Genomic DNA, 72,089 nt, shown 5'->3' on the forward strand with positions numbered 1-72,089 from the left:
CGGCAGGTCCAAAAACCTATGGGTATAAGCTATCGGGTGGAAAGGCCTGTATGAAAGTCAAAGGTATTACCCTAAACGTAGCAAACTGCGAAAAAATTAACTTCGACAGTTTGAAAGACCTAGTCTTGGACTATTGCACGGGTCTGCAAGAAAACACCTCAAAAAAGATAGAGGTGCAGCAGCCTTCTATCGTAAGAAACAAAAAACAGTGGCAAATAGAAACAAAAACCCTTAAAAAGACACAAAAAGTGGTTTACAACAAAAGGGTCCTAGGAGAAGATTTTAAAACCCTGCCGTACGGCTTTTGAAAAAATGGATACGAGGTGGAAACACCCCTTTTCTGCAATTCTCGCGGGGCCTAGCAACTGCGGGAAAAGTTACTTTATAAAAAACGTGTTGGATAATGCCAAACACACACTCTCTGTTATGCCTGAGAATATCGTGTGGTGTTACAGTTGTTGGCAACCTCTGTATAAAGAACTGCTTTGTAAATATCCCTTTATTAATTTTGTGGAGGGCCTGCCTGAGGCTTTTGACGATGACAGTTTGTTTCCTACTAATAAAGTAAATATGATTATCATAGACGATTTGATGAACTCGGCTTGTGAAAGTGATGAAATCGAGAAAGCTTTTACCAAGTACGTGCATCACAGAAACCTGAGCATTATGTATATAGTTCAAAACTTATTTTGTCAGGGAAAAAAAAGTCGCACAATTAACCTAAACACAAAGTACATGGTTCTGTTCAAAAACCCAAGGGATAAATTACAAATCGCTACGCTCGCTCGGCAAATGTACCCCGGCAAAGCTCAATTCTTTCTAGAAGCTTTTGAGGATGCTACCAAAAAACCTTACGGCTACCTGGTGGTGGATTTAAATGCTTCCACACCAGAAGCTTATAGACTAAGAACTGGTCTTTTTCCTCCAGACTGGCCGGCGGTTTATACTTTGAAAAGAACAGCCGGGTATAAAAAGGGATAACTTATTAGTAGGCCCCTTTTTAACAGCCGGGGCTGCTACCGAAAACATGTCTAGCTGCTTAAAAAGAAACCTGGGCCTTTTAAAATTACTTAGCAAATCGTCCCCACAGCAAAGGAGGGCTATACTGTGTTCAGCCTCTGACGATCTAGTAGCGGCCATCTTAGAAATAGCGCTCAATACCTTAAAAGGAAACGTTCCTTTAACACAGAATCAAGTGCGTGTACTGAAAAAGAAATGCACGCTTATAAAAACTTTGTGTAATAAAAGGGTTTCACTTAAAAGAAAAAAGCATCTGGTAAAGCAGTCTGGGGGGTTTATCGGACCTCTGTTAAGTTTTGCTATCCCTCTGATAACGGGGCTTTTAACTAATCGATAATGGAGTATGCAGAAAAAATGTTCCTGGTGCCCAGCCACCAGTTGGAGCAATTAAGGGCTCCCCCTCCGGCAGAGGAAAATATCAGAACAACCGCCACTCGCTTACTGGATGCTGAAATGAAGTCTGTTCTTCAAAGAACTGACTTGGCTGAATATGAAAAGGCTAAACTTTACAGCGCCGTGCTTCAAAGGTACCTAATGTACGTGAAACAGAGCGAAGCGGATAAAGGGAAAATAAGTCTGTTTCTACCGGAACAGGAACAAAGTGTGACTGCCAAACCCCCAGAAACACCAAAGAACTCAGACTTTGTTGCTCAGGAGGTGTTGGATAACATCAATAAGCGTTATAAGAAAAATGCAATAGTATTGCTAAATAAGCTGGGCCAGGATAAAAATCTCTCTTCGTGGAACGATAAAGGGGCTTTTGTGTACAAAGGCTCTGTGGTTAATGGTTCTAACATGCTCGACTTAGTCAGGGCCGTCACCCAGACTCGCTCTGTTCCTAGCAGGCATGTACCTAAAGGATGGGATGTGTTTATGAACGCCATGGCGGAACTGAACGTGCCATCTTCCGTCATGGGCAATGCGGCCAACAGAAATCTTTTGGAACGCCTCAAGGCCTCGACTGCTGACACCGGGGTGGATCGAGAAACCGTGACCCCTTTTTTGCCATCTAAAAAACGAAAATTGGCTAAAAGAGCCGAATGGCTTAGTGTGTAACATTTTAATTTAAAAACTGGTAATGTTTTGCTTTAAATAAAACATTTCTATAATTTAAAAAAAAATCTGTGTACATTTTTCCTCAATTGGTTTTCAAAAAAAACCCCCCCCAAAAAAACACCAAACATTATTTGTCTTTAAACCCCTCACCTGGGGTGCTTTATTGGGTAACATGGCTATGAAAATCATTGCAAGATACACATGTCTGGGCTTGTTGAAACATGTTTTGAGCAAGGCTAGGCATGCCCAAGAATTTAAATTTACTTTTTACAAAATTCATCACCATCCGGTCGTTTTGCACTAAGTCGTTAGAATACAAATTTAAAATCCGATCAAAAGATAAACCCTTGCTACGTTGATGTAAGAAAAACACGCAGTGATAGCCGCAGGCGACGGAGCGGGGGTCTTGTAATTGTCTATTGTGAAACACGATGTCTGTGGCATTTTTGTTTAAAAATTTCATAATGCTTTTAGGAAACAACACACTGTTCGGGGAGTGCCCATATGAGTCAAAAAACTCTCCACGGTTACGCTCCGCCAGATACAAGGCAAGCCAGTGTTCACCCGGTTGGTTGTGTGGATGCGTGTTCACCACCAAGCCTAGGGGTCTCTGAAACAGCTTGCGTTCTGGGAGCCAATCGCAAGGGAACACATCTAAGAAATTCTTTTTCGTGTAAGGGTCCGTTGATAAGACACGTGAGAGCTGCACGGTGTCCATGTTCACATATAGTCAAACAGAACGTTTCTCCTCTGATTTATTTCTATGACATTGTCAAAAACCCCATACACAATCATATTAACGGTAACCGTTAACGCCCTCCCAAAACGTATTTCTGCTCTCAGGTTCCCGGTTTTAATCAGGGAATAGTGATCAGCGCATTCCTGGTCGGGAGACAGGTCAAAGGCAAACAAGGTGTAACCCTGTGCAAACTCCTCACGGTCAATTAACAGAGAACGATCTTTCATGTGTTTACCAGCTGTCTGTACCAAATTCATGTATTCTCTCACGCAGCGTCCTGCCTCGAAGTCTGGTTGCAGAGGCTTGGTCGGTATCTGTTCCCCATCCACATACAAGGCCACAAAATTAATATCGTAATGTTTAAAATGAAAGGGATTTTTAGTGTAACTTCCGCTAAAGGCATCGTTATCCACAAACCCTAGGACAAGCATTTTGGGTAACTGTCCCAAGAACAGGTTCTCCTGGTTACTGACCCTGCTGCCCGCGGGAATGCTAAACACTTTCATTCCCACGCGGTCCACAGGGTATTTAGCATTAGCGGTAAGCAGGGCCTCCGCGTGCCCCAGACGAACTCCCGGGGCCACCCGTACTTTCTTCACAAAAAGGGACGCTGATACAATGCACAGTTTAAAGCCTTCAGACGCACTGCCCATTAAACAGAAAGCGTCTTTACTGCGCGTCAGTTTAATTTTCACATCCACTCCGTTTAACAAAAGTTTTTCTTGAAAAAACAGGTCGCTATGTAAATGGCCCAGCAGCTCTACCGTTCTGCTCCTGGCCGTCAGCTTTGCACGCCTCACAAACCCTAGATTCCCTCCATCCAACTCTGTTTCTTCATGTTGTCCAGCAGTGTCTTTGTAAAACAGGCCGGCGGAAAATTGCGTGGCGAGAGTGTCGTCGCTGTAATTGAGCACCGATTCTATAAAGGCCCTGTAAGGGTAGCAGTTGTTGCTTTGGCTTATGAGGCGGTCTCCCAGCGTAACATCCAACTGACTAAAAATAGAGGCCACGGGGTAATTCACCAAACCCACTTCTGCGTCCGCGGCGAGTTCAGCTCCGTCTCCTTTTACAATCTTGCAACACAGGTACAGCAGCGTATTGTTTAAATCCATATAATCTATGCCATTCCCTGCTATAAAAAAGTCAATGGGGGCAGACTCTGTAATGGCCGATAAAGGCGGAACCTCGATGTAGATGCTTTTCTCGATGCTGGTCTGCGTAGGGGCTATTTGAAACAGGTCTAGTTCGGATTTGGTGCACTCTTCAGACCCGCAGTGAACAAAAGCCATGTTGATTAAAATATATCTCTTTTACCAGGCAAAGCGTGTCTCCTCTTTCGCCCAGGCTTCCTCTTGGACTTTCGCTTATGGCCGGCCCTGCGTGTCAAAGCTCTTCTTTTAAAGGGTTTCGGGGGACCTGTGCGTCGCGGGTATGACGTATTTCTCTTTCTCTTCCTCCTTTTAATGTACATTAGCCCCGATCCTTCCTGTGAAGCTGTATTCCCCACCTTCTCCAGAACAGCACGGGAGACATGCCCTACCACATCTTTAGCTATGTTTTGAGCGGCGGTTTTTACGTGGGGTTTAATAATCTCTAGCCCCCTCCTCAAAAGCGGTACGGCTTTTCGAAAGAGGCTACGAAATATTCCACCCACACCCGCCCCGTACATCACGGGGGCTCCATGATATCCAGGAAGGGCGTATCCAGCCTGGGCTTTGTAATAGTTTCTGTAGATGGTGGGGTCGCCATAATTTTTTGGGATCGCCATAATAGGGTTTTTTTTTTTTTTTTAAGAAACCTCGCTCTCTCCGCGGCCGCAGATGCAGCTTGAAGATCACCTTGCCGAAGCGAAATGAGACATCTCTGTTCTGGTCTGTCTTTATTTCAATGGTAATGGTGTCGATGTGGTGTTTACTGACAGGGACGTAATGAGGTTTGTCGTAGGTGATGGTAACAAACTCATTGTTCCTTCCTTGGACAGGAACGCAGCGTAACAGGGGAACAGAAAAGTCCCCCACAAATTGGTGTTCTACGATATCCGTGTATACATACAAGGAGTTAAAACCGCCTGTAATGTCTGCCGAAAAGGGAAATTTTTGAACGTTGCGTTTGTGGCCCAAACCCAGAATGTTAGCTCCCCGCCAGTAGAAAACACGTACATAAAATCGGAAGATTTAAGTCTCACTTTTCTACTCACAGGGTCGTAGTTCATGACCACCTCAGGCGGTCCGGAATGCCGAGCCATGTTGCTGTTCATATGCTCCAGTAATTCGGGTATGGTCGAGTAATAACCTCGTCGTAGGATAAAATTCCACGTTGTAGCTCCAAAGGTGATTTCGAAAGGGGTGTCTTCGTTGATAGTATTCCAGCTGTGCGGGTATTGTATTTCCACTAACCCCACCTCCCAGGCACCCAGGAGATCCAAGGGCTTAATTAGCCGTATTGTAAAGTTTGAAATGGTGTTTTGGGGAAAAACTGCAGAGCTGGCATTGCTGGGCAAAGTAATGTAAAACCCGCCGTCACTCATTTCTCTCTCTGTCCTTGCAGAAGGAATCGTTTGTTTGTTTGTTCGTGTCTAGATGTCACAGAGTTGAGAAGCTTCCACCCAGCTGTTAAACTTATCAGGCCACCCCAACCATTTCACCAGTAGCTGCTTTTTTCTCCCTTTTCCTTTTTCTGCTAAAACTTTTTCAATCCTGTAAATCCTGTCTCGTTTGGGGTTTACTTTTTGTAATTCTTCAGGGTAAAAAGTTCCAGTAACTGCCTCACCCTCGTAATCTTTTAAGCGGTATACAGGTCTCTGGCCCCGGGTTAAGGCTTTATCCACAATGAATATCTCATCGGTAAACGTCTGTTCATAACCTTTTTCAAAAGCTCCTTTGGTTTTAGATAGTCTCACGTGGTCACCTTTTCTAAAAGGGGCAACACCCGTTTTTTTTTTTTAAATTATCTCCGTAAACCGTTTTCCATACCTTCAAAGAATTTGAAGGGTTAACATCAATGGGTCTGGTACGTATAGTTCTGTGAACGCTTTGGTTGTAACTCTTTATAAAGTCAGGTAAGACGTCAATGTAGCGAAAGGTGTTATGGGCTGTAAAATATCTCCACATCCTAGTTTTTAAAGTTCTGTTAAATCGCTCCACAACCCCTGCTTTGACTTCATTATTGGTAACAAAATGGTAAACTCCATGCCGCTTTAACAATCCACTTAAAGGTTTGTTTAAAAATTCTTTCCCCCGATCGGTTTGTAATTTTTGAGGCACGCGACCTTCACTGAAAATAGCTTTAAAGGCCTTGAATACCTCACCACTCGTCTTGTCTTTTAGGCCTAAGGCCCATGCATATTTGGATAAAATGTCTATCACTGTTAAGATGTACTTAAAACCGCTGTTGTGTTTGGAGAACCGGTGCATATCCACCAAATCTGCCTGCCACTGCGCATCCACCTCTGAAACAATGGTCTTGTTTCTTTTAAAACGTATTCGAGCCGGTTTGTGTAAAGTGTAAGCATCCTGGTCTGAAAGCCATGCTGTTACCTGTCTTCTGTTTAAAGTTTTACTATGCTTTCTGGCCGCTTGAAAAAGAGGGTTAACCCCGCCAAAGCTCCCAACTTCCCCGGGGGCGTAATATATTTTCTTTAACAGTGCCGTCTGTGTAGACATGACTGTTACTGGTACCGTCTTTTACTACCACAAGTATAAAAGGGGACACATTCATATTAACACATTTAAATAAGTTTTATTAATCGCCTGATTTAACACAACCTTTTACAGCCACCTGTAAAATGGATGCCATGACCCCCTACCATAAGGGCGTCTCAGATGTTTCATTCTTCCATTTTGTCCTTTTCGGCTTGAGATCTGTGTCTCAGACATGAGCAAAGGCAGCTAACGCACGATATGTTTACTCCCACAGGGCTTCCAATGTGTAAGTTCTTAAAGGCCTCTAAAAAGGCATCGTCGACCTGTTGAAAAATTTTCAGAAAAAAACCATGTAAGCGCCCCTCACTGCTTGTTTTTTAATTTATGCAACCCAGGCTCCTAACCCTCCTCAACCACCGCTTCTTAAGCATTCATTTACCTGAGCGCCGTCTTTTCCGTTCGCGTTGTCCGTCGGTTCCTCCCCCGAGCCGCAATCGCCTTCCACCTCTAAGGGGTTGGACAAAGAGAGGCCGTCACGTTCATCGGGCTCTCTCACGAGGGTTTCGGGGTCGGGTTCCGCCGTATCCATCAACGGCTGCATCAAAGGGTCCTCCTCAGAACTGTCGCTGATGTAGCGCTTTCTCCGCGGACGGTCAAAGACCGGGGCTAAAACAAAGTCCGAAGTTCTCACGGGAGTGGTAAAGGAGGCCATGTTTCCTCTCCGCAGCCTTTCCGCGCTTTCGAAAGCAGGTGTCCTTGGTAAGAGATGGCCGCCTCCTCTGTCTGGCGCTGGGACTTATGGGGTAATGGTGCTGCACTCTGATTGGCGGAGGGCCTTGGGGCGTTCTTAGCGGGGTCACACAACTCCCTTTCGGAGGGGTCACCCCAACCCAAAAGTCTCCCTAATTGGTCAAAATCTCCTCTCGGGCGGTCCTTTTGGCACAAAACCCCTCCTAGTTGGTAGAGGGTAGTGGGAGGAGTTCTTAGAGGGGTCACACGACCCACTTCCGGACGGGTCACCCCGCCCCAGAAGTCCCCCTGATTGGTCAAAATCTCCTCTCGGGGCGGTCCTATCGGGACAAAACCCCTCCTGATTGGTAGAGGTTGGTGGGAGGAGTTCTTAGAGGGGTCACACGACCCGCTTCCGGACGGGTCACCCCGCCCCGGAAGTCACCCTAATTGGTCAAAATCTCCTCTCGGGGCGGTCCTATCGGGACAAAACCCCTCCTGATTGGTAGAGGGTGGTGGGAGGAGTTCTTAGAGGGGTCACATGACACACCTAGCTTCCGGCCAAGTGGCACCTTGACCCCGGAAGTAATACCCCTTGGGGTGGGACTTCCGGTGACAGATGGGAGGGGCCAAGGGGGTCAAGGGGCGGGGTTAGGGTTTGATTGATGGTAGGGCCCTTATACTACTCGCGTCTGCCAGAAGCATCCAGTAGACATACGGTGACAGTGAAAAAAGGCGAGAAATGATTTTTTCCCCTTTGCTTTCATGGGGGGGTGGGGGGGGAAGGGGTAACGACATATACCGTGAACCACCCGCAACAATGTTTTTGACCCTTCAGGCATTGGGAGCTCAACCCAAAAATTCAAATGGTTTTCGCAGAGTGCGGGAACTGTGGAATAGCTACAGTCGTCAGTCGCCCCTCCCTCCGTGAGCATCCATTTGATTCTTTGGCTTTCTGGTACACTTGTCTCAGTTCCCTAAGTTTCACGCAGCATTGTGTTGAGTCCTTGTTGTGGCCTCCGTCCATCATGGCCTTGGAGATTTTTCCAAATGTTTTGGCATTTCATCTTTTAGAACGGAGTTCTGATAGAACAGATTCATCTCCCCATACAGAATCAGATTCAGTATTTCCTGTTCGGTCCATGCTGGAGCTCTTTTTTGATTCCGTGACTGCATGGTCACCTGTGCTGATCAGCGCTCCACGCTGGGCAAACAGGAAATGAAATTCAAAAGTTCGCGGGGCTTTTCCTGTCTACCTGGCCAGTGCATCCGAGTTCAGATTGCTGTCCAGAGCGGGCACAATGGTGCACTGTGGGATAGCTCCCGGAGGCCAATATTGTCGAATTGCGGCCACATTAACCTTAATTCGAAATGGCAATGTTGATTTTGACACTACTCCCCTCGTCGGGGAGGAGTACAAAAATCAATTTTAAGAGCCTTTTATGTCGAAGTAAATGGCTTCGTTGTGTGGATGGGTACAGGGTTAATTACATTTAATGCTGCTAAATTCGAACTGAACTTGTAGTGTAGACCAGGCCTTAGAAGTGTAACTGTTAATGGTTAAGGATTGATTCATTCAAACCTGGGGACAGAACTTGGAGGAATTCAGTGTTGCAAAGATTTTCTGTATCTAGTCTTCAACTTCTATTGGGATCAATGGCCCAACTTCTTTCTTTCTTTCTTTCTTTCTTTCTTTCTTAGCAATTCCATTTTTTTTTCTAACCTCAGACAACTGCTCATCAAGCAGCAGGTGCAATGATGCATGACATTTTAAAAAAATTTAATTCACATGGGTTGTAGGTATGTCAGAGAGACTGAAAAGATATGAAGGCCCAGACCCTCAGCTGGTATATATCGGCCGTAATTTTATTGAAGTCAATGGCACCTGATCCCTGGTTTGTGTAAATTGGCATAGTGCTAAGGAGCTCTGCTGTTTTGCCTCAGTTGAGATTTTGAAGAACTTGCAAAAGAAACAAAAATTAACAGCAAAAAAAAAAAATCATAACAGAAGCAGGAAGCCTGTCAAACAGTCTGTGGGCCAACTGGACGATTGAGGTACTAAAGGAGCATGCAAGGAAGACAAGGCCATTGCAGAGAATCTAAATGAATTCTTTCCATCAGTCTTCATTTCAGAGAATGTGAAGGAGATCCCCACACCTGAATCATTCTTTTTAGGTGACAAATCTGAGGAACTGTCCCAGATTGATATGTCAATAGAGGAGGTTTTAGAACAAATTGATAAATTAAACAGTAATAAGTCACCAGCACCAGATGGTATTCACCCAAGAGTTCTGAAGGAACTCAAATATGAAATTGCAGAATTACTAACTGAGGTATGTAACCTATCGCTTAAATCAGCCTCTGGATCAGATGACTAGAGGATAGTTAATGTAACACTGATTTTTTAAAATAAGGTTCCAGAGGCAATCCTGGCAATTACAGGCCGGTAAGCATAACTTCAATACCAGGAAAATTGGTTGAAATTAAAGTAAAGAATAGAATTATCAGGCACATAGATGAACATAATATGTTGGAGGAAGAGTCAACATGGCTTTTGTAAAGAGAAATCATGCCTCACCAATCTATTATAATTCTTTGAGGGGGTCAACAAACATGGGGACAAGGGTGATACACTCGACACAGTGTACTTGGACTTTCAGAAAGCCTTCACAAGGTCCCTCACCAAAGGATGTTAAGCAAAGAAAGCTGTCATGGGATAAGAGGGAAGGTCCTATCATGGATCAGTAACTGGTTAAAAGATAGTAAACAAAGAGTAGGAATAAATGATGAGTTTTCCTATTCGAAAGTGATAAATAGCGGGGTCCCCCAAGGATCTGTGCTGGGACCAGTGCTGTTCAACATATTCATAAATGACTTGGAAAAAGAGGTAAACACTGGCATGGCAAAGTTTGTAGATGATACAAATTTACTCAAGATAGTTAAGTCCAAAGCTGACGGTGAGGAGTTACAAAGAGATCTCACAAAATTGGGTGACTGGGCAACAAAACAGCAGATGAAATTTAGTGTTTGATAAATGCAAAGTAATGCACTCTGGAAAACATAATCCCAACTATACATACAAAATCATGGGATCTAAATTAGCTGTTACCACTCAAGAAAGAGATCTTGGAGTCATTGTAGATATTTTTCTGAAAACATCTGCTCAACGTTCAGTGGAAGTCAAAAAAGCTATCAGAATGTTAGGAACTATTAGAAAAGGGATAGATAATAAGATAGAAAATATCATAATGCTTCTATATAAATCCATGGTATGCCTACACCTTGAATACTGCATGCAGTTCTGGTCACCCCATCTCAAAAAAAGATATAGTAGAATTAGAAAAAGTACAGAGAAAGGCAACAAAAATGATTAGGGGTATGGAAAAGCTTCCATATGCGGAGAGATTTAAAAGATTATTTTAAAGGGCTTTTTCAACTTAGAAAAGAGACGACAAAGGGAGGATATGATAGAGGTCTATAAAATCATGTATGGTATGGAGAAAGTGAGTAAGGAAGTGTTATTTACTCTTTCACATAACAGAAGGACCAGGGGGGTCACCCAATGAAATTAATAGGCAGCAGGTTTAAGTCAAACAAAAGAAAGTACTTCACACAACGCACAGTCTACCTGTGGAACTTGTTGCAAGGGGATGTTGTGAAGGCCAAAACTATAATGGGGTTCAAAAAAGAATTAGATAAGTTCATGGAGGATAGGTCTATCAATAGCTATTAGCCAAGATTGTAAGGGATGCAACCCCATGCTCTGGGTTTCCATAAACCTCTGACTGCCAAAAGCTGGGACTGGACGTCAGGGGATGGATCACTCAATGATTGCTTGTTCTGTTCATTCCCTCTGAAGCATCTGGCATTGGCCCCTGGGAGAGACAGGATACTGGGCTAGATGGACCATTGATCTGACCCAGTATGACCGTTCTTGTGAACTGTACACAGATCCCCAATCCAGTACATATAGCTTAGATGCTTGTGCCAACATTGCCACTGATGGCCTAGAGGGGTGAATGGTCCCTGTGCAGGCAGAGATGAATGCAAGGCCAGGCGTTGAACACTCCAAAGCTCAGGCCTGGTTCTTTCTGTTGTTTTTGCTTGGCCAATGATGAAAGATAGGCCAACCGTAAAATTTGAGGCTGGGTAAATTTCCACTTCCCAAAGCCTTCAGCTGGCATTTTCAAAAGGGCTCAGCTACCATGGACTGTCAGATAACCAGCGAATGGAATAACCTTTAACTGATACCCAGCTAGGAGCAAATTGATCTGCGTTAGCTAGAGGTGAGAAGGTCCTTGTCTCAGCTGAGATGGGAGCAGCCCTACACTTTCAAACCCCCAAACTCCTGCTTTTGAAATCCCACCAGGCACCTACATACCTTTAAAAATCTGGCCCTTCGGTGTTCTAAAATCACTGACATTGACAAAGCCTGAGTTAGCAGCCCAGACTCCCTATTCAATGAATGGCGAGAAAGAAGTGCTAGCATGCTGGGTAGGGAGGTGCCTAAGCCAAGCAATGGGAGATGCTGACCAGAATCATAGAATAGCAGGGTTGGAAGGAACCTCAGGAGGTCATCCCCCTATTCTTCTCCTATTCATCCAACCCCCTATTCAAAGCAGGACCAATCACCAATTTTTGCCCCAGATCCCTATAAATGGCCCCCTCAAGGATTGAACCCTAGGTTTAGCAGGCCAATGCTCAAACCACTGAGCTATCCCTCCCCTTAGGGTTTGTGCTAAGCCATAGCCCTGTTGCAGTGTTACGTGCGTCTGTCCAGGCCAGCAGGAGGCATCCATCTTGGCTGGTGAGCCACAGTTGGGAACCTTGTCCTATGGTCAGGCACACATGGTATTTTTTTGCAATGTGGAGGAGCCTCTAGCTCATAACTGTCAGACCAGTGATTAGGATACTCACTTGGGACGTGGGAGAGCCCTGGTTCAAATCCCTTCTCTACCTGATGAGGAAAAGGAACTTGAAGAGGGATCTGGATCTCTCAGGTGAGTCCTCTAACCCCTGGGCTGTAGGATGTTCTGATATGGGTGCCCTCAATTTGACCTGTTCTATTTTGGATAAAGACATCATTGGGACAGAGAGAAAGCAGGCACCAGAGTGACTCTCTAGCCTGGTGGTTAGAGTGCTCCCCTGGGAGGTAGCAGACCCAGGGTCCAGTCCCCTGCTCCAATGCCTCTGTAGTTATTTATTGACAGGGAGCCCCTCCTGATAATACCCCATAGCACTGATGATGTGGACAGTGGCACTACATCCTTTCTCAGAGCAAACTCTTGCCTGTGTTTTTCACTCTCTGCTCATCCACACCTTTGCCCTGTTATTCAATCCCAGGGGACAGGTTTGAGTTTGGAGCTGTGGGTGAGTCAGGTGACCAGGAATCACAGGAGGGAACCTGATCCATCAGAGCAAGGGGGACCAGTGGGTAGGACAGACCCAGCGGAGGTCTCTCTGGAGAAGCCCAGAGTCTGGAATGGGCCTGAGGAGCAGAGAGAGCTGGACCTGATGCTCTGATCCAAGGGTAAAGACTAGAAGAATTTCAGGTCACAGGGAGTCTCCTGAAGGGGATCCAGAGGGGACCCAGGGTCAGAGAGGACTTGGGAAGAAGCTCTCCATAGCAACCAGAAGGGAGGACTGGCTGGAGTAACCTGTACTGCAGGGCAGGAACAGAACCCACAGAGGGAATTAGGAATCTAGGAGGAGTTTAATCGCCTAGTGAGCCTGGAGAAGACAGCCTTGAGAGACTGGCTTTGCGATAAACTTTTATTTTATGACACCAGAAGCAGAGATAAATTTAAATGCACCAATTGTAGCAGTTTGTTTAATTGGGAAAGGGGAGAAACTGAGGCAGTGGCAAGTCTGACACCAGTTGGCCCTATCCCTAATCCAACAAAACACTTAAGCATGAGATTAACTTCCAGTTTTCAATGGGACAACACATGTATTTAAAGTTAAGCATGTCCTGAAGTGGTTTGCTGAATCAGGGCCTTAGTGCAGAATATTCAATGGAGGGGAGTTTCGAATTTGCAGCCATGAGTGTTTGGAACAGATCCTCAGGTTGTGTAAATTCTCAGAGCTCTGTTGTCTTCAATGGAGATATAACAATTTACACCAGCTGAGGATTGGTCCCTTCCTTTTTAAGGAACCTGAGTGTGATGGTTAATGTCAGGATGGCCAAGTGGTCTAAGGCGCCAGACTCTGTCTTTCCCCCAATTGGGTGTTTTGGTCTCTCTATGGAGACATGGATTCAAATCCCACTCCTGACACATCCTTTCGTATAAGTAGGAGCATTGCCAGCAGATCGAGGGATGTCATCATTCCCCTCTATTCAGCATTGGTGAGGCCTCATCTGGAGTACTGTGCCCAGTTTTGGGCCCCACACTACAAGAAGGCTGTGGAAAAATTGGAAAGAGTCCAGCAGAGAGTAACAAAAATGATTAGTTTCAGAGTAGCAGCTGTGTTAGTCTGTATCTGCAAAAAGAACAGGAGTACTTGCGGCAATTTAGAGCTTAACAAATTTATTTGAGCATAACCTTTCGTGGGCTACAGTCCACTTCATCAGATGCATAGAATGGAATATATAGTGAGGAGATATACATACAGAGAACATGAAAAGGTGGGAGTTGCCCTACCCACTCTAAGAGTCTAATTAATTAAGATGAGCTATTATCATCTGGAGAAAAAAAAAGTTTGTAGTGATAATCAAGATAGCCCATTTGAGACAGTTTGACAAGAAGGTGTGAGGATACTTAACATAGGGAAATAGATTCAATGTGTGTAATGGCTCAGCCATTCCCAGTCTCTATTTAAACCTAAGTTGATCGTATCTAGTTTGAATATTAATTCAAGTTCAGCAGTTTCTCATTGGAGTCTGTTTTTGAAGCTTTTCTGTTGCAAAATTGCCACCTTTAAGTCTGTTACTGAGTCACCAGAAAGGATGAAGTATTCTCCTACTGGTTTTTGAATGTTATGATTCCTGATATCAGATTTGTGTCCATTTATTCTTTTGCATAGAGACTGTCCTGTTTGGCCAATGTACATGGCAGAGGAGCATTGCTGGCACATGATGGCATATATCACATTGGTAGATGGCTGGAGCATATGACTTATGAGGAGAGTCTGAGGGAACTGGGATTATTTAGTCTGCAGAAGAGAAGAATGAGGGGAGATTTGATAGCTGCTTTCAACTACCTGAAAGAGGGTTCCATAGAGAATGGATCTAGCCTGTTCTCAGTGGTACCAGATGACAGAACAAGGAGTAATGATCTCAAGTTGCAGTGGGAGAGGTTTAGGTTGGATAATAGGAAAAACTTTTTCACTAGGAGGGTGGTGAAGCACTGGAATGGGTTACCTAGGGAGGTGGTGGAATCTCCTTCCTTAGAGGTTTTTAAGATCAGGCTTGAGAAAGCCCTGACTGGGACGATTCAGTTGGGGATTGGTCCTGCTTTGAGCAGGGGGTTGGACTAGATGACCTCCTGAGGTCACTTCCAACCCTGATATTCTATGATTCTATGAACTGATCCACTCAGGGAAGGGAAACAGAGCATGTTAAAAATGTATCCATTTGAAACAGCTTAAAGTTCAAACACCAAGTAGATTAGCTGTGGAGTAAGATATTATCAGATAAATTATTTGGTAAATAATGTTTAATAATTAATGTTTATAAGAAAATCATGATCTGGGCATAGTCTTGAATAGGAAATGAGTGTCAATAATTTGCATAAACTATTCATTATCTATCTATCTATCTATCTATCTATCTATCTATCTATCTAACAATTCACAATCAAATAGAAATCTATCATGACACAATTAGGTCATGTGTTAGGACAAAGAATGGTCCTCTCTCTCTGTCTATCTAATTTCAGACTCTGCATTTGTCTACTTTGCTCAGCTGTGGTTTAGCTGAGATGGGAATCTCACCCTTACATCTCTGTTGCATTCACTTTCTCCAAGCTGCCTTGAGCCACACTTGGATCCTTGTGTGTATTGGCCACTGACCTAATCATGATTCCTTTAAAGTGAGTGGCTACATTCCAGTTATTTCATTGGGATCAAAATTTGGCCTCATTATCCAGAGTCTGATTGTCTTTAGGAAACATGCAAAACCTTCCTTTTAAATAAGCCTTTCAACAACATCAAGATTAACACAACACTGATTTATGCAGTGATGTTGTAGCCATGCTGGTCCCAGGATATTAGAGAGACAAGGTGAATGAGGTAAGATCTTTTATTCCTCAACTTCTGTTGGTGAGAAACACAAGCGTTAAAGCTTACACAGAATTCTTCTTCAGGTCTAGGAAATGTACTCAGAGTGTTGCAGTTAAATACAAATTGGAACAAATTGTTTAGTGTAAATAGTTAACACATATTTCAAGGGATCATTCAAGGTGAATTGGCCTGTTGACGACACAGGGTATCATCAAACAATTACAATCCATACTCAATGGGGACCACATCCTGAAAGAAATCTTTCCAGAACTCCCTCTTCTGGCCTTCAGACAACCTTCCAATGTCTCCAAGCTCATCCTCTGAAGCAAGCTCCGCACAGAACAGGACACACCAACGCAAAGCAACACCAAACCCTGCCAGAACAACAGATATAAAACCTGCAGACCTATCTCCACTGCTATGATGATCAGCACCCCCCACAAAACACCTGTCACGATCCATGGGTCCTACACATGCCTATCACAACATGTGGTGTGCCTCATCCAATGCACTAAATGCCCCAATAACAATTATGTGGGTGAAACCAGACAATCACTACGCTCTTGAATGAACTCACACAGGAAAATGATGAAAGACAAAAACACCCTATCGCCTGTGGGTGAACACTTTTCATAAAGTGATCATTCTATATCTGCCAAAAAATTCTATATCTGATCTCTCAGTCCTTCTCCCAAAGGAACCCTGCACAACACCTTCAAGGAATGAGCCTGGGAGCTTAAATTCATAACTTTGCTAGATGCCAAAAATCATGGACTGAATAGAGACACTGCATTTATGGCTTATTACAACAATCCATAATCCAATAACCACCCACCTCCCGCCTCCTTCCCTATGACTGGAGACGTGTTAATGGACATCTTACTTACATTGGTATAAACCTAGAATAACTCCATTGACTAAGTGGAGCGAGTCTGGATTTACCACTGTAAATACAGCATTTTGCATAAAATAATCACACAGCATATTCTTATGAGGACAATAACAAAGTATCATCAATTGATTGTGTTTGAAACACAGATAAAACCATGTTCATAAGAGAAATATAGACATTTTATTCTTGCTGAATAATCTCCACCCAGTGAGTTTCCTCAGGGAAGCTTTGATTTCCTTGTTCCTCATGCTGTAGATGATTGGATTCACCACTGGCGGCAGCACAGAATAAAGAACAGCCACCATGAGATCCAGGCCTGATGGAGAGCTGGAGGTGGGTTTCAGGTATGCAAAGATGCCAGTGGAAACAAACAAGGAGACCACAATGAGGTGAGGGAGGCAGGTGGATAGGGCTTTATGCCGACCCTGCTCAGTGGGAATTCTCAGCACTGTCTGGAAGATCTGAGTGTATGACACAATTATAAAAACAAAACAGCTTAAGCCTAAGCATGCACCCAAGATGAGTACCTCAACTTCACCAAGGTATGTGTCAGAGCAGGCGAGCTTGAGTAGCTGGGGAATTTCACAGAAGAACTGATCCACCTTGTTGCCGCCACAGAAGGAGATTGCAAATGTGTTCCCGGTGTGCAATGAAGAATAGACCATTACACTGATCCAGGCACTGGCTGCCATTTGGACACAAGCTCTCCTGTTCATTATAGTCTCATAGTGCAGGGGTTTGCAGATGGCAACATATCGATCATAGGCCATGACGGTGAGTAAGGCGAAGTCACATACAGCAAAGAAGACAAGGAAAAAGACTTGGGCGACACATCCAGAATAGGAAATGGACCTGGTGTTCATGAGGGAATTTGCCATGGATTTGGGTACGGTAACTGAGATGGTACCGAGGTCTAGGATAGACAAATTCATCAGGAAAAAATACATGGGGCTGTGAAGGTGATGGTCTAGGGCTACAACCATGATGATGAGAAGATTCCCCATCAGGGCTGCTAGGTAAATCACTAGAAACACTACAAAGTGCAAAATCTGTAGCTCCCGAATGTCAGAGAATCCCAGGAGAAGGAAGTCAGTTATGTTGGTTTGGTTGGACATTTTCTTTCTTAGTTCATCGTGTCCTGCCTGTGGAAGGAAAGACAAGGACAATAGTCAGGATTATAGTGAGAGAAGGCGTGACCCTGATTCCCTCTCCATAATATCTCATGATGTGAATGTCAAATGTGCACAGCATTCATCACTTCTATTGACTGGAGTAGTGAGTGTTTCTCACCGCTCACAAACAGAGCACTACTTTGGTGTGTTATCACAGGAGTGTAAATTGGCATCGCCCCCTTAAAGTCAATGTAGCTCAGTCAGTTTACACCATCTGAGGATCTGGCCCAATATGTGGTTTGGTCAAATGCAGTATGGAGGATGGAACAAAGTACAACCCAAATCCAACAAAGTTAGCCAACATTTTGCCCCATTGTTACAGACACCAGGCTCACAACTAGGCCATGAAACTAAAATGCCCACACAGCCTGATTCCCACTTTCCTGGGAAATGCAGCGTAGACTTATTCGGTATCCCACATGGCAGCTCATCTGTGATGATTCCACCCCAACACCAGACAGACGGCCTGCTGCCTGTTTACACATAGATTTATGGCACCAAATCGTAGCTGCATTCCCATCTCTGGGCAATGATGGGCTACTAGCATTGTTCAGTTACTGCTAGGTTGTATTGTTTCCCTCTGTGACTTTATGTCTGAGCTGTGCAGGTCAGTGGCAGTCAGGAGACTTGGGTTCTACTCTTGGCTCTGCCACTGACCTTCACTGTGACCTTGGGACAGTCACTTCTGCCTCTCTTTCCCCTCCCTCCATTTGTCTGTCTTGTCTACTTTGAATTTAAACTTTTTTGAGGATGGACTGTTTCTTCCTATGTGTATGTTCTGTGCATGTGTGGACAGTATTTTTGTTTATCAGACAGCAGTGTGGGACAGAGGCTATGATGGTAGAAGAGGAGAGCTGGGTTATAGTTCCATCGACCTCCTGAATGTCCCTGGCTAGGATCAAGATAGACAGGCTTTGTCTGGGGGCTTCAACTCTCTGGGCTTCAGTTTAGAGAGGTTAGTATGTTTAAAACATATTCTGTGGGCTACCAACTTCGCTACTTACTTAGTTTTACCATCCTGCAGCTACCCCTTTGAAAGACATAAACACGGTTGCAATAGAGGGAATGGGTTGGAAATTGTGGTGTCATTGGACAATATTCATGTTCCCCACCCTGGCTTAAAGCTAAGTTTCCAGTTAGGAGTACTTAGACAATTTCTGCTTTATTTCAAAGGAAAATTGAGTTTTCAGTTGAATAAATTTTCATGGAAAGTGTCTGCTAGCCATAAAAATGAAAACATATTTTTATTATGACTAACATTTTTCAGTTTCCAAAAGTTTAAGGATGAAATTGTTTGGTTCTCACAACCTCAATGAAAAGTCAATTTTTTCTGATGAAATTATTTTTTAAAAATCTCATCATCTCTAGATGTCTGCATAATTTGATAGTTAAAGTCTTAAAGAGTTCCAATGGCAATTCATATTTCTCATATTAAATTTTCCCTGTACATTAATACTCTAACATATTTAATTGAAATAGAAAACTTACTTTCATAGACTCATAGAATCATAGAACTGGAAGGGACATCGGGAGGTCATCTAGTCCAGTCCCCTGCACTTCTGGCAGGACTAAGTATTATCTAGACCATCCCCGACAGGTGTTTGTCTAACCTGCTCTTAAAAATCTCCAATGAAGGAGATTCCACAACCTCCCTAGGCAATTTATTCCAGTGCTTAACCAGTCTGACAGTTAGGAAGTTTTTCCTAATGTCCAACCTAAACCTTCCTTGTTGCAATTTAAACTCATTGCTTCTTATCCTATCCTCAGAGGTTAAGAACAGTTTTTCTCCCTCCTTCTTGTAACAATCTTTTATGTACTTGAAAACTGTTATCATGTCCCCTCTCAGTCTTCTCTTCTCCAGACTAAACAAACCCAATTTTTTCAATCTTCCGTCATAGGTCATGTTTTCTAGACCTTTAATCATTTTTGTTGCTTTTCTCTGGACTTCCTCCAATTTCTCCACAGCTTTCCTGAAATGTGGGGCCCAGAACTGGACACAACACTCCAGTTGAGGCCTAATCAGTGCGGAGTAGAGCGGAAGAATTACTTCTCGTTTCTTGCTTACAACACTCCTGCTAATACATCCCAGAATGAGGTTTGCTTTTTTTGAAACAGTGCACTGTTGACTAATATTTAGCTTGTGATCACTATGACCCCCAGATCCCTTTCCGCAGTAAACTTTCCTAGGCTGTCATTTCCCATTTTATATGTGTGCAACTGATTGTTCCTTCCTAAGTGGAGTACTTTGCATTTGTCCTCATTGAATTTCATTCTATTTACATCTGACCATTTCTCCAGTTTGTCCAGATCATTTTGAATTATAATCCTATCCTCCAAAGCACTTGCAACCCCTCCCATCTTGGTATCATCTGCAAACTTGATAAGTGTACTCTCTATGCTAAATTATTGATGAAGATATTGAACAGAACCAGACCCAGAACAGATCCCCGTGGGACCCCACTCGTTACGCCCCTCCAGCATGACTGTGAACCACTGATAACTACTCTCTGGGAACAGTTTTCCAACTAGTTATGCACGCACCTTATAGTAGCTCCATCTAGGTTGTATTTCCCTAGTTTGTTTATGAGAAGGTCAAGCCAGACAGTATTAAAAGCCTTACTAAAGTCAAGATATACCATATCTATTGCTTCTTTCCTATTCACAAGGCGTTTTACCCTGTCAAAAAAGCAATCAGGTTGGTTTGACATGATTTGTTCTTGACAAATCCATGCTGACGGTTACTTATCACCTCATTATCTTCTAGATGTTTGCTAATTGATTGCTTAATTATTTGCTCCATTATCTTTCTGGGTACAGAAGTTAAACTGACTGTGTGTAATTCCCTGGGTTGACCTTATTTTCCTTTTTATAGATTGACACTATATTTGCTCTTTTCCAGTCTTCTGTAATCTCTCCCATCTTCCATGACTTTTCAAAGATAATTGCTAATGGCTTAGATATCTCCTCAGTCAACTCCTTGAGTATTCTAGGATGCATTTCATCAGGCTCTGGTCACTTGAAGACATCTAACATGTTTAAGTAATTTTTAACTTGTTCTTTCCCTATCTTAGCCTCTGATCCTACCTCATTTTCACTGGCATTCACTGTGTTAGACGTTCAATCGCCACCTACCTTCTTGGTGAAAACCGAAACAAAGAAGTCATTAAGCACCTCTTCCATTTCTACATTTTCTGTTATTGTTTTTCCCCCCTCATTGAGTAATAGGCCTACCCTGTCCTTAGTCTTCCTCTTGCTTCTAATGTATTTGTAGAATGTTTTCTTGTTACCCTTTATGTCCCCAGCTAGTATGATCTCATTTTGTACCTTGACCTTTCTAATTTTGTCCCTACACACTTGTGATATTTGTTCATATTCATCCTTTGTAATTTGATCTAGTTTCCACTTTTTGTAGGACTCTTTTTTGAGTTTTAGATCATTGAAGATCTCCTGGTTAAGCCAAGGTGGTCTCTTGCCATACTTCCTATCTTTCTTAGGCAGTGGGATAGTTTGCTTTTGTGCCCTTAGTAATGTCTCTTTGAAAAACTGCCAACTGTCTTCAATTGTTTTTCCCCTTAGACTTGCTTCCCATGGGATTTTGCCTACCAACTCCCTGAGTTTGCTAAAAAGTCTGCCTTACTGAAATCCATTGTCTTTATTGTGCTGTTTTCCCTCCTACCGTTGCTTAGAATCATGAACTCTATCATTTTGTGATCACTTTCACCCAAGCCACCTTCCACTTTCAAATTCTCAACCAGTTCCTCCCCATTTGTCAAAATCAAATCTAGAACAGTCTCTCCCCAGTAGCTTTCTCCACCTTCTGAAATGAAAAATTGTCTCCAATGTATTCCAAGGACTTGTTGGATAATCTGTGCTCTGCTGTGTTATTTTTCCCAACAGATGTCTGGGTAGTTGAAGTCCCCCATCACCACCAAGTCCTGTGCTTTGGATGATTTTGTTAGTTGTTTAAAAAAAACTCATCCACCTCTTCTTCTTCATGGTTAGGTGGTCTGTAGTAGACTCCTACCATGAAATCACTCTTGTATTTTGCACCTTTTATCCTTATCCAGAGACTTTCAACATGTCTGTCTCCTATTTCCATCTCAACCTCAGTCCAAGTGTATACATTTTTAATATATAAGGCAACACCTCCTCCATTTTCTCCCTGCCTGTCCTTCCTGACTAAACTGTACCCTTCTATACCAATATTCCAGTCATGCATATTATCCCACCAAGTCTCCATGATGCCAACTATGTCATAGTTATGTTTATTTACTAGTATTTCGAGTTCTTCCTGCTTATTCCCCATACTTCTCACATTGGTATACAGACATCTAAGATACTGATTTGATTCCCCTCCTGCCCCCGCAGTTCTGTCTTGTCTGTCCCTTATTTCTGCTATAGCAGCCCATGCTCCCCCCAGATTCCGACACTTCTCTCGGGTCTCCATGTTTTTGACTTACCTGTGGGCTTTGATCACCTGGCCCTGTTGAACCTAGTTTAAAGCCCTCCTCACTAGGTTAGCCAGTCTGTATCCAAATATGCTCTTGCCCTTCTTCTTTATCCCAGTTTGCAGTGCATTTGATCTTGCAGTGTTAGGAATCATTGGTCATCTATCTATCTATCTATCTATCTATGCATCTGCTGCCGATTGTTTGGTTCTCTCTTTCTCCCGTGCCCCCATCACTGTATTATCCAGCAGCTGTTGTCACGTCCCTTCACTGGATGTTCTGAGTTGCAGCGTCTCTCTGCAGTTCCTAGCACAGACGGGTGCTCCCTGCTTCCCTCCTAGGGCAGGCTTGGGTGAGAGGCGATGGACTAATTGGCATCAGGGACTGAAAGCCCCTACCAGCTCTAGAGTTGATGCCGGCTTGTGTATACTTCAGACACAGTCACAGCCCAGGATGTTCATGTTCTGGGGCTAAATAGCTGAATCCAGTCTCCAGGGATGTGAGCCCAGCTCTGATCTCACCTCTGGAGCAAACCACCCTGACAACCTGCACTAGCTGATCCTAACCCCCCAGAGGGGGAACAGCACCTGCCCTGGATCTCACACAATGGCAGCATCCCTGGAAGGGCCCTTGGCTAAAAACAAGGCAGGGCTGAGTCACCAAGGGGGTCCCCACAGGATGGCAAAATAAAATATAAATTTGTAGCACAGACATGTGACCTACAATAGCTAAGAGCCTAATGGCACCAGAGCCTCAGTTGGCCTGGAATAGCCTGTTCCTTCATTAACTCTACATAATTACCTCTGAGTGAGCAGAGATGTTTTTCTCCTGCATTGCACCAGCAGCTCTTGAGATGCAGCCACCAGAGGGACCAGCAGCTCAGGCTGCCCTGGCTGCTTGAAGTTGGTCACAAAGAGATACCTAGAGGCAAACACTAAAAGCTAAGGACCAGGTCCTGAGCTGGTGTAAATTGATGGTGTAAAATTCCATTGACTTCAGAGTAGCGAGGGCTGTTTACACCAGTGAGAATCTGGCTCATTGACTTCCATGTAGCTACATCCATTTACACCATCTGGGGATCTGGCCCATGACACAGTTTCCAATCCATGTTGTTTGCCTGTGAAACTGAACCAAAGAAGAGTCAAAAGTTTGTAAGCAGTTGCTCTTTCCTAGCACTTTGTCCATTGGGATTAGTTACATGTGTAACTTGTAAAGGTGACAGAGTGATTCATTCCCACTGGGGACAGAACTTCGGAGGAGTTCCGTGTTGTGGAGATTTTCTACATCTGATCTTCAACTTCTACTGGGATGAATGGCCCAGCTTTTCTTTCTTTCTTTCTTTCTTTCTTTCTTTCTTTCTTTCTTTCTTTCTTTCTTTCTTTCTTTCTCAGTAGTTACATTTTTTCCTTTCTGCAGACAACACTAAAATAAATGGCTCCTTTTGCTACAGATGCACTGTTTAAAAATGTGAAATTTACACTAGACATTCATGTCAGAGAATGAAAGATGAAGGGCCAGATCCCCAGCAGGTATAAATCAGCCCTAGATCTACTGGAATCAATGGTTCAGATCCTCAGCAAGTTCAAATCAGGGTAGTGCCACTGAAGTGAATGGGTCAGAGCCCCAGTTTTTGTAAATCACCTCTAGCTGCCTTGGAGTCAAAGGGTCCAGATCCCCAAACAGCTGTTGTGTAAATCAGTCACAGCCCCACTGAAGTCAATTAGACCAGTTCCTCAGTGGATGTAAATTGGCATAGTGCTATGGAACTAGGCCAGGTGACATGAGCTGAATATCTGTGCCGTGATGTCTAGCTTTTTGTTTATTCCTGTATCTGAGATTCTCATTGCTGGACATCACAATCCCATCTCAATTCTCATTGAATATTCCAATAACATGGTTAATAGAAATCTGCAAGATGGGTACCCTACCAGTAAATGAACTGATGAATATTATAACTACACAGGAACACCCTGATAGTGAAGTTTGCGCCATGACTTCTGTTTAAATTTCCACCTTCTTTAAAAAAATGACATGCTTAGTCAAATTTCTTTGACATTTAATGGGCCTTAGGAGGGTGCAGAGTAGAGTTCGTGACCTAAATTTGGGGTTATTTGAGCTAAGGGGTGTGTAGATATAAGCCCAATTAAAAGTTTTTAGGTTTGTTTATTTTGCTCAGAGCTAGAGATCAAACTATTGATGTGATGCGGGTCAAAATGGTCTCAAGCTGTAGAGTTTTACCCAGTGTAGTGCACGGCCTCAATAAATCTTTGGGGGACTCAAATTGACAATGAAATTGAAGAAAATGTGTGCATTTTACTGTGTGCTTGTGCCAATACAGAAGAAGGGGCTAGAGGGTTTCCTTTCCTGCCATTTTGTAGCTCATTAAAGCTCATTTTTGTAAGTGCACTAAAAGCTGAATGGTTACTCGGATTGCTTTGAATTTTCGTGTACCCCATGCCCACATGAGGCGTCATTAGAGTTCCAAATTTGTTGTCATTTGACTAAGGATTTCCAGAGTTATAAGCACCTCCATAACTCCCATTTTCCTTCTGCTGCCTTGGACTGTTAAACTGTGAGGTACTAATGACTGGATCAATCACAGACCTCATTGTGATTGATGGCTGTAAACTCACCCTTCAATTAGCATAACTAACAATGAGTTAACCAAAAGCCCTCACCTAAGACAATAGAAGTTTTGGGCTGAATGGCAGGAAGTTTTATAGTTTGAGTCCTGGGTGGCATTTTTTGTTTGCGGGGGAGAATATAATCAAAGCTTTTGGGTGACAAATTAGACATGTGAATGCTTCCTGAGAGGGGAGGGGTAGTTCGGGGGCAGAGGAGTTGGGGGAACAGGGGAAGAGGGGTTTGGGACTGCAGCAAGGGGAGGGTGTTATTGGTAGGGGGATAAATGGGAAAGGTTGGTAGCTGGGGGAAGGTGGGGGCTCAAATGAGGGAGGCACAGCACCCCTTTGCTCTGGCAGTGCACCCCAACCCCTGCACCTCCAACTCAGTCAGTGTACCCAACCCCTGCACCCCCAGCTCTGCCAATACACTGCCAACTCCCTGCACCCTACAGCTCTACCAATGTACCCCAGTCCCTTGCACCCCCCAGATCTGCCAGTGCCACCCAACCCTGCTACACCCCAGCATTGTCAGTGCACCCCATCCCCTTCCCATGCTACCAGCTCTGAGAATGCACCCCAACCTATGCACAACCCTTGCACACATCCACCAGTTCTCTTAAGCCAGGTCTACACTACAGACCTATATTGGTATAAGTACATCACTCAGGAGTGTGAAAAATCCACACTCCTGAGCGATGTAGTTATACCGACCTAACCCCCCGTGTAGACAGCACTAGGTTGGCGGGAGAGCTTCTCTTGTCTTCAAAGCTACTGCCTCTCACATAGGAGCATCTTCACTTAAGTGCTACAGCATCGCAGCTGTGCCGATGCAGCATTTTAAGTGTAGACCTGTCCTTTGACTGTGAGATCCCTGGGGCAGGGACTGTCTCTGTTATTATAGTGGTGCAGCCGCACTGTTACGGTTATAGTTCAGGTTAGAATCATAGAATATTAGGGTTGGAAGAGACCGCAGGAGGACATCTAGTCCATCCTCCTGCTCAAAGCAAGACCAACACCAACTAAATCATCCCAGCCAGGGCTTTGTCAAGCCAGGCCTTAAAAACCTCTAAGGATGGAGATCCCACCAAATCCCTAGGGAACCCGTTCCAGTGCTTCACCACCCTCCTAGTTAAATAGTGTTTCCTAATATCCTAACCTAGATCTCCCTCACTGCAACTTGAGACCATTGCTTCTTGTTCTGTCATCTGCCACCACTGAGAACAGCCATGCTCCACTCTCTTTGGGATCCTCCTTCAGGTAGTTGAAGTCTGCTATAAAATCCCCTCTCACTCTTCTCTTCTGCAGACTAAATAACCTCAGTTCCCTCAGCCTCTCCTCATAAGTCATGGGCCCCAACCCCCTAATCATTTTTGTTGCCCTCCGCTGGACTCTCTCCAATTTGTTCACATCCCTTCTGTAATGGGGGGACCAAAACTGGATGAAATAATCCAGATGTGGCCTCAACAGTGCCGAACGGAGGGGAATAATCACTTCCCTTGATCTGCTGGCAATGCTCCTACTAATACTGTGCAATATGCCTTTGGCCTTCTTGGCAACAAGGGCACACTACTGACTCATATCCAGCTTCTTGTCCACTGTAATCCCCAGGTCCTTTCCTGCAGAACTGCTGCTTAGTTAGTTGATCCCCAGCCTGTAGCAGTACATGGGATTCTTCCTTCCTAAGTGCAGAACTCTGTACTTTTCCTTGTTGAACCTCATCAGATTTCTTTTGGCCCTATCCTCCTTTTGTTGACAAAACTATGTAGTGTAGACAAGGCCAGAGTGTCACAGCTAGATATGAGGTAGATCAGATAGTTTACCATAACATAACAAACTTGCACAGATACAGACAGACATCATCTTCCTCTCCAAATGCAAACAGATGGACATCATACCAAAAGGACTGAAGGTAAAAAATCCATTGCAATCGACATACTACACTGACTATGGTGAGAGACTGTGCCACACACTCTCAAAGAAACTGATCAGCATCCTGTACATCCTGTACAGCGGACAGGAGAAGATCAAGAATGAGCTCTCAGAACTGGAGACCCTCATACTATACAATGACAGACTGGACCTCTACATAGAGTGTTTCCGCAGACGTGCACAGGCTGAAATAGTGGACAAACAACATCACTTGTCCCATAACCTCAGCCGTACAAAACGCAATGCCATCCACAGCCTCAGAAACAACTCTGACATTATCATCAAAGGGGCTGACAAAGGAGGTGCTGTAGTCATAATGAACAGGTCAGATTGTGAACAGGAGGCTGCCAGGCAACTCTCCAACACCACAGAGGCCACTATCCTCTGATCCCATTGAGGAATACCAAAAGAAACTACACCATCTGCTCAAGAAATTCCCAGCTACAGTACGGGAACAAATCTACATGGACACACCCCCAGAACCCCAACCAGGGGTATTCTATCTGCTACCCAAGATCCATAAACCCGGAAACGCTGGACGCCCCATCATCTCAGGCATTGGCACTCTGACAGCAGGATTATCTGGCTATTTGGACTCTCTCCTCAGACCCTACGCTACCAGCACTCCCAGCTATCTTCGAGACACCATCGACTTCCTGAGGAAACCACAATACATTGATGTTCTTCCTGAAAACACCATCCTGGTCACCATGGATGTAGAAGCACTTTATACCAATATTCCACATGAGGATGGACTACAAGCTGTCAGGAACAGTATCCCTGATGAGGCCACAGCAAGCCTGGTGGCTGAGCTTTGTGACTTTGTCCTCACCCACAACCACTTCAGATTTGGGGACAACTTATACCTTCAAGTCAGTGGCACTGCTATGGGTACCCGCATGGCCCCACAGTATGCCAACATTTTTATGGCTGACTTAGAACAACACTTCCTCGGCTCTCGTCCTCTAGTGCCCCTCCTCTACTTGCGCTACATTGATGACATCTTCATCATATGGACGCACGGAAAGGAGGCCCTTGAAGAATTCCACCTGGACTTCAACAATTTCCACCCCACCATCAACCTCAGCCTGGACCAGTCCACACAAGAGATCCACTTCCTGGACACTACAGTACAAATAAGTGATGGTCACATAAACACCACCCTATATCGGAAACCTACTGACCACTATACGTACCTACATGCCTCCAGCTTCCATCCAAGACACATCACACGATCCATTGTCTACAGCCAAGCCCTAAGATACAACCGAATTTGCTCCAACCCCTCAGACAGAGACAAACACCTACAAGATCTTTATCAAGCATTCGTAAAACTACAATACCCACCTGGGGAAGTGAGGAAACAGATTGACAGAGCAAGATGGGTACCCAGAAATCACCTACTACAGGACAGGCCCAACAAGGACAATAACTGAACACCACTGGCCATCACATACAGCCCCCAGCTAAAACCTCTCCAGCGCATTATCCTCGATCTACAACCTATCCTGGAAAATGATCCTTCACTCTCACAGAGCTTGGGAGGCAGGCCAGTCCTCGCTTACAGACAACCCCCCAACCTGAAGCAAATACTCACCAGCAACGACACACCACACCACAGAAACACCAGCCCAGGAACCTATCCCTGTAGCAAACCTTGTTGCCTACTCTGTCCCCATATCTACTTTGGCAACAGCATCAGAGGACCCAACCACATCAGCCACACCATCAAGGGCTCATTCACCTGAACATCCACTAATGTCATATATGCCATCATGTGCCAGCAATGCCCCTCTGCCATGTACATTGGCCAAACCGGACAGTCCCTCCGCAAAAGAATAAATGGACACAAATCGGACATCAGGAATGGTAACATACATAAGCCAGTAAGTGAACACTTCAATCTCCCTGGTCATTCTATTACAGATTTAAAAGTCACTATCATTGAACAAAAGAACTTCAGAAACAGACTTCAAAGAGAAACAGCAGAACTAAAATTCATTTGCAAATTCAACACCATTAATCTGGGCTTGAATAGGGACTGGGAGTGGCTGGCTCATTACAGAAGCAGCTTTTCCTCTCCTGGAATTGACACCTCCTCATCTATTATTGGGAGTGGACTACATCCACCCTGATTGAATTGACCCTGTCAGCACTGGTTCTCCACTTGTCAAGTAACTCCCTGCTCTCCATGTGTCAGTATATAATGCCTACATCTGTAACTTTCACTCTATGCATCCGAAGAAGTGAGGTTTTTACTCACGAAAGCTTATGCCCAAATAAATCTGTTAGTCTATAAGGTGCCACCAGACTCCTTGTTGTTTTTGTAGACTAACACGACTACCCCCTGATACTTTTTACCATAACTAGTTAGCGCATATTCCAAGGGACCATTCAACATGAAGGGCATGGCTACACTAGCAGATGTAGAGCACTGTGAGTTAAACCCGCCTTCGGAGAGTGCAGTAGGGAAAGCGCTGCAGTCTGTCCACACTGACAGTTGCAAGCGCACTGGCATGGGCACATTTGTAGCACTTGCAGTGGCATTGGGAGTGGTGCATTATGGGCAGCTATCCCACAGAGCACCTCTTCCCATTCTGGTGCTGTGGCTTGTGGGAAGGGTGTGCTGGGTGCGGGGCATTCTGGGTCCTGTCCCAATGCCCCGTGATGCATCATTTCGCATCCCAGCATTCCCTGTGCTTCTGTCGACATTTGGTGCCATCTTTCAACATTTTTTGTACTGCACACTCTGTCTTCCCTTTCGGTCTGCGGGAATGGAGCCCGAACTGCTGAGGAATATGCTGACGCGCCTCGCCAGGACATCACGTTTGGCGGTCAAGTTATTCCTTAGGATCCAAAGTGATAGTGAGGGCTCCTACGATGATATCGACTCGAGTAACGCATATGACACAAGTTTGCTTGTGGCATTCATGGACATGCTCACCACTGTGGAATGCCGCTTTTGGGCTTGGGAAACAAGCACTGAGTAGTGGGATCACATCGTCCTGCAAGTCTGGGATGACGAGCAGTGGCTGCAGAACTTTGGATGAGAAAAGTTACTTTCATGGGACTTTGTGAGGACCTTGCCCCCACCCTGTGGCGCAAGGACATGAGATTGAGAGCTGCCCTGATGGTGGAGAAGCATGTGGCTATTGCAATCTGGAAGCTGGCAACTTCAGAGAGCTACCGATTGGTCGCTAACCAGTTTGGAGTGGGAAAGTCGACCGTTGGAATTTTGTTGATGCAAGTTTACAGGGCCATTAATTGCATGCTGCTCAGAAGAAATGTGACTCTGGGTAACGTGCAGGACATTGTGGATGGTTTTGCACAAATGGGGTTCCCTAACTGCTGAGGGGCAATAGATGGCATACATATTCCAATTCTGGCACCAGCCCACCTAGCCTCCAAGTAGGTTAATCGGAAGTGGTATCTCTCTATGGTTCTTCAGGTGCTTGTGCATCAACATGGGCATTTCACAGATATTAACGCAGGCTGGCCCGGAAAGGTGCATGACGCACACATCTTTCAGAACACTGGCCTGTTCAGGAAGCTGCAAGCTGGGACTTTTTTCCCAGACCAGAAGATCACCATAGGGGAAGTCGAAATGCCCATTGTGATCCTTGGAGACCCTGCTTACCCTTTAATGCCATGGCTCATGAAACCCTATACAGGGAGCCTTGACAGCAGCAAGGAGTGGTTCAACAACAAGCTGAACCAGTGCAGAATGACTGTGGAGTGTGCATTAGGCTGTTTAAAAGACTGCTGGTGCTCTCTGTATGGGAAGCTGGACCTGGCCAATGACAACATCCCCGCAGTTATATCCGCGTGCTGTACCCTACATAACATTTGTGAAGGGAAGGGTGAACGATTCATTCAGGCATGGAACTCGGAGGTTCAACACCTGGAGGCTGAATTTGAACAGCCAGAGAGCAGGGCTATTAGAGGGGCACAGAGTGGGGCTGCAAGGATTAGGGATGCCTTGAGGGAGCAATTTGAGGCTGAAACCCACCGGTAATGTCTGCTGCCCTGCATGGGAGTGAAGTGCAGTGGTTCCAATGTTAGTAGAAATTTGTGTTTGCTATGCTGATTTGCACTGCCTGTTTCTTTCCTGGGCTAAGGTATCTTTTACATTATGCAATAATAAAGAATGTTTTCAAAGCCAAAACATCCATGTATTGAAAAGAAAATTCATTTATTGAAAAGAAACACAACTGCTTGGGAAACAGAAATGGCAAGGGGGTGGGGTGGGGAACGGTACAATCACAGATTTCCATATGCCCTGTCTGGAGTGCTGTGTAATGAGTGCTGCACTTCAGGATGGCTATACTGCATGGTGATGGGGGTTGAGTGCAGAGGGCAAGGATTGTAGTTTTCAGGGCTGGGTGGTGAAGCTACTGGTGTTGGAGGCAGCTGGGGTGGCAGTAAGAACCCGGATGTTGGGGAAAGTGGGTTGGTGGAGGTGACATGGGGGCACAAGGGAAAGAGTTTTGGGACAAGGGCTGTGGGGGGGGGGGCGCAGTAGTGCTCCTCCCTCATGGCTATGAACGTCTGGATAGAGTCCGCTTGGTGCTTCATTATGCTTATCAGCTGATCCGTGCTTTGCTGCTGGAGCGCCATGGTTTTGTGCTGGCGCTTCTCGTTCTGCTGGCAGATCTTCCTTTCACTCTCCCGCCACTCCTGCACTTTTTGATTTTCATTACTTGAATGCTGCATTACTTCATGCAACATGCTTTCCTTGCTTTCTGATTCTTTGGAGTCTTTTGGCCGGTGATAACAGGAACGGATGAGATCTCAAGGTTGCATCTGTAAAGGCAAAATGCAAAACTTAACAGAGACAGCATTGTTCACACCAGACTGAGCAATGATTCCCCCATACTTAAGGGCAAGCACAGTCTACACAATAGCATAATTTGCCCATCCTAAAGCGAGTGCACATAACCCACGGGAGCCCCAAAATGGTGAGTAAGCACAGGGTCAAGTGTTACTGATTGTTTCACGGTTGTACTGTCCTCTGGGTTTCTATGCCTTGGGGAGAGCCAATAGCAGCAGAGGGCCCCTATACTGATCACTGTGCCCACATTTTCCACGGGAGTTCATCTTGGAAGATATCTCGCTGCTGAGGGTGACCTGGAAAGCAAGGGAGGGTCTTCTACTGCAATGCAGCTTCTGCCCCGGCCCATATGCAGCTTGTCTGTGTGCAGCAATGGTCCCCCCGCCCCACACGGCACAGTGGGCGGACAAGTTTAATAGAACCATAGATTATTAGGGTTGGAAGGGACCTCAGGAGATCATCTAGTCCAACCCCCTGCTCAAAGCAGGACCAATCCCCAACTAAATCCGCAAATGGCCCCCTCAAGGATTGAGCTCACAACCCTGGGTTTAGCAGGCCAATGCTCAAACAACCGAGCTATCCCAGTGTATCCTTACTGAGACAAGGACCACAGTGACTCTCCCGAGAAACCTGTGCCAGCGCATTGCCCAAGTTCTGGATGAGACCTTTAAAGAGGTTACTGAGGCTGATTACCGTGATGTGAGAGAGCACATCAATGCCCTATTCTGCATCTAGGCATGCATGCAGCCCTAACCCTCCTCGCCCCAAGACCCCATACCGAATAACTTCCTTCCCCCCCAAAAAAGCCGCTTAACGGGAACCTCTTCTGGTGTTTGTCCTTTCCCAAGCACAGGCTGCTGTGACTGGCTACCTTCCTCCTGGCTTGAGAACAGCTCCTCGCTGCATGCATCTAGGGATTCTGGGGTGTCTTCCTCTGCCTCAGCACCTTGCTCCCACTTTGCTTCTCCCCCCTCCTCCTGCCTTGTTGCACTAGGCTCAGAAGTGTCCATGCTGGTCCTCAGAGTGAAGGTGAGGTCTCCCCCAAGTATCGTGTCCAGCTCTTTGTAGAAAGGGCAGGTCGCGGGGGCAGCACTGGGGCAGTTGTTTGCCTCACAGGCTTTGCGGTAGGCATTCTCCAGTTCCTTCACTTTAATCCTGCACTGCAGTGCATCCCGGTCATGGCCCCTTTCCATCATGTCCCTTGATATCTGCCAGAAGGTACCATAATTCCTATGGTTGGAGCGCAGCTGGGACTGGACAGCTTCCTCCCCCGCAAACACTGATGAGGTCCAGCACCTTGCCATTGCTCCATACTGGGGATTGCCTGGCATGTGGAGGCATGGTCACCTGGAAAGATTCGCTGAGAGCACTCCATGCCCAGCTGAGCAAACAGGAAGGTGATTTTCAAAATTCCCAGAGAATTTAAAGGGCGGGTCTGACAGTTGGTCACCTGAGAGCAGGGCAGTAAAGTTCAAAGTGATGACCAGAGTGGCTAGAACAGGCATTGTGGGTCACTTCTGGAGGCCGATCAGAGCGCATTAACAGGCCAGGTCATCCACACTGGTGCCGCGGCGCTTCAGCGGGGGCACAGCAAACATTATTCCACTCGCCGAGGTGGAGTACCAGGAGTGCTCCAGCCACGGAGTCAGAGCGCTCTACGTGCCTTGCCAATGTGGACGGGTAGTGAGTTAGTGTGCACGGGGCTCCTTTATTGCGCACTAACTCGCAAGTGTAGCCAAGGCCAAAGTGTTCCGTTAGCACTCCTCCAGTTATAGAACAAAACAGAGCACACAGAAGCCCAAATGGCAGCTGTGCAATCTTCCCCCACTCAACAGTCTCTGGAAATATGCCTCTACTCTGCCCTGGAAGGACCCTTTCTGTACATGAAAGGAGATTCCCTTCTCCATATCCCTGCATGCTTCCATATAAATGGACCACAAGGGTGTAAATTATTACCAGTAATGTTGATATTAGTGTGATAGGGAGATGTCCTGTGGGAACTGGACAAAGATCCCCAGTGCATTTTGTACAGGCCACCATAAAGAAATTGGGAAGAACTAACAATTATTTATCCAGAGTGGAACAGCTTCAAATGGAGTGATTGTGGGAGCCTCACATCAGAATACCCCTAACACTGACAACATGGACCCACTAACATAGCTAGCGGGGTGCAGGGGAAGCAGCCGCTTCCCCCGCCTTTCCAAAAGCAGCTAGAGGAGCGAGGGGGGGGCGCAGGCTGGTGGCCCAGCAGCTGCGGCCGGGCTGGAGAGGAGGGAGGGGGGCCCCAGGCTGACGGCCTGCAGCGCAGCCCTGCAGCCGTGGCCAGGCCGGAGGAGCGAGGGGGGACACAGGCTGGCGGCCTGGCAGCCGCGGCGGGCCGGAGGAGCAAGGCAGGGCCCAGGCTTGTGGACCGGCAGCCGTGGCTGGGCCGGAGGAGCGAGGGGGGGACCATGGGGGTGGCATGGCAGGGCCGGAGGAGCCATGGAAAGGGAAGGTCGGTGTGGCCGGAGGAGGAGCCAAGGGGGCGTGGCCAGGAGGAGCCAAGGGGGGGCGCCTTTTTTATCTTTGCTCCCTGTCCTCTTAAAAGCTGGCTATGCCACTGCATGGACCGGGGCACTGGATCCTTTCTCTATGCAAGTCCTTGTCAATGATGATCTCTCTCTCTCCTCCATTCATCAGTGTGGTGTCTAAAGTCACTGACAGCCCAGGTCCCAGAATCCTGATTATTGAAAGAATCCAACAAGAGTGGCAGAATAACTCCCACCCTCTATTGAAATGGGGTACTACCAGTGCTGTAACACTCAATGAGCCAAATCTAGGCCTGGTGTCTGAGGGCACAACCTTAATGTAAAGTATCAGAGGGTAGCCGTGTTAGTCTGAATCTGTAAAAAGCAACAGAGGGTCCTGTGGCACCTTTAAGACTAACAGAAGTATTGGGAGCATAAGCTTTCGTGGGTAAGAACCTCACTTCTTCAGATGCAAGTAATGGAAATCTCCAGAGGCAGGTATAAATCAGTGTGGAGATAACGAGGTTAGTTCAATCAGGGAAGGTGAAGTGCTCTGCTAGCAGTTGAGGTGTGAACACCAAGGGAGGAGAAACTGCTTCTGTAGTTGGATAGCCATTCACAGTCTTTGCTTAATCCTGATCTGATGGTGTCAAATTTGCAAATGAACTGGAGCTCAGCAGTTTCTCTTTGGAGTCTGGTCCTGAAATTTTTTTGCTGTAAGATGGCTACCTTTACATCTGCTATTGTGTGGCCAGGGAGGTTGAAGTGTTCTCCTACAGGTTTTTGTATATTGCCATTCCTGATATCTGATGTCACCTTGCTATGGTCACCTAGGCCAGGGGCTAGGGTATCCCCACTCCGGGGTACTCTCTCTGCACTGGACACTTCCCTGACCCACTGATTATTTCATACCATTTAAAGCAGATACAATTTATTTAACCAGCAATTAGTTTAAAAAGAAACAAGGAAAAATGAGAAAGGCTAAAGGAAAACACATCACCCTGCTCTGTGGCAGGGAACATCACAAACAGTGTCTCTGGAACATCAGGGCAGTTCACAGTCTGTTCCTTGTAGGTTCCAGGCTCCTTCTCAGGCCCTGGCTGTGCTGCAGGGATGCTGCGGGTTGGACACTTGCTCTGGCGGTGGCCACACGCTCTCAGGCTGTAGATGGCAGGACCCTTCTTCAGGATTACGATCCCCCTCCAAGTCTGGCTTGCAAAGGCTCTTGGCTGAGGCGCCTCCCTGTGCTGGGCCCACTGCCCAGGGTCCCCCTCGCTCTCCCTAGGTGCTCACCACACCTGGCTCCGGACTGCTCCAGCCCAAGCTCCACCTCCACTCTGTCTCAGCTCCAGCTCCACTCTGCCTCAGCACTGCTGCTGCTCTGCCTCCAGCCCCTGGGCTGCTTCTCTGGCCCCTCTGGCTCTGGCTGCTGCAGCTCTCCTCCCAGGGCAGGTCTGCTCTCTCTGGGCTGCTTTTCTGGCCCCTCTGGATCTGGCCCAGCTCTGCTCCCCAGCTCCGCTTGGGCCCCTGCTCTCTCCTTAGCTCGGCCCCACTCTGTCTGACCCTGGCAATTCCAGCTCACACGGAGGATTGGACCCACACTGGTCTCCTGACTCCTTGATTAGCCTGCCCGCCCTGTCAATCAGGCTGACCTGGTCTCAGGGTCCTGATTTCTCATTGACCCTTCCCCTTTCTTTTAGTGCTGGGAGCTAGCCAACCAAAACACCCCCACTGAATGTTAGTAAGGGGACAACAGTCCCCTTACACATATCCCTAACCCATATCGAACAGGGACTTAAGCATGAGTTTACCTTTAAACCTTCAATGGGGCCACTCATACGATAAAAGTTAAGACTGTGCTGAAGTGGCTGTGGAATCAGGGCCTTTGTACAGAACATTCCAAGGGTGTGAGTTTTAATTTCATCATCATGAGTGTTTGGAGCAGATCCTCAGCTGGTGAAAATTCTCAGAGATCTATTGACCTCAATGGAGCTATGACAATTTAAACCAGCTGAGGATTGCCTCCTTGATTTTTAAGGATCCCGAGTGTGATACTTCCATTTGTTCAGAGAAGCAAACGAGAGCATTTTAAAAATGTATCCTGTCAAAACAGCTCAAAGTTCAAATACCAGTATTTTAGGATGAACTGTTTGTAAATAACAGATAGAGTAAGATATAGCCATATAATAATGTTTAATAAGGAGTATTTATAAGAAAATCATGATCTGGACATAGACAATCATTAACAGGAAAAGAAGCACAATAAATTGCACAATAATTTCCATAGATTATTCATCATCAAGCTAGGTAACATAATTCACAATCAAATAGAAATCTATCATTATGACTAAATGAGGTTGTGTGTTAGGACAAGGAATGGTCCTGTCTGTCTGTCTCTCTATCTAATCACATACTCAGCTTTTGTCTGTCATATATGTAGTGTACACAACCATGCACAAAGATGATATTCTAATACTAATAACAGGCCGACTTCTGAGATCCTTTCTCATTTTGGATGTGAGTAGATCTACACGGGATGGCGTATGGAACATCAGATCAGTGCAAGTGATGGCATTTTTCTGCTTACACCAGGAGTAGAACAAAATGACCCCAGACAAGAAACTTACACCAGTGTTCATGTCACTACTGAGTGCTGCCCAGTGACTTTGGGCCAGAACCTCATCAGTAGTAAACTTGTGATGTCATTGAGTCTACTCTGCATTGGTGCTGGTCTAGCTGAGTTGGGAAATCTGACCCGTACCTCTCTGTCATACTCACTTTCTCCAGGGTGCTGTCAGTCAAATCTGAATCCTTGTGTATATATACTATTGGCCAAATCCTGATCTCCTTGAAGTGATGGGCTAAACCCTAATGGTTTCCATGGAATACAAATTTGACCTCATTATCCTGAGAGAGGTTTTCTTTAGGAAACTCTGGAAAAAGTTTCTCTTCAAAACACCCTTTCTATCATAGCAAGAATGACACAGTTTTTACATATTCATTTAGGTAAAAATAACAGAAAAGATGCCTACCTGAGATTGTTATTTCTCTAACATATCATTAATAATACAATAATACCCCAACAGTATACACATAATCATTTCAGCAGGAACTCAGCCATGCAGAAACTTCCTTTGCACCCTTTTATCATTGTTGGAAGCAAACCTTCAGCGCCCCCATCAAAGAGATGACATATTGGCATTACCAAGAGAGAACAGACATTCAAAATCCTGTCTAACCAAACACTCACCATCTCCCAAGGCTTTCCCACCTCTACAATCTCCAGGAACAAAGAAACAGACTAACCAGTTAAGAAAAAAAAAAGTAAAAATCTGACAAACAAACAAACAAAAAGCACAAAGAACAAATGCATTGATACCTCAATCAGAGATTTTATCCCCCAAAATAAGAAGAGCCAGAGATCTCACTACGGACTTTGCTATGGCCACTGATTTATGGGCAAGGTGCTCAGATAGTATGGTGATGGGTAGCAGTATATGATAGACACATTCTTATTTACATTGGTGTAAACCTAAAGTAACTCCTTTTTTCTTGAGTCATGTTTGTCTGGAGTTTTCCTAGTGTAAAAAACCAATTCTGCATAAAAAGATTGAACAGTATTTTCTCATGCAGGCAATAATGTCATGAGCTGATTATACTCATAAAGAAACACAGAATGAAATTGTTACTGAAGGAGAAATATGGACATTTTATTCTTAGAGAATAACCTCCAACCTATCAGTTTACTCAGTGCATCTTTGAGCTCCTTGTTTCTCATGCTGTAGATGATCGGATTCATCATTGGTGGCAACACAGAATAGAGAACAGTCACCAGGAGATTCAGAACTGATGGAGAGATGGAGGTGGGTTTCAAGTAGGCAAAGATCCCAGTGCAAATAAACAAGGAGACCACAATGAGGTGAGGGAGGCAGGTGGAGAAGGCTTTATGGCGTCCCTGCTCAGAGGGGATTCTCAGCACTGTGGTGAAGATCTGAACATATGACACAGTTATGAAAATAAAGCAGCTTGAGACTAAGCACACACTAAAGATGAGAAACCCGACTTCACTGAGGTCTGAGTCAGAGCAGGCGAGCTTGAGTAGCTCAGGGACTTCACAGAAGAACTGATCCACCACATTGCCTCCACAGAAGGATATTGCAAATGTGTTTCCAGTGTGTACTGCAGAGTAGAGAATAACACTGATCCAGGCACTGGCTGCCATTTGGACACAAGCTCTTCTGTTCATCACTCTCTCATAGTGCAGTGGTTGGCAGATGGCAACATATCGATCATACGCCATGACGGTCAATATGGCAAAATCTGCTGAAGCGAAGAAGACGAGGAGAAAGACTTGGGCAACACATCCAGAATAAGAAATTGATCTGGTGTTCATGAGGGAATTGGCCATGGATTTGGGGATGGTCACAGAGATGGCGCCGAGGTCTAGGATGGATAGATTCATCAGGAAGAAGTACATGGGGGTGTGAAGGTGGTGGTCAAGGGCTATGGCTGTGATAATGAGAAGGTTTCCCAGCAGGGATATCAGGTAAAGCACTAGAAACACCACAAAGTGTAAAATCTGCAGTTCCGCAACATCAGAGAATCCCAGGAGAAGGAATTCAGTCACCATGGTTCGGTTGGACATTTTCTTCCTCAGCACACGGTGTGCTGGCTGTAGGGGGAATGAAAAGGACAATGGTCAGGATTAGAGCAACAGAGGGAATGGCCCTGATTCCCCTTTCCCTAATATCTCATTATATGAATGTCAAAGGTGCGCAGAACTCATCACTTACAATGACTGGGTGTTGTTAGTGCTCCTCGCCTCTGACAATCATTCAGTCAGGTTATCACACTAGTATAAATTGTGTCAGCTCCTTTTAAGTCAATGCAGTTTTGTTACTTTACCCCCTTCTGAGGATTTGGCCCAAGGTGTGGCTTGTTAAAATGCAGTGTGAAGGATGGAACAAAGTACAAGCCAAACCCAAAAATTCTTCCAAAGGACGTTCCTCTGTTGCGACCATCAGCAAACTCACAGCTTGCCCATGAAATGGATAGACTAAAATGCCAGCACAGCCTGATTCCCACGTAGACTCACCCAGTATTGAAAGTAGCAGCTCATCTGTGATTTTTCTACCCCAAGCTCTGTGCCTAGATGGCCGGCTGCCTGCTTTCAAATTGATTTATGGAAACAAGTCCCAGCTGCACTTTGGCCTGCATGTAACAATGGACTAGCAGCATCCCTCCATCACCACTATGTTGTACGGTTTACTCTGCGCTGTTCGGAGTAGGGGTTGCCAGGACACTTGGGATATACTCTTGTCTCTGCCAGTGACCTTCTATGTGATCTTAGGCCAATCATTTCCCCTCTTTCTGCCTCTGTTTCCCCCCCTTCCTTTCTCTGACATGTCTACTAGGACTGTAAGGGCTTTCGGAGAGGGGCTGTGGGGCAGATTTGTAAAGGTATTGATGCACCCATTGGGATTCTCAAAAGCATCAGGGCCCTCAACACCCCTTGAAAACAACAAGTTGTAAGCTCCTAGGTACTTCTGAAAATCCCACTAGGCACTGAAATACCTTTGGAAACATGGCCCCATGTCTTGTTATGTGTACGTTCTGCACACCCATGTATACTCAGCCGGCAGCAGTGTGGAGCTAGGACAGGAGCTCTCAGTTCTTCTCCCAGTGAGCTCCCGTATGTCCTTGAATGATGTCAGGATAGACAGGGTTTGGCTGCTTGGTTCAACTCTAACCGAGGTTTTAAAGTGGCTAGTCTATATAAAATATAATCTGTGTGCTGCCAACTTAACCGGTTATTCAGTTGTTATCTTCTTACAACTATCCCTTTGGAAGAGAAATCACACAGATGCAATAGAATAAATGGTTTGAAATTAAGGTCCTATCAGGCAATATTAAAGTTCTCCAATTTATTTGAAGTTTAAGGCTGGTTGGAAATTTTCAGCTGTGTTCTTTTAAACGGAGATTGGTTTTTCAGCTAAACAACAATAAAGCTCAGAATCTGTCTGCTTTTCTCCAAACATTTTGGGTTATTTTTTAAAGAAACTGAAAACTGAAAACCCAAACATTTTTGGTTTTGTGAGAAAAAAATCCACTTTTCAGCAGAAAGTTTTCATTTGTCCAAAATTGGAATAAAAAATGAGTTTTCCTTAAGGATGGAAAAATTCCAATCAGCAGTAGGTATCCGATTAAATTGAGAGTAAAAGTCTTAACAATTCATATTTATCATCTTAATTTTCCCCTGTATGTTGATCCCCAAACATATGTAATTGAAATAGAAACTTACTGTACTGATCTTTGTGGATTTTTTTTCTCAACGTATGATCCATTCAGTCATCCAGCACCAGGATTCTTTTGTCAATATCTATCTATGTACCAGAATCTAGAAGCTAAAGGCACATGCATCTGAGAATTCTTTCCCCCTTCATTTTGATACCGCACGGACAGAACTAGAGTCAAACCTGTTGCTCTCTGCAGATGAGCTGTGTGTAGCTGGCGTTGAGCATCACTGGCATTAAAGGACTGATACTGCAGAAAAGTGATTTATTCATCTCTATTTCCTGAGGGCTTGCAGGGCTCACTCCCTGGAGCCCTGAACAGCTCAGCAGCAGAGGCCCAGAGGCAAGTGCATAGATGCCTAGGTGAGAAAGTCAAAAGAGCCATTCTGTCCGTCAAGTCTGAACCCCACATAGCACGGGGCCCACGATCTCCCCCAGTGTTCCCTGATTTCAGCCCAGCTTCTGTGTTATCTGTGGGCCATGATCACAAAGATGGAGACAGGCACCTACGGGGATTTATGAATGCTCCTAAATGAGTTACATGGCTAAATCATCTGGTCATTCAGTGGGAGTGAGGAGCTTAACCTCCTTAGATGCTATTGTAAATCCCAATAGGCAGCCATCTCCTTCTTTGTAATCCTGGCCCTGTGTCTCTCGTTAACTTCCAAGGCCTGGGCTTCTCCTGAATTTCAGAAAATGGTGCCTGGGATTCGCAAAGGAGCCTAGGGCAGTAAGGCATGTACATCTTGGGCTCCTAACTCCCTTAGATGCCCTTGAGAATGCCAGCCTGTTATGGTAACTAGTACAGCCAGCAGGGGTGAAAGTAACTTAAAGGACTTACGGGTACACTGGAGTCCTGAGCAGGGGGCGGGGCCTCAACTGAAAGAGGTGGAGCCTTTAAATCCCTGGGCCCCTTACATTGAGATTTAAAGGGACTGGGGCTACAACTGCGGTAGCGGCGGGAGGGTGCTCCGGGTCTTTTAAATCACTGCTGGAGCTACCAGCTGCGGAGGCAGCTGGGAGCCCTGGGGCTCGGTCGGCGATTTAAAGGGCCTGGGGCTCCGGTCACTGAGGGGAGCTCCAGGCCCTTTAAATCGCTGCTAGAGTCCCGCTGCCAGAATCTCTGTGGTAGCAGCGACACCCGGGGGCTCCGGTGCTGATTTAAAAGGCCCGGGGCTCCGGCTACCACTACCACAGCGGAGCCCAAGGCCCTTTAAATCGCCACCTGAGCCCCAGGGCTCCTAGCCACCTCGGCTACCTGGGGTCTCCAGCAGCAGGGCTCTGGTGGCAATTTAAAGGGCCTGGAGCTCTGGCCGCTGCCGGAAGCCGCAGGCCCTTTAAATTGCTGGCCTAGGGAAGCTGGTCCAGCATGGAGTACAGGATCTTGCCAGTATACTGTACCGTACCATACCAGCTTACTTTCACCTCTGACAGCCAGGCATCTAGAGAAAGGAGGTCACGATGCTAAGAACTCCTGTGATTTAAGCCCAGCTATGTAACTATGTTACCTCAACTCTCTGAGCCTCTCTTTACCAAAATTTGGGGGATAATAATTGAGGCTGGATGAAAAATTCATAAAGAAACTTTTATTTAGAGATGATCCATGATTCACCCACTGAATCCATTTTACTCTAGAATCTGAGTGTTTCCCTCCCTGTCCCTTACCCAGCCCAGACCCCCAAGCAAACACCCACAGCCCTTAATCTTCTCCCACCCCTCTCAAAACCCCCACCCCACAGACCCTCTCAGCCCCTGTTCTTTGAGATTCCCCCCTCCCATGGCCAAGAGCCAATTCCCCACCCAGAGTTCCTGACTCAGCTTCCTCAGAGATCCCTACTTAACCTCTCTGCCCATCAGTCCTCTCCTCTGCTCAGACCCAGAACCCTGACATGGCCCAACCCCCAGGGAACAGCCACTCACCCCTGGCTGCAAATACCTGTCCATTCTATCCTCCTTCTTCCCATTGGCAATCCCTGGCCACTACTTCCTTCCTTCTCCACTCTCCTCCTTCCTCTTCCTGGCCAAGCCCCTTTTTTGAACAGTATTTCCAGGGTGGCCTCTGCCTACTGCCAACCAGCACACAGCTAACCTGGGGAACTCACTACCACAAGGTATTGCTGAGACAAAATGACCAGCAAGGTGAGACATTGGCATGCATCACGAGAGCCTTCATGGTTACATTAGATCAGAGAATGAAATAAACCACCATGGTGCAGGTCTCCAGCCAGCCATTAACTCACAGGGAACCTCTCTGACACAGAGGTCAGTGCAGAATTGTCCACTGGGGGGAGTCCTTGTCCCTCCCTCTTCAACAGCTGGGACTGGTCCTTCCAGGAGTCACAGCTCTGAGCCGGGCTGTTCCAAGGAGCCTGTGGAAAGAGGCACATTTAGTCCCATAAAGCTCTGCTGACTCTCAGGGCTGGAGTCACACACTCCAGGGCCATGCATGGGGTGAGGGTAGGGGACTTTCAAGAGAGGCTGGGATAATATAAATAAATTAATGGAGATATTTTATCTCCTAGAACTGGAAGGGACCTTGAAAGGTCATTGAGTCCAGCCTCCTACCTTCACTAGCAGGACCAAGTACTGATTTTCTGCCCAACTCCCTAAGTGCCCCCCTCAAGGATTGAACTCACAATGCTGGGTTTAGCAGGCCAATACTCAAACCACTGAGCTATCCCTCCCCTGGCTCTTCCAGAAAAGGAGCAGGTGACTCTCCCCCAACCCCTTGGGCTCAGCTAGGTGCCCACAGACAGGCAGGGGGCAGTCATGGTCCCCCCAGTCCTTACATCACAGACCAGGGTGTGTGCTTGGGTGAGGCAGTCAGGACTGCTGTGCTCTTCCCCTCCCCCTGCATAGAGAGCCCCCTGCTGGTTCATGAGTTGCTCATGGTTCATGGTTCATGGGTTGCTCAGAGCAGTGGTACTGGGAGTTCAAACCCCATGGAGATGCCTGGAGCAGTTCCCCTCTCCTAGAGCCATTGTCTCAGGCTTTCTTCAGACTCAGGCTGACAATGGTGCAGCTGCTGCACTGGGGGCAGATGTCCCCATCCCACCCCTATTGTTCCAGGTTGTGGGTAATACAGCATCTGGCCCCAGTCAGACCCCGGGCACTGGACACCCCCACCCATCATACCCCAGCATGCCCCATTTCTGATATCTAGTCATGCCATCCTTGATATGGTACTGCAGGCACTCTGATATCAGGGAGTGGTTCTTGAGATTCACCAGGTGGGGAGTTTGCAGCGGGGGGGGGGGCAGAGGGATAGTGAAACGAGATAGGAGACACTGTGGTCAGTGGAACACTGGGGGGCAGAGCACCACATAAAGAAGGGCCACGCCCCAGGGGATTCTGGGATTGAGGGTCCCAACACCTCATAGAGAAAGGCTGTGCCCTAGGGGATTTGGGATTGAAGGTCCCAATACCTCATAGAGAAGGACTGTGCCCCAGGGGATTTGGGATTGAAGGGCCCAGGACCACACAGAGAAGGGCCACACCTCACCAGGGCCTGGAGTCAAAGGACCTGAATCTCCTCTTCCTTAGACCAGATATACTCCATTGTAACACCATGGACTTATCCTGCGAAGAGTGATGGGGGAATCAGGCTCATTGACTGCAATGGAGTTACTCCTGATTACATCAGGGTGAATGAGAGGGAATCAGCCCCATTGACTCCAAAGAAATTACTTCTAACTTTTCTTAATGTTCGCGTGTTTTGATGCTGATTTATTGTGCCCAGATAGAGATCAAACCAGGGCTCAGATCCTCACAGCAGGGAATGTTTCCAGTGCTCAAGGGCCACTCATCAGCTCTTGGAGGAAATAAAGTGACAGCGTTATTATCCAAAGGGTCTAGCTCTCAGTTAGGCCCATCAGCCTTCGAACTGCTTGGAGTCGCGCCGAATGGATTACACTGATCACATGCACGGAGAGAGGATGAGCTGGTTGAAAGCTACCTCTGGCTCACAGGCTGTGAGTCCTTGAACGGGAAATGTCCAGTAGTGGCTGACAAACCCGCATGTCATCTGGGCACTTCAGTTCAGATCTGACCCTGAGCCGAAATCTAAACCTAAGAATAAGGAGGCACCTGGCTCTGTCTGAGGGTTTCGAATTGTGGGGAAATGTCACCTGGGCACCGCAGGATATTTAGAAGGTGATTAAACAATTTTTGAAATGCACCTACCTGCTGGGAGGGGAGGATGATGGGGGTGGGAATTGGGAGAAGGCTTTTGGGGGTAGGGAGTAGAGGGGTGATTATGGGGTGGGGGACAGAAAGGGTGAGTGGGTAGGAGATGAGTTGGGAGTCAGGAGATGAGGAGGGGTGGGACACTGGGAAGAGGGGACATGAGGTTGAGTGACAAGGAGACTGGGAGAACAGAGGGATGTGATGTCCTGTCTCTTTCAATGTTCAGGGGGCTCTATGCTCTAAAAACATAAAAACGGTCATACTGGGTCAAACCAAAGGTCCATCAAGAGCAGTATCCTGTCCTCTGACAGTGGCCAATGGCAGGTGTCCCAAAGGGAATGAACAGACAGGTTATCATCAAGAAATCCATGCCCTGTCACTCAATCCCAGATTCTGTCAAACAGAGGCTAGGGACACCATCCCTGCCCATCCTGGCTAATAGCCATTGATAGACCTATCTTCCATGAATCTATCTAGCTCCCTTTTGAACCCTGTTATAGTCTTGGCCTTCACAACACCCTCTGGCAATGAGTACCAGAGATTGACAGCGTGTTAGGTGGAAAAAATATTTTTGTGTGTTTGTTTTAAACCTGCTACCTATTAATTTCATTTGGTGGTCCCTTGTTCTTGTATTATGAGAAGGAGTAAATATCACTTCCTTATTTACTTTCTCTATACCACTCATGATTTTACAGACTTCTATCATATCCCCAATTAGTCACCTCTTTTCCAAGCTGACAAATCCCAGTTTTATTAATCTCTCCTCATACAGAAGCCGTTCTATATCCCTAATATTTTTTGTTGCCCTTTTCTGAAACTTTTCCAATTTCAATATATCTTTTTTGAGATGGGGTGACCACATCTGCACGCAGTTTTCAAGGTGTGGGTGTACCATGTATCATATATAGAGGCAATATGATATTTTCTGTCTTATTATCTCTCTCTTTCTTGATGATTCCCAACATTCTGTTCACTTTTTTGACTGCCGCTGCACATTGAGTGGATGATTTCAGAGAACTATCCACAATGACTCCAAAATTTCTTTCTTGAGTGGTAACAGCTAATTAAGACCCCATTATTGTATGTGTAAAGTTAGGATTATGTTTTCCAATGTGCATTACTTTGCATTTATCAACATTAAATTTAATCTGCCATTTTTTTGCCCAGTCACCCAGTTTTGTGAGATCCTTTTGTAGCTCTTCGCAGTCTGCCTGGGTCTTAACTATCTTGAGTAGTTTTGTATCATCCACAAATTTTGCCACCTCACTGTTTACCCCTTTTTCCAGATCATTTAAGAATATGTTAAATAGGACTGGGCCCAGTACAGATCCTTGGGAGAACCACTATTTATCTCTCCATTCTGAAAACTGACCATTATTTCGTACCCTTTGTTTCTTATCTTTTACCAATCCATGAAAGAACTTTCCCTCTTATCCCATGACTGCTTATTTTGCTTAAGAACCTTTGGTGAGGGACTTTGCCAAAGGCTTTCTGAAAATCTGAATACACTATATCCACTGGATCTCCTTTGTTCGCATGCTTGTTGACCCCCTCAAAGAATTCTAGTAGATTGGTGAGGTATGATTTCCCTTTACAAAACCCATGTTGACTATTTCCAAACAAATTATGTTCATCTATGTGTCTGACAATTTTGCTCTTTCCGATAGTTTCAACCAATTAGCCTGGTAATGAAGTGAGACTTACTGGCCTGTAGTTAAAAATTGGTATTACATTAGCTTATTACTGTTTAGTTTATCAATTTGTTCCATAACCTCCTCTAATGACATCTCAATTTGGGACAGTTCCTCAGATCTGTCACCCAGAAAGAATGGCTCAGGTTTGGGAATCTCCCTCACATCCTCATGAGTGAAGACTGATGCAAAGAATTCATTTAGTTTCTCCGCAATGGCCTTATCGTCTTTGAGTGCTCCTTTAGCATCTCGATCGTCCAGTGGACCCACTGGTTGTTTAGCAGGCTTTCTGCTTCTCATGTATTTAATTTTTTTTTTTTGCTATTACTTTTGGAGTCTTTGGTTAGCTTTTCTTCAAATTCTTTTTTGGTCTTTCTAATTATATTTTTACACTTCATTTGCCAGTTTATGCTCTTTTCTATTTTCCTCATTAGGATTTATCTTCCACTTTTTAAAGGATGCCTTTTTGCCTCTGACTGCTTCTCACTTGCCTCTCACATTCTCTCCCCTCCCCAGCACAAAGCTTCACTTTCCTGTTAGGTTCAGTTTTGCAGTGGGAACAATAAAGTGAGCACAGCACCCAGCAGTAATTCTGTTAGCAATCTCTGAGCCTGTGTGTCTATCTCCTTCTCTGCTGGATACAGAACTAGAACAAGGGGCAGGGCATCTGACAATCCAACATTCCCCTCCCTTGTGTGTGACAATATCAGAGGGCTCTCGACGCATCTATGGGTGTCCGATACCACTCCCTCTCCCCCTTTGTGATCTTGGGGACTTTCTCGTTGCCTTTTGGCAGGAATGGGGACTGAGCCTGTCTCCCTAATCACCACTCCCAATGTGTGCCAGGGTCTGGGGAAGCGCCAACCGTCGGGGTGTGAAGCTGAGAAGAGTGAAAGGAGGACATGAACCCACAGAACACTCAAGAGCCTGCTGGTACCTGGGTGACTGATATGAGTGGAGCAGTTCACAACTCTCCGAGCAATTGTTTCAGGCAGTATTGTCTTCTGCAGGTTTTTCTCACTCTTCTGAGAATAGCTCATTGAGATAAACAGGTCACTTCATACCTATCTGAGCCTGCATTGCTGCAGATGGCTGTGTCCAGCTTTGTGCTGCGCTTACAGACAGATTTGGGTGTGAGGGGTTGATGTGAGGGGAACGAGACTGGCCAAGCAGTGCACAGAATACAGCTCCTTTCCAAAAAAATGTGATAGTTGTTAAAAGCGCCTTTTGCTTCACTCATCATCCATGTCCATGGCCACATACAGCCGCCAAAATGACCACTAATTCTGAACAACAAATTTTCTTTCTGTTAAAAAACTAGGAAATAAAAGGGGAAAAAACTTCATTAACACAGAGTTAAGGTTTCTCAGTGACAGCTCATGCCGGTCCAGAAGTTCAAGTTCAGCTAAACTGATTCTTCTAGCAAGGAAATGCAGAATTGAATTAAATGTCCTCATAATTTTGATAGATAGATAGATAGATAGATAGATAGATAGATAGATAGATAGATAGATAGATAGATTCTTATCTAATTCACAGTAGAGTAACTCCACTGACTTCAGTGACCTTAATCTGGATTATTACTACTGTGAACATAGAGTTTTTGCATAAAAAGACTGCACATCACATTCCCATGGAGACAATAATGTCATCAGTTCATTATATCTGTAAAGAAGCACAGTATGCAAACATGGTCATGGGAGAAAAGTAAATTTTATTCTTCTTGAATAACTTCCCCTCAGTCAGTTTCCTCAGGGCACCTTTTACCTCCATGTTCCTCATGCTGTAGATGACTGGAGGCACTACAGAATAGAGAACAGCCACCATGACATCCAGACCTGATGTTGAGCTGGAGGTGGGTTTCAGGTAGGCAAAGCTACCAGTGCAAAAGAACAAGGAGACCACAGTGAGGTGAGGGAGACAGGTGGAGAAGGATTTATGCCAGCCCCGCTCAGAGGGGATTCTCAGCACTGTTTTGAAGATCTGAACATATGACACAATTATAAAAGCAAACCAACTTAAACCTAAAAAGAAGAGAAAAGAAATAATAACAACTTCACCAAGATATGAGTCAGAGCAGATGATCTTGAGCAGCTGGTGGATTTCACAGAAGAACTCATACACCTTGTTGCCACCACAAAAAGGTAATGCAAATATCTTCCCAGTCTGCTTAATAGAAATGGGAATTCCACCGATCCAGGCACTGGCAGCCATTTGAACACAAGCTCTCCTGTTCATTATAGTCTCATAGTGCAGTGGTTGGCAGATGGCGACGTATCGGTTGTACGCCATGATAGTGGGAAAAGCAAAGTCAACCGCAGTGAAGAAAATGAAGAGAAAGGCTAGGTCTACACTACCCGCCTGAATCGGCGGGTAGAAATCGACCTCTTGGGGATCGATTTATCGCGTCCCGTTGGGACGCGACAATCGATCCCCGAATCGACGCTCTTACTCCACCAGCGGAGGTGGGAGTAAGCGCCGTCGACAGAAAGCCGCAGAAGTCGATTTTGCCGCCGTCCTCACAGCGGGGTAAGTCGGCTGCGATACGTCGAATTCAGCTACACTATTCACATAGCTGAATTTGCGTATCTTAAATCGACTCCCCCCCTGTAGTGTAGATGTACCCAAAGACTTGGGCAATGCATCCAGCATAAGAAATCGACCTGGTGTTCAATAGGGAGTTGAGCATGGACTTGGGGACAGTGACCGAGATGGATGTGATGTCTAGTATGGACAAATTCAGCAGGAAGAAGTACATGGGGGTGTGAAGGTGGTGGTCAAGCACTACAGGGATGAGAACAAGAAGGTTTCCCACCAGGGCTGCCAGATAAATCCCTAGAAACACCACGGAGTGTAAAATCTGCAGCTCCCGAACCTCAGAGGATGCCGGGAGAAGGAACTCAGTCACGGTGGCTCAGTTGGACATTTTTTTCTGTAGATATACACTACAGAGGGAAGGCCAATGTGCAATGGTCATGGAAGGAGAAACAGAAGATAGATAGAGACTGTTTTTATTCATTACTCTGCAGGATACATATTGCAGATCAGGAAAATAACAAGATCCTTCCTTTTATTCTCCATCACCATGTAATTACCAGGTTTACATAAACAGGTTCATGAGCCTCAAGTTATTGGCATCTTCTTATTCAACAGACCTACTGCTTGTGTTTATTTTCAGCCAAGTCTGGTCATTTTGTCACACCCCAATGGCCCCCTCCCTCAAAGGGTCCCCTGGGGAAGGTAGATACACATTGTATATTGCTAACCTGTTGCAAGCATCGCAGGGCATTTTGGGGAAGAGTTAAAGGTGTGAGTGAGTGTGGAATGGAAGATTTCTTTGCAGATCGTGAAAGGTCAAAAGGGGAAGAAGGAAGAGAGGAGAGAATGAGTTAACTCCACACTCCTCCTAGGCCCAAAGATAAGACGCTGACTCCAGCCCACTGAAGGCCACAACACAGATCTGACTTTCGGTTGCCTGCCAAGAAAGAGAGGGGCCCAGAATTCATCAACCAATCATGAGAAAGGAACATTCAGCTGAACAGACCTGCAGAGGCAGCCCATAGCAAGCGAGACAAGTGAAGGCCAGCACGGAGGAAAACAAAGAGGACAACAAAGTCTAGCCGGTGTGTTTTGGGAAAGTTGAGGAAACCACAAAGGTTGTGGAGCGAAACACCCCCTAAAGGAACCCTGGATTAAAAACCCTCCTGAGAGCTGGAGCAATTCAAAGATCAACAGCGGACCTCAGACGGCCTGAGCCCAGGACAGAACTCCTGTCCACCCTTCCCCCTCTTCTTCTTACGTTACACCCAGGCTTGACCAGCCTCGGGTAGAGAATGTGTGAGTATGAAAGTGGGTTAGGGCTTGGGGAACTAACGCTTTCTGCCTTCCTTTGAATGACGTGGGGAGTACTCATCACTCTCCACTGCTATTTTATTATTTTATTAATAAAGCTTTAAAACTTAGACACTTGGTTTGTTTCATCATCTCCTCCCTAAAGATCCTGTGGCCTCAGCCTGATTACCTGATGCCTCAGGCAGATTAGTAACAAAAACCTGTCACAGTTTTGGTGGAGAATTGAGGATGGGGGGAGCCCTGCAGTGTTCACCAACTGTTCTGCTCTTGGTATTTCATGTTTGCTCTGTCTGGCACTGTTGATCTTTCATGTTGAGGATTTTATGATTAAAGGTGAGCCCCACCCTCAGTCGTAGTATGACTGATAATTGGAGGGAGGCTTAGTGTTCCTCTCTCCACCACGGTTGGCAGGGAGAGGGTGCAAGTCGGTCTACCCCCAGTCGTAGCAGTACTGGGCAATAGGAGGAGGACTTAGAGATTCGGAGAAGTGGACAATCTTCAGTGCATACACACTCAGTCGTAGTATGATTGAGTAGAAGAGGAGAGCTTAGGGTTTCTCGCTCAGCCCGAGAGGGGCACTTGAAGAGGAGAGCTTTGGGTTTCTCGCTCAGCCCAATGGGGAAGTTGGTGTATGGACCCTTGGTGGGAGCAGACCGAGTAATACTCAGGGAGACTTAGGGGCCAGGCCTGGGGGTGGTGTTAGGCAAGTGTCTGGTGGCTGGGCCACCCATGTAATCCAGCCGGGCTCAGCCCAAAAAGGTGATGTGACTCCCGCCAAGGGATTCACCAACTGCAAGGCGAAGGATGAGGGTCGGGTGCTGTAATAAATTAAGGTGGGGGTAGCTGCCTTTGATGGACACCCAGCCAGACAGTTAGCTGTAAAATCCCTCTTGGTAGCTGTTCTCTACTTGCTTTACCTGGAAAGGGTTAAAAAGTCTCCCAGGTAAAGAAAAAAACAGTGGGCACCTGACCAAAAAAGCCAATGGGAAGGCTAGAACTTTTTAAATTTGGGAAAGAAACTTTCCCTTTGTTCTGTTGTTCTCTCTGGGCTGCAGAGACTTGGAGCAGCAATGGTATAAGCAGAAATGCTGTGTAAGGTTTGAACCAGGTATGAAAAAAATTATCTTCCATACCTAGAAGGAATCATTTGGATAGGGAATTTTTAGATAAATGAGATCAGGTTTATTTCTTTATTTTGGCTTGTGAATCTCCTTTGTGCTAACCCCAGATGCTTTTGTTTGCTTGTAACCTTTAAGCTGAACCCCAAAGAAAGCTAGTTGGGGTGCTTAATTTTTGGAATTGCTCTTTTAAAATCTAACAAAAGCTTAAGTTCCAGGCTTTTTGTTTTTAATAAAATTTAACTTTCTTAAGAACAGGATTGGATTTTTGGTGTCCTAAGAGGTTTATGCATATGCTGTTTGATTAGCTGGTGGCAATAGCTAATTTACTTTGTTTTCTTTCTCAGCTCTTCCCTAGGCAGGGTGGGGACTGGGTGAAACAGCTTGAGGGTACCCCACAGGGGGGAATTCTCAAGTGCTCCTTCCTGGGTCCAAGGGGTTTTTTTGCATTTGGGTTTACCAAACCAAGGTCAGAGAAAAGCTGTAACCTTGGGAGTTTAATACAAGCCTGGAGTGACAAGTATTAATTTTAGAATCCGTGTGGATCCCCACCTTCTGCACTCAAAGTGACAGAGTGGGGATTCAGCCTTGACAGGTGCAATGCCGGAATGGCAGCAGGAGGGATGGACCATGACAGACTGGCCCTTTGCAATAGAGATTGGCTCTAGGGACATGTAATGTCACTTTGTTGGCTGAGAGAGAGCCTGAACTGTTCAAAGAGATGGAAAGGTTCTGGCTAGATAGAGTCGGCCTCACCTCCACACATAGCACTAGCTCTGGAATTAAACTTCTCGACCGAGGGTGGTCTCTTTCCTACTCTGGAGTGGTCCCATGTGAGAGGCCCCGGGCGGGTGTGAGGATACTCACAGTTCTCCGGCTGGTGCTGTGCAGTTGGAGTTTGTCCCGGTTGACGAGAGGGTTGCCTTGTTGAGACTTGGATCTCAAAGAGGAAAACCTTGACTATTGTTTATGCCTATGCGCCTAACAGCAGTCCAGAGTACATGGCTTTTTTGGAGATGGTGGGATTGTTGCTCAATAGACTGTCACCTACCGACTCTGTCTATCTACTGGGGGACTTCAATGCCCACATGGGGAATGATAGAGATAGCTGGAAGGGAGTGATTGGGTGGAACAGCCTCCCTGATCTGGATCTGAAAGATGAGTTGTTATTGGATCTGTGCTAGTCATGAACTGCCCATAATGAACACTATGTTCAAACACAAGGTTGCTCATAAATGTACTTAGTAACAGCACCTTGGACTGAAGATCAATGATCGATGTCATAGTCATCTTATCGGATCTAAGGCTGTATGTTCTGGACACCAGGGTGAAGAGAGGGGAAGACCTGTCAACTGATCACCACTTGCTGGTGACTTGGACCTGATGCATGGCCAGATAGACATGGGAGGTCCAAGCGATCAGTGCAGGTCGCCTGGGAATGTCTGGGGGAGGACCCTGTGAGGAAAGAATTCAATTCCCACCTCTGGAAGAACTTCATCCTGCATTCCGGGTGAGGTCTTGGACATTGAGTCCGAGTGGACCATATTCAGGGACTCCATCATTGAGGCAGTCACTGCTGCAGAGATGGCCTTCCTCACGGTGATGGCATATGACCACTATGTAGCCATCTGCCTTTGTCTGCATGACAGAAAAATCATGAACAGAAGTACATGTGTCCAGATGGCAGCTGGTTGCTGGGTCAGCAGCACAACCTCTTCATTGTTTCTTACTGTTGATACCTTCAGGCTGCACTTCTGTGAGTCCAGTGTGATCGATCAGTTCTTCTGTGACATCCCACAGCTGCTAAAGGTCTCCCTTACTAATATACATGACCATGAACTTTTGCTTCTTGTCTGTTGCTCAGTGTTTGGCTCCATGGTCATTATTTCCATATTTGTGTCCTACATTCATATTTTCTCCACTATGCTGAGAATCCCTTCTACACACGGCAGGTACAAAGCCCTCTCTACCTGCCAGCTCCACCAGAGTGTGTTTTCTTTATTTATGAGCACCACCATGTTCACCTACATGAGGCCAAAATCAATGTCCCCACTGTATCAGGACCTGCTGGATGTTGTAATGCCCCTATTGAATCCCTGATTTACAGCCTCAGAAACAAGGAAATAAAACATGCTTTGGGGAAAATAATAGAAAGGACATTTATCATGAAGAAAAATTAATCCCTCTCCTCTGTTTCTTAGAGATTGTCCAGATAACACACATGATGAAATAAATTCATTCCCATGTTTCATCATGACTGATTGACCAATTCAGACCCTCATAGATTACAAGGCTGTAAGGGACTATTATGATCATCTACTCTCACCTATTGGGTAACACAGGACAGAGAATTTCCCCCAGTGATTCCTGCATCTAGCCAATATTTTGTGGTTGAGAGAGAGAAAGAGAGAGAGAGAGAAAGAGAAATTTAGAAAGACATCTTTGTTAATCTGTATCCCTACATGTGATTTAGGAGCTTTGTGTGTTGGTCTAAGAGGAGGGATGAGACAGTTCCAACACCTCCCCCACAAGCCAGATACAGTCACAAAACCAATTACTGCAAGTCAATTAAAGCTCAATGGGTCCAGCCACTCAGAGAATGGAGCATGCAAGATGGGGCATAGATGGCCTGGCTAGATACTCCAGCCTTCTGAGGCAGAAGGAACATTTCACACATCTGAGAAATACTATATGTGGGTCCAGATGCACAGGGAGGGTGGGGACTATCAATTCCCCCAGTTTTCTCTGGAAAAGGGAGACAGAATCACAGTGAGAATATGAGCCCAGGCTGGGTCTTAGAAGTTTCTTGGCTTCCTAAGAGCATGTGAGTTGGTTCATGTCTTCTTCTGTAACTCAAGAGGGACCCATCACAGTCAGCTTGCAAAGAAGGGTACATTTTATAGAAACAAAGAATATCAGGGTTGGAAGAGACCTCAGGAGGTCAACTAGTCCAACCCCCTGCTGAAAGCAGGGCTAATCACTGGACAGATTTTTGCTCCAGGTCCCTAAATAGACTTCTTAAGGATTGAACTCACAACCCTGGGTTTAGCAGACCAATGCTCAAACCACTGAGCTACTCCTCCCCCCAATTTAGCTGGGACTAAATATATTATCATACTTCCATAGAGTTTAAGGCCAGAAGGGACCATTAGATCATCTGGTCTCACCTCCTCTACACAACAGGACATAAAATTTCACTTGGCTATCCCTGTATTCAGCCCGATAACATGGGTAAGGCTAAAGTATTTCAGTCCTCAGCAGACGGACCTGTTGTGAGACTGTGACGATGTAGGAATTTTTGCAATGTTTTCTATAAATCCTGTGTGTGCCTCAGTTTCCCCTGTATGCTGCATTGTTACCTAGTGGGAGGATAAGAACTGGATGCTGGAAGGAGTCAGGGCTCTCACCTGGGACCTGACCAACAAGAGATGGAGAGAGACAAAGAGCTTGAACAACAATGTTCACTGTAGCTTGGCAGGGCTCTGGGCTAACCAGAAGGGACTTGGACCATGTTTTAACCTTCAGTTCTCTGTGCTAATCTAAGGACTTTCCATGCTGCATTCCAGACCCTACTTTATTGACAACGCTGTTTGAGTGACACTGCAAATGCTAGGTGAGGTGCATTAATCCCTGAAGAGTGGACAAGTCTCTACCAGGAGCCTGTCTCAGCTGGACTCGCTGAACAGTGCTCATGGTGCAAAGCAGGAGGGCTGAAGCCCCAGAGGTTCATTCAAGGAGGCAGTGAGGCTTAGCCTATGCAGGAAGAGCAAGACCCCTAGGGGGTCTGGCACACTGAGGAGGTTCCTCCTAGAGACTGTTCCAAATCTGGGCACGTATCACCAGTCCTGTGGATCCATGACAGAGCCACAAGCAGAGAACAGGAGAGATTGAGGTGCCACCAATGCCTTAGGCCCCTGCAACAGTAGGGAATTGATTAGGTCTGACATGCCCAGATGATCCCAGCAGGTGACCCGGGCCCCATGCTGCTGAGGAAAGTGAAAAATCCCCAAAGTTCCCGACAATCCAGACTGGGGAGATTTAGGTGAGCAATAGGCATTGGAGCATGTGAGCCAGACCCACTAACCAGGCATCTAGAAAAAAGGATTCTCTGGGTCACCTAAGAGCACTGGTCCACCCTTTCCAGTGCCCTGCTCCAACTGAGGCCAATATTTGATGCTTCAGATGAAGGGTGGAGGAGGAAGGAAATCCATCTGACCAATTGTGTATTGGGGGAAAAAGTCCTACCTGCCCCCTTCAGACAGACAGCTGAAGCTCTGAAGCATGAACTTTCATTAGATGTGCATAGGCTGTTTGTTGTTGTGAAACCTGTTTTTTAAAGGTTTGTTCCAATTGCTAAATAAAATACTGTGTTTTAAGGTGGATGTTGGTCAATTTCACCAGTCACAGGTTCCTGGAGTGAAGAAACACAGGTGCCTGAAATCCAGTTGGACATGCAGGGTGATAAGCAGTTGGTATGTGGGATAGAGTACCTAGGTCCTGGTCTGAGAGTGCAAGGAGCATGAAATTCCGCTCTGAGTCAGATGAGGGCATGAGGCTCAACACCTGAGGTGGGTGTTTTCAGAGAGACCAGAGAGTAGGGAGAGGTGTCCCTAGCCCATAACCAGCTCTACCCTTGGCACGGCCATATGACAGTGACACTATCAGGAAACTTCTGCAGGTCGTAAAAACAAGGATCCTGGGGAACAATTTCAAATCATGAAAGATGAGAAATGGCCTAATACCCCTTGACTTCAAAGGGAGGAGATTGGGGGACTGAACGATTGCTCTAGGCATTGTTCAGCAAGGAAGTGTCTGGAAAGGAAAGGCCCTTATCATGATGTGGGCTTAAGAGGTAGAAGGTTTGGTGCCCCAGATTTCTTTCCTCAGTACTGCTTGTAACAGGATAATGCACAGAGTGAAGCACTCAGGGAGAAGTGAATTGGGCCAGTCTCATCCAGTGAGTCTGCAGCAGACCCAGGAATTAAACCTAGACCTCACGACCCACACCGTCTGGCCAGCATGTCTCCAGAGAAATCAGCCATGCCAAGTGATTGCAATGGACACAGGGACTTTCACTAGGGCATTTGGGGCTCCACCATCTGAGACCAATAAATGTACCTCTGAGAAGGAGTCGGGTCCTTAATAATATGAAGACAGGGAAAAGGGGGCCTAGCGTAAACTTTCAGAAGTTATTAGTGACTTGGGTGACTCAAGCAGGCACCCCTCAGAAAAGAGACACCTTAAAATGAGCCTGATTTGAGGAGGGCAGGTCCTCGGCACTTTCTGTGGGTCAGGAGTAGTTAAAGGTGTCTCACCCTGGACACCCAAAATCTCCAGTGGCTTTTGAAAACTGAGACCAATGTGCTAATAAGATCCCCTGGCTTATTCACTGAATAAGGTGGGCTGCTGTAATGAACTGAACATCTCAGTCAGTTCCTTGTGGGCAGAAGGACATATCATGCAAACTGGCCCTCTGTGCACAGTCATCTGCACCACGCTGGTCAATCTCTTAAGAGAGATCAAGGATTGAATTTGACATGGAGAACCGATTTCCCAGGGTGCCCGCTAGGGAATGGCTGAAGCTCTTTGCACAGAGTGGGATGAGGTAGGGTGAAGCCACTGCCAGAGCTTTACATTTTTGTTACTTAAATATATAAACATTCACTTTCTGGAATGGCGGAAACATTCAGGGCGAGGGAAAGACAAGCAGATGCAGAGCACCTGGTAGGCATCCCAGAGCCCTCAAAATGTAGGTCAAGATTTGGAGCAACACTAAATCAGTTTTAACATTTTACATTCTTCGGCACATTATTTCAGCTATGGTTTCACACGGCATGGCAGAGTCAATTACATTGTCTTCCCTAAACCCATGGGGGCCAAATGCATTCCTGGTGTAACTCCACAGAAGAAATCCAACTCACGGCAAGAATGTGTCCAGCCCATTTGGTTGAGTTATTTCCTCCTGAATCCACTCCAGTGCCCCACTGGGGATAACCAGAGCAGTCTGCTCCCCATAGTTGGCTCTCAGGGAACCCGCACAGTCTGTTAGTTTTAGTTGCTATTGCTACCTGCATTCCTGAGCTGTTGGGATGGTCCTTGTACACTGTGCAGAAGCTGAACATGGGGGCAAGGATTGTGAATGGTTGGTGCTTCAGGGTGTCCTGAGAAAGTGTGATAGTTCTTGATTTTAACCCCACACTGGCCATTGGGAAGCAAATGAGGTCTCATTTCACACCACATTCACATGTGACTATCACAGAGAGCTCAGTGTAAACAGGGAGTGTCTGGCTCGGGGCACAGGGAACACTTCCTCACTAGGGACCTTCTTCAGATCGGTCCAATAGAGTAGTGCCCAGAAGCTGTCCACTTTCTGACCCCTGTGAAAAGAGTGGGTGACATTTCTCAAAGTCCTGTGCAAAAAACCAGAGCACACGCACCCAACCAATGAATCTGAGCTAATCCACTCCTTTGGGAGACTCAGCGGAGACCAAGGACCAGCCCTGACCCAGAGAGACCATCTCACAGTACAATAGGGGAACTCAGTTCCCAGCTCCTGTTAAGTCATTGGCCTCTTTTTGGAAATTGCACCAACCAGCAGATGGGGGGAAATCACAGGCAAACATGGCAGGGGCGGGGTTTCTAGAGATGGACCAGAGCCAGAACCCCATAACACAAGTCCTTCTTGACCTGAATAGCTCAGGTTGGGCCTATCTCTGGATATTTCAGTCAAGAATATTCATCTTCATTCAGCGGAACTATTCCCAGTGTTTATAAAGAAGGAAATGATGAGTTATGCTCCCATTAGAAGCATGGGGGGGGGCTCATGATATTAAAAATTCAATTTTTTTTGGCAGACTTAGTGGGAGACCCTGACCAAGGGATTGGACAGCTATCTTGCTGCAAGGAAATGTGGTGAGAATCTTACCTTGAACCAAGATTGCAGTTTTGTTAAGTCTGAGTCACTAGAAAGCATTTTTCATTTTTATTTGCTTGCTTGTAACCATTTCTGACTTTATCCCTTATGCCTGAACTCACCTGAAACCTCTCTCTTTTCATTAATACACATATTTTATTTTTTATCTATACCAACCCAGTGCTGTGTTTGAATTGAAGTGATTGTTAACTACAGTTAAAGCCACAACTTGTTGTGCTTTAGTCTTTGTAAGGCAGCAATGGACATTATTATTACTTCTCTAAATATTTCAGGAGAAGGCTGGACATTTCAGGGCAGATGGTTTTGGGGAAATTTGGGACTGTGGTGTGTGTTGGGGCCACTTGGCTAGTAATAAGCAAGGCTGGTAGAGACCACAGTGTGGCTGTGATGTTACAAGCAGGCTGCTGGAGTCAGAGTTGCTGAACCAAGTCTGCTTAACACAGAGACACTTAGTTCATGTTGTATGCTGACTGGGAACATGCAGTCAAGGAGTTACAGCAGCAGATTATTTTAAGGTACTCAGAGCTAGAGGACAAGCAGTGGCACAACCTCTCACTCGTCTGGGTTGTACCCCAAAATGTGACAATCACCTATGTCCTGTCAGCTGTAAGCATTATCAAAACAAATCTATGTAAGAGAAAGAGACTGGTAAAACAAGACTCAAGACAGGAAAAAGCTAGGCCAACATCTTGGCATATGTATTACCCCATCCAAACTCATTTACTATCCATAATTATAAACTATTAAATTAACTAACAAAACCCTTTTTTTATCATTCAGCAATTCTTCATCTGTATATTTCAGTATCATAATTCAGCATCTGTGTATCATTCATACCAGCCAGACTATTCATTAACCTTTACATTTATTTGCATAAGAGAATTATAGGGAATACAATGATCTGTAATGTCAACATTTCTTATCTTCTCCAAAAATGGGTTTTCAGGGGACTTTTGCTCAAAGTTCTAGCATCAGGCTTGTCAATTATTAAAAGGCCTTCTTTGTAATTTTGCCCATTGCATCTTGACGGGTGATCTTTCAGTTTTGGGGTTTGATGATCAGTTGTTCCCCAACACTACTCACTTACCTATCTTAGGGATTTATACTGCTAACATCAGCACGCTATCTGAGCATATTACACATAATCAATAGCCATAGTTTAAATCCTGAGTGGACTTCATAGAGTCTCTGCCTCCTCTTCTCCTTTGGGATAAAAATTCTGCTTGGGATTGTAGTCTTTGCTGGAGCCCGAGGCATACTAGCAGTGTGAACGAAAGGCTAGGAAACAGAGTAGGTCTGGGCTTGGCAGAATAGTAACTCACCCGGTGTCAGCTAACCAAGTAAGCACACCCCTGACTGGAGAGGATGGTACAAAACGACACATCTCTCAAGTAACTATGTAAATGCATTCCTAAGAGATGGTACAAGAGCACACTGACCCCTCGTAAATATAAGGAGGGGATGACAGGATAATGGATAAGTATGTTGTGTTCGAACTAGCAGATACAAGGTGTAGGGCTGGTAACTAACAACATCTGGAGCGTAATACCTAACTTGTGTGTATCAATGTATAAAAGGAGATGTCATAGGAGGGACATCCAGGTCTAGGGGACAGGATCCTGGTTTTGTGTTTGAACTAGTACCATTGTCACAGGCATACATGCATTAGTGCACCTGTAGCTCCTATGGGGTGCTAGTACTGTGCTTGGCCGACAATACATCTGGCCGAGCACCTTCACCACTGAATTGAGCCTGTGGTCTTTCTTATGAATGACATTGAGGTCTGCTGAATCAGTATGCTGCTCTCTTTGCTTGTGCTGCTAATACCAAGAACACCACACTAGCAGCATTAACAACTTAGCAGCCTTAACAACACTTTGCAGCAGTAATAACACTGATGACCCCAACCACTCATTTGGTAAGTGGGGAAATGTGGCCTGGAATCTGTAAGACTAGGGCAGAGACTGTAGCTCTGAAGAAGAAAGAGTAAGAAATGTAGAATATTACAAACTATGGGTATAGCCATTAGATGGCTAAGCCAACATGCCACAAAATTGGCAGGGCAAATATGGGTCATGATCCGGTATCAGATATGAGCTGGCTACAGAGCTTCCTTCAGAGCGAGGCACACACAAGGTGTGCTCACTATAAGATCTTTCAATGCTCTGCTAGGTATGGCTCAGGTCAGCTTAAACAAGTTATTTCACACACATGGCAATGTCGTGGCTGAGCAGTACAATGCAGTTTAGCATTCTCCCCCCCCCCGCCGAGCACCGCGCTGCTGGAACCCCCCACCCCCCAGCGCCGCGCCCCGCGCCGCCCCCCCCCCGCCGAGTACCGCGCCGCGCTGCACCCTGCCACCCCAAGATTGGCCGCCCCTTACCAGGTGCCGCCCCAAGCATGTGCTTGGTTGCCTGGTGCCTGGAGCCGGCCCTGGTCACAGGTGCTGCATGGCTAATTGGAGAGACTGTTTTAGTAGCTGTGTTGCTAACGGGGATGTTTTTAATGAGCACATAAGGAAGCAGGGTTTTTTTGTTTTGTTTTGTTTTTTGAATTAGTATTATTATCCTAAGCAAAGCATTGATGAAATTAATATGTTCCAAATTAAATTGATCAGGCTTCCTTCAGGCTAAGGAACCATCACTCCGGTTTTGTGATCAGACATATAGAAACCGCTGCATCCTTAAGGTCAAACACCTTATACCCTATGGGCAGAATTTTCATTGCCACTTCTCTGATCAGCTACCAGGGACTGAGATAGTTCTTGTTAAAGTGTATCCCCTTGCCAATGCTGTCCTTGGCAGAGTGTTACATTCACACTGTGAGCCTCTTGTCAGCTCCAATTCCCACCTGCTTTGCCTGTGAAATTAGCAGCACACAGAATGAGAAGGAATATTCCTTAGTTTCCAAAAATCAGGATATAGCTTTAAAGCAAAATTAGTGTCTATGACTGTAACATGTACCCACTCAATAGCCACTTTCCAGTGAAGTCCACTTTCTACAGGGAAGGGTCCATTAGTGATAATAGATAGATAGATAGATAGATAGATAGATAGATAGATAGATAGATAGATAGATAGATAGATAGATAGATAGATAAGGGGAAATGTAAATGCATTTAGCCAGGTAAACAGAGAGATGATTAGGCAGATGAATGGCTTGCAAGGCAGATTCACAGATGTATAGGCAGACAGTTAGACAGACCAATGATAGATGTAGTAAGATGAGGCCCGGAGACATAAACCTTTGGTATCAGAGGCCGGGTATGAGGCCTGAGGCCTGAACTGAAGGAATGGTCAAGATGTTGCTAACATAAAGCAAAGTTAGGCTGGAGCCAAAGGCAGGCCCTGCTCACAGAAGTTGGCAAGAGGAAGGCTGCTAAAAGAACATATGCCAGGATGGCACCACAACAGCCTGGTACGAACACATCCCACAGAGATAACAAGGAACAGGCAGACCCAGCCTAAAGAAAAGGTCAAAAGGACAATATGATGGATAGACCTATTTACCCCAGTTGAGGATCTAGTCCATCATGGTAGAATCTGGTAAAATAACAATAACTATTTAGTTAACCTAAATATTCAAGATCTGAAGGTGCAGGATCCTTTATTCACCGGAGATGACTTCTCTTTCCAACTCCTAAGCATAAGGCAGAAAAGAATGCCCATCAGTGTAAGTGGAATAGTATTAAAATTGCTGGTCTGACAGATCCTGGGACTGGATGACAGCAAATGGATCATTTGATAATTGCCCTGTTCTGTTCATTCCCTCTGAAGTATCTTGCACTGGCCACTATCTGAAGACAGGATACTGGGCTAGATGGACCATTGGTCTGACCCAGTATGGCCATTCTTATGTTCTTACGGTCTTAGCGTAAAACAAGAGTTATTCCTTGAAGTTCAATCTATTAAGTTACTGAAGAGGTTAAGAGGTAGCTTAAATATGGTCTATAAAGGTCAGATTTTTATAGGGATTTAGGTGCCTAAAGATGCAGACAGAAATGTAGTGTAGATTTTAAAATCACCTCACTGCAATTGACTTCTGTCAGGGCTGTATCCCCACTTTGAACTTTAGGGTACAAATGTAGGTGTCTGCATGAAAACTTCTAAGCTTAACTACCAGCTTGGTTCTGGTCCGCTGCCACCATCCCAAGAATTCCCATGCCTGGGAAGCCTTGAGAAACCTTCACCAATTCCCTGGTGAATACAGATCCAAACCCCTTGGATCTTAAAACAAGGAGAAATTAACCCTCCCCCCCTCCTTCCTCCGACCAACTCCTGGTGAATCAAGATCCACACCCCTTGGATCTTAAAACAAGGAAAAATCAATCAGGTTCTTAAAAAGAAGGCTTTTAATTAAAGAAAAAGGTAAAAATCATCTCTGTAAAATCAGTATGGAAATTAACCTTACAGGGTAATCAAACTTAAAGAGCTCAGAGGACTCCCCTGTAGTCTTAGGTTCAAAGTACAGCAAACAAAGATAAACACTTTAGTAAAAGGTACATTTACAAGTTGAGAAAACAAAGGAAAACTAACACGCCTTGCCTGGCTATTTACTTACAAGTTTGAAATAGGAGAGACTTGTTTAGAAAGATGTGGAGAACCTGGATTGATGTCTGGTCCCTCTCAGTCCTGAGAGCGAACACACTCCCAAACAAAGAACACAAACAAAAGCCTTCCCCCCCCCCCAAGATTTGAAAGTATCTTGTCCCCTTATTGGTCCTTTAGGTCAGATGCCAGCCAGGTTACCTGAGCTTCTTAACCCTTTACAGGGAAAAGGATTTTGGAGTCTCTGGCCAGGAGGGATTTTATAGTACTGTACACAGGACAGCTGTTACCCTTCTCTTTATAGTTATGACAACTTCAATGGGTGTTAAGCACCTAACTTGTCTAGTATCAGAGGGGTAGCCGTGTTAGTCAGAATCTGTAAAAAGCAACAGAGGGTCCTGTGGCACCTTTGAGACTAACAGAAGTATTGGGAGCATAAGCTTTCGTGGGTAAGAACCTCACGTCTTTAGATGCAAGAAGAAGTGAGGTTCTTACCCACAAAAGCTTATGCTCCCAATACTTCTGTTAGTCTCAAAGGTGCCACAGGGCCCTCTGTTGCTTTTAACTTGTCTAGGCACTTTTGAGAATCCCACTAGGTGCCTATCTGCATTTTTAGATGCCTAAATACCTTTAGCAATCTGGCCCTAAGTACCTGCAAAAGGAGAAGATTCCTGATAGTCAAAGTGTCCTTAATCTAGCAGACAAAAGCAGAACAAGATCCAATGGAGCCTGGAAATAGGAAGCAATTTTTTCACCATGGGGGTAATTAACCATTAGAACCACTTGTCAAGGGTGTGGTGAGTTCTCCATCACCTGAAGTCTTTAAATAAAGACTGGATGTCTCCTTCAAAAGATACGCTGTAGCTCAGACACAAATTACGGGTTTGTTGAGGGAATCATTGGGTGAAATTCCCTGGTTGGGGTTATACAGGAGGTCAGAAGAGATGATCATAATGGTGCCTTCTGGCTTTAAAATCTATGAATCGCTGATGTCAGTGAGCCTGATTCTCCCTTCACTCATCCCAGTGTAAACCAGGAATAACTCCACTAGAGTCAGTGGGGCTGATTCCCCTCTCAAACACCTGGTGTAAATCTTCCCCTTTCTCTGCCTTAGTTTCCCATCTGTAAAAGGGGGATAATGATCCTGGCCTCCTGGGTAAAGTGCTTTGAGATCTACTGATTTAAAGCGCACAGTCAACCTGTGGAACTCCTTGCCTGAGGAGGTTGTGAAGGCTAGGACTATAACAGGGTTTAAAAGAGAACTAGATAAATTCATGGAGGTTAAGTCCATTAATGGCTATTAGCCAGGATGGATAAGGAATGGTGTCCTTAGCCTCTGTTTGTCAGAGGGTGGAGATGGATGGCAGGAGAGAGATCATTACCTGTTAGGTCCTAACCCTAGCCCACTCCCTCTGGGGCACCTGGCATTGGCAGACAGGATACTGGGCTGGATGGACCTTTGGTCTGACCCAGTATGGCCATTCTTATGTTATGCATAAGAGCTAAGTACTATTGTTATTCTTTGGCAGGCAGAAGAATATGTCTCATTGTGCTTTGTTGTTCAGCCAACTCTTTTTGGGACAAGATCCAAGAATAATGGATGGAGGTTTGACATAAGACAAGAGCATGTGAAAGTTGTTCAGAATTCAGGGCAGAGGAACTCTATGAAGGTAGGTGTATACGTTTACAAAACCCACATGGGGATGTAGGAATTTGGGGACTGGCCCTTGAGCTATTTATTTAATGACCGTACAAGCAATGCACTCAAAGTTCCTGAGAAAGTCTGTGGATTTCTCTGAAGATCATGTCCCAAGGCTGTCTCTGAGCAGTTGAAAAAAGCCTTCGTGAGGCAAACACTTTTATTTTGCCTGAACAGAGCAATTAAGAAGACAGTAGCATATCAGATATAGATAGTTTATTTTCAATTAAAAGTATATAAGGAGATATGCAAACTATCTTTTAAGGGTGATTTTGTCCTCACCCACAACTATTTCACATTTGGGGACAATATATACCTTCAAGTCAGCGGCACTGCTATGGGTACCCGCATGGCCCCACAATATGCCAACATTTTTATGGCTGACTTAGAACAACGCTTCCTTAGCTCTCGTCCCCTAACGCCCCTACTCTACTTGCGCTACATTGATGACATCTTCATCATCTGGACCCATGGAAAAGAAGCCCTTGAGGAATTTCACCATGATTTCAATAATTTCCATCCCACCATCAACCTCAGCCTAGATCAATCCACACAAGCGGTCCATTTCCTGGACACTACTGTGCTAATAAGCGATGGTCACATCAATACCACCCTATACCGGAAACCTACTGACCGCTACACTTACCTACATGCCTCCAGCTTCCATCCAGGACACACCACACGATCCATTGTCTACAGCCAAGCTCTAAGATATAACCGCATTTGCTCCAATCCCTCGGATAGAGACAAGCACCTACAAGATCTCTATCAAGCATTCTTAAAACTACAATACCCACCTGCTGAAGTGAAAAAACAGATTGACAGAGCCAGACGAGTACCCAGAAGTCACCTCCTACAAGACAGGCCCAACAAAGAAAATAACAGAACACCACTAGCTGTCACCTTCAGCCCCCAACTAAAACCTCTCCAGCGCATCATCAGAGATCTACAACCTATCCTGAAAGATGATCCTTTACTCTCACAGATCTTGGGAGACAGACCTGTCCTCGCTTACAGACAACCCCCCAACCTAAAGCAAATACTCACCAGCAACCACACATCACTGAACAAAACCACTAACCCAGGAACCTATCCTTGTAACAAACCCCGATGCCAACTCTGTCCACATATCTATTCAAGTGACATCATCATAGGACCTAATCACATCAGCCATACCATTAGGGGCTCGTTCACCTGCACATCTACCAATGTGATATATGCCATCATGTGCCAGCAATGCCCCTCTGCCATGTACATTGGCCAAACCGGACAGTCTCTATGCAAAAGAATTAATGGACACAAATCTGACATCAGGAATCAAAATACTCAAAAACCAGTGGGAGAACACTTTAACCTGTCTGGTCATTCAGTGACAGACCTGCGGGTGGCTATATTACAACAGAAAAACTTCAAAAACAGACTCCAACGAGAAACTGCAGAGCTAGAATTGATATGCAAACTAGACACAATCAACTCCGGTTTGAATAAGGACTGGGAATGGCTGAGCCATTACAAACATTGACTCTATCTCCCCTTGTAAGTACTCTCACACTTCTTATCACACTGTCTGTACTCGGCTAGCTTGATTATCACTTCAAAAGTTTTTTTTTTTTTCTCTTAATTAATTGGCCTCTCAGAGTTGGTAAGACAACTCCCACCCGTTTATGCTCTCTGTATGTGTGTATATATATCTCCTCATTATATGTTCCATTCTATATGCATCCGAAGAAGTGGGCTGTAGTCCACGAAAGCTTATGCTCTAATAAATTTGTTAGTCTCTAAGGTGCCACAAGTACTCCTGTTCTTCTTTTTGCGGATACAGACTAACACGGCTGTTACTCTGAAACTTTTAAGGAGAGTTGATGTTTGACTCCATTAGGGTAGGCTGAGAGCTAGAACCTTTTGACAAGTTTCAAAGAGTGTGTGTTAGAGAAACAGCATTATTGTCTGCTTTTTAAAAAAAAAACATAGCTGTATTGGTTTTCTCTCCATGTTCAGAGATCAGTTCCTTCTACATCTAATGTGATATTTTCCCCCCAATTCTGGATACATCCAGAGATCCAACACAGTGAGTATGTTTTGAAAATTATTTGAATATCTTCCCAGAATATGTAGGATTTACACAAATTTAATTGAATTCAGAATGTTTTCTTGTTATTATGATTCCTAACATTCAAATTAATACTAGTTTAGATTCCTTAAGCAGAACAAATTTTGCAGTCTGATTTTCTTTTCATTGTTTGTGCCAGGTTTTTTTAAGCTAGGATTTTCATCGGAGTCTAAAGGAGTTAGATGAACAAATCCCACTGAATGCAATGTATGTAGGTGCAAGCGTCTTTGAGAATGCCAGCCTGTGCTTCTGCATTGTACTCACACTACAATATAAAAACAGGTTAGACAATTTCTCTTGTGTTTATAGTCAGTTTCTGATCAGTTTCACCTTCTTGCTGTCTTGCAGAATAATTGTAGTTTTGCAAATAATGCAGACTCTACCCTTTCCAAAATAAAACAATCTTCCCCTGTATTTAGTCCAAATCAGATCTGATGTTTTTAGAGAGAAAACATAAGTTTTTGACAAGAAGAAATGAAAAGAGAGAATGAAAAAGCTCTGTAGTCAGCACATTTCAGAGAGAAGGACATGGAGTCCATTCCATCTTGTGTACCATCAACATAATTATTTACTAAGTTCACGTCAGTTACACTTTTGAAAACATACTAAAGACAGTGCAGTTTGCAGAGGGGCTCATTAAACTGAATAAAATGGGATCACACTTTGTATTGGGGCACTATTTATAAATGCTTTCTAAATAGGGTTGGACGGCTTAGATTTTTATCGGGAAATGTCAGTAAATCCTATTTCACCATACACACACAAACCGATGAAAAAATATTTTCATTAATAATAGTTGAAATTGATAGGTAGGCAAAGTAAGGCTAATGTTGCTTGAGAACTTATTAGGGTTTGATTAAAAGCTATTTACTTTGTGTTTTTTGACACATGATGTTGACAGTTTGTGTTTTAACAGTTATAAAGCTTTAAATGTTTGAATTTCAGCATGTATGGTCATTGACTAATTATTGCCTGACAGTCCCGCATTGTCTGCTCCTGCCATAATTTCTCACACTGTGGAAATTTAATTGATAAAAATAAAATAAAAATGTTTAAAACCCATATATTTACACAACTGTGCAAAAATACAAAAACAAGGCTTAAAAATAAACATTGCTATTATCAGTTGAAATTATTTAAAAAAATGGATTTTCCAAGCCTTCTTATAAGCAATTAAAAATTACAAGTATGTTAGAAACATGAGCAATATATGTTCCAGATGGTTATATGTGCATCAATAGAAAGTTTTACAAATGATTATGTCAGGGTTATAAGCAACATATTTTCATGGGTGGAAACAATACAAATTGCTCAAACATTTATTAAAGCATCAATTATTTATTAATTGAGCCATTATAAAGTATGACCAAAATGAGAGGTGAATGGAGTCTGGAAGTCTGTGGTACCATCATGATTACCAATGGTTCAGAGGAGGTATAAGTCAAATACGAGGGTATCACCATCATCATCAACAGCGACAACAGTGGACTGTCCTTTTGTTGCTAGAGTCAGGGGCCCAAGTTGCCCACTAGAGGCCAGGCCCTTCCTTTAAGATGTCTCAAAGCAGACATCCAAAAACAGAGGCACCCCCAAATCAATAGTCTCTTTTCAAAATATAGGCCAGGACTCTTGGGTGCTGTTTCAGGCTCAGGGTGAGGAGTGTGTTCTAGTAGCTCAGAAAAAGAAACTGGGAATCTGGATGCCCAGGTTCTGTTTCCAGCTCTGGTAGGTGAATGGGTGCCCATATCTGTCTAATGCCCTGAGCCGACAACATGCTGAGGGTTTCCAGCTCCCACTGAGAGTTAAATGTTCACTACACCATACAAATTGTGTTCAGAATCCTAATATATATGTGACTGCTCAGTTTGTTGTCTGTCAACAATGACCTGCATCTAACAAAATCACCTGTGTATTTTTTTGTCTTCCCTTTATGGTCTCATGTGTTTTGGCAGGTACACCACCTGGCCCCAATGGTGAAGGGAAATCAAACCAATGTGAAGGAATTTATTCTGCGTGGGTTCCCTGGTTCTCGTTATTTTCAGATCTCACTCTTCATGCTATTCTTGTTCATGTACCTCCTGACACTCACAGGAAACATCACCATCATATCCTTAGTGGGGACCCACCGTCGCCTCCGCACCCCTATGTACTACTTCCTCTGCAATCTCTCCTTCCTGGAGATCTGGTACACCACAGCTACCATCCCCAAGACTCTTACCAATCTCGTGTCCCAAAGCAAAACCATCTCCTTCCTCAGCTGCCTCCTGCAGATGTACTTTGTTTTCTCCCTAGGCTGCACTGAATTTCTACTCCTGGCTGTCATGGCCTATGATCGCTATTTGGCCATATGCCACCCATTGCGCTTTAGCTCCATCATGAACAGCACCTTGTTCACTCAGTTGGCCATTGGCTCATGGGTAGGTGGCTTCCTGACTATTTCTGTGCTGGCATTTCTGATCACCAGGTTGTCCTTCTGTGGCCCTACGGTCATCAACCATTTCTTCTGTGACATAGATTCTTGGACAGAGCTCTCCTGCACAGACACACACCTCTTTGAGATAGTGTACATTTCTATGTGCTTTATTGTCATCCTGGGCTCCTGTGCAGTCACCCTGGTCTCCTACATTTACATCATCTCCACCATCCTGAGAATCCCATCTGCCCAAGGCCAGAAAAAGACCTTTTCCACTTGCTCTGCCCATCTCACCGTTGTGGTTATATTGTACGGCTGCTCCATCTTCCTGTAGGTCAAGCCTTCTAAACAGAACTCACTGGACATGAACAAAATTGTCTCTGTCTTCATTACTATTGTGACACCATTGCTTAACCCTTTCATTTACACTCTAAGGAACAAAGACGTCAAAGTAACCTTGAGAAAGGCTTTTCATAGGACATGATGTTATTGTCCAATGGCCTGGATATCATTGATTTAGGTAGGCAGCGAGGGGAAATCAAGTGAACCATCAAAACATCCGAATATTAAATAAATCCTTTCTGGTATCTAAATAAAACAAATAATAATAATAATGCAGAATTTGGCCAGAATTAGAAACTATATTACCGGGACTGAGTCTCATTTACAATAAGGCAACTTTGAATTATTTTGGCAGTATAAATGGGCCTTAAAATGGGTGTGACTGTAATTTACAAGGTCTGAAAGACCTTTTTACACTGCTGGAATGATGGAAAGGGGGTCTTATTTTCAGTGAGGATCAGGCCCTCGTTGTTTGTGTATATAAACTAGCCTGATATGATATATTTCTCCATTTTACCCAGATACTTGCTTCTGACATTTAACACTCTAGTACTTTTGATGTAGCTCCACAAGCATTGACATCACTTTGCTTACAATCCAGAAAATGTTGATAAGACTCTCTGAAAACTTGGAGAAGATTTGGACGTGACTGGAAAGCTGTGATAATACTTTGTCACATCTGTCAACACGATGATGCAAATTGGACGGCTTCTTACTATCTTTCACATGTTTTGACATCTTTCTAGCTCTATTACAACATTTTGAGAAGTGTCTATGGTCCAGAAGCCAAAGGTATTTAGGTGCTAAAATCAGGCTCGGCCTTTCCAGGGAGTCTAAAGGAATTAGGCACCAAAACCTCATTCAATTTTGATGGGATTTGTGGGCGTAACTCTCTTAGGCACCTTTAAAAATTAAACAACAATAAAATATAATCATGGGTCTAGGTGTGGGTATTTTGACATGTGATGTTGACAATTTGTGTTATAACATCTTATAAAGCTTAACTTTTTGAAACTGAATGTCTATTGCCATTAAATAATTGCCTGGCCACTCCTCCTCCCACCCCCTCCCCCTATAATTTCCCACAACTGTGAAAGTTTAAATGGACGAAAATATAAAGAATGCTTAAAAGTAAACATTGATATTAGCCATCGAATTCTGCCAAGCCAATGTATATAACTTTATCCACATGGGGTAAAATTTAAGTCAATGGTGCTACTCATGTGAGTAAGACCATTACAGTCTGGCCTAGTGAACTCCAGAGATTTTCTGCTTTGTCCTATAATGTTTTTATACTGATGATTTCATATTGTCTTAATTAGATTGTAAACTGTTTGGGGTAGGGACCATTGTTTGGTTAATCACCTAGCACAATGGGGTCCTGGTCCAGAAATGCATGACTGGGGCTCCCCGGCATAGTTGGGTTTGTCACTAGGAAATAGTTGCTGGGATTTTCAAAGGGGCATCCAATTCCCATTGAAAATCACCATCCAGTTAATTAGCCCCTGTGGAAATCCCTTTTGAGAAGTTGAAAAAACCTTTTCCCATCTGAAGGATGATCCTTCACTGGTGTGAATGGTTACTGGCAGAGCAGGTTCAAAAATAGATTGGGTCCTGCCCTAATCCCATCCCACACCAAAATGGTGAACAGGTGCGAATAGGGCACAAGGTATCAGGCGTTGGGCCAAAAATGGGTGTGTCCATTGGTGGGACTCCTGACATCCAACCCTCAGTCCACAAATTGAGTACACTGGAAACAATCCCTATGTAATGGGCTACTCCTGCTCCATTGAAGGAATAAATGAAGATTCATTCTTGAGGTCAATGGATGGAGGACTAGGTTTCCAAAGGCATTTAGGTGCCTAAAGTTGCCCATGGACATTTAGAGGCCTAACTCCCATTGCAATCAATGAGAATTAGGTGTATAGATGCCTTAATGAGATTTTCAAAAGTGCCTATTCAAGTTAGCCACCTACCATTCAATGGGAGTTAGGCATCTCATCAAGGTAGGTGCTTTGGAAAATCCCACTAGGCACCTGTCTGCATCTTTATGTGCCTAAACGCCTTTGGAAATCTGGCCTAAGTGTTAACAAGATCAAAGTGTGAATGAGCACCTCGAGGTCTGGCTGCTATTGTTCCTGCAGAGGAACACCTCTGGAGCACCTCGAGGTCTGGTGCATGAGGTGGGAATGACAGATACTTTGTGCTTTATTTTATTTTCCCGTGTTTCAAGACAGCGAAACACTTTCAAACTCGATTGACTCAGGGAAACAAATCTTCTGAAAAAGGAAAGGGTTTTTTTAGAAAGTAAATATAAAGCATCTTTAAGAAGGAAATGCAGTGTCTACTAGATTGCAGCCCAGGGCAAGAAAATGAGAAATTGGGATCTATAGTCCCTGATTTCCCAGGTCAAACTGGGCCAGATCCCCAGCAGGTGTAAACTAGCATTGCTCAATTGAAATCGATACAGATATGCTGATTTACACAAGGTGAGGATCCGGTCTATGTGGTTTGACCCTGGTTATGATTCTCACAGCTCCTCTGAAAATCAAACACATACTGTGTACACATGGGGCAAGATTCTGATCAGTGGAGTTATACCTGTATAAAACCAGTGCAAGTGAGTGGATGATCATGTTAGCCGGGGTTCTTTCAACCCAAAGCTCTTGTTAACTTTTACTCTGTGCGAGGCGGTGTCAGGAACGAAATCAGGGGAGACACGGCCGTCCGACTGATAGATGGCTGGCATAAACAGGGCAACACAAGAGTGCTTTCACTTAAAGCTGAACTTTACTTAGTTTCAAGCACTTACACACGTCCGCAACAAGTTAGTAACACACCCCCAAGCCTTGATAATTACCAAAGCTGAGTGTGGCTCTCGAGTGACACAGTGGCAGGCTTCTGGTGGCCAAATCTTCCGTCTGCCGGTGGGGACCGCAAGATGTATCCAGAGGGAGAGTCCAAAAAGAGTCCAAAAGAGTCCCCAAAGAAGTCCAACTATCTCAAGCTTTTTCCCTTTATTTATACATTAGTAATAGAATGACATGTCCCTTAAAGAAACCTTGTTAAGTAAGCAGTTTCAAAGGTTAAGCAAGAG

General features: G+C 45.0%; 2 protein-coding genes and 1 pseudogene across 2 annotated transcripts; 1 reads left to right on the forward strand and 2 right to left on the reverse strand.

The window, feature by feature from the left end:
* Window positions 1-16,455: 16,455 nt before the first annotated feature.
* On the reverse strand, window positions 16,456-17,412 carry LOC112060834 (olfactory receptor 14A16-like). Its single transcript, XM_024112850.1, has one exon. It carries the CDS (start codon window positions 17,410-17,412, stop codon window positions 16,456-16,458), a length of 957 nt encoding a protein of 318 aa, XP_023968618.1.
* A 20,081-nt stretch (window positions 17,413-37,493) lies between these two features.
* Window positions 37,494-38,453, reverse strand: LOC101944630 (olfactory receptor 14A16-like). The gene has a single exon (XM_005312396.1). It carries the CDS (start codon window positions 38,451-38,453, stop codon window positions 37,494-37,496), a length of 960 nt encoding a protein of 319 aa, XP_005312453.1.
* Window positions 38,454-68,207: 29,754 nt separating this feature from the next.
* LOC112060833 (olfactory receptor 6F1-like) lies at window positions 68,208-69,134 on the forward strand (annotated as a pseudogene).
* Window positions 69,135-72,089: the final 2,955 nt, after the last annotated feature.

This window comes from Chrysemys picta, chromosome 12, assembly GCF_011386835.1.
Source record: "Chrysemys picta bellii isolate R12L10 chromosome 12, ASM1138683v2, whole genome shotgun sequence".
Lineage (NCBI taxonomy): Eukaryota > Metazoa > Chordata > Testudines > Emydidae > Chrysemys > Chrysemys picta.

Bases quoted from the DNA above. Each gene is read 5' to 3' on its own strand.
- LOC112060834 (XM_024112850.1), bottom strand. From the start codon at position 17,412: ATGTCCAACCAAACCAACATAACTGACTTCCTTCTCCTGGGATTCTCT.
- LOC101944630 (XM_005312396.1), bottom strand. From the start codon at position 38,453: ATGTCCAACCGAACCATGGTGACTGAATTCCTTCTCCTGGGATTCTCT.